Raw genomic sequence first — 72089 nt, 5'->3', positions numbered from 1 at the left:
TTGCTCACTTCTCTTCACCGTGTTAGCCTTCACCAGGCACACTCCTGCCTGGAGCCCTTGCATGGCTATTTCTTCTACCTGAACACTTTCTCTTGACATTAGTTTGGCAATTCCCTCAGCTTTGCGAGACTTTACTCAAAAGCTACCTTTCCAATAGGCCTTTCCTAAGCTGCTATTTAAAACCTGTATTATGTTCTTTTTCTGAGATTTCTTCTTTTCTCTCATTTGGGGGTTGTTTCTTTGTCTCCCCATTTTAGCTGTCTCTGTATTTGTTTCTATGTATTAGATAGAACTGCTATGCCTCCCAGTCTTTGTGGAATGGCCTTATGCAGAAAGTGTCTTGAGGGGTCCAGTGGTCTAGTCTCTTTGTTCCCCTAAGCTGGATGCTCTAGGAATGCCCCTTTTGTGCGTTGTTTGGGTTCTCCTGTTTTAATTGGGACTTGATTGTTGATGTCCTCTGACTTGCCGCCAGTGAGGTTCAACCCCAATGTCGTCATGCCAGCTGTCCAACGGTTGGGGACTCCTTAGCACAGAGGCTGGGTCTGCCTTGAACCTTACCTCTTGGTTGACAGAAATAATACTAAGAGTACAAAGGCAGATCAGAGTTGGCTAAGTGAATACAATTTTAAAAAGTACTTACTCCTTTAGGACTCATAAAGATTATGCTTCTGAATTAGTAAATATTAAAAGATAAAATTAAACTAATTCATATATTTCAATAATTTAAAACACTGCAGATTTGAAGTTAACTAATAAAAATATCCTGAAATCCAGGAATATGATTAAAATTAAAAATAAAACCTGTAGCCCTTCACCACTCTGAACTATTGGGTGCTCTACTTTTTTCCCCATAACACTCAATCACCTCTAACAAATATAAGATTAATGTTTTATGTCTATTGTTTAATTTTCTCTCTCCTTCTGCTAGGATGTGAATTTCACCAGAGTAGGAAACTTTATACTTTTTGTTCATTGGCATATCCCCCAAACAGTGTCTGGCACATAGTAGATGTTCAATGAACACTTATTGAATTGAACTGATTATCTTGAAGGTCAGGAGACAACAATATCTTCATAATGTAGAGGACATGTCATTCATTTGTTTTCCAACATTGATTGGGCACCTCCTAAGTGCTGGGCATGGGTTCCTTAGACACAATTCCTTACCTCAGGAGGTCCAGGCTGGTGTGGGCACAGGCAGGCCACAGCAGGCCAGAGTGACACAAGCATGCACAGTGACAGTAGGATCACGAAGGAGGAGGTGCATGTGGATGGTCAGGGAGATGTTAAGCAAGGAGACAACACTAAAACTGACTTTTCATGTGGGAAGGGAGCCTCTAGACCAGTGGTTCTCAACCTTCCTAATGCCACAACCCTTTAATACAGTTCCTCATGCTGTGGTGACCCCCAATTTCATTGTTACAAATTGAACATAATTAAAGCATAGTGATTAATCACAAAAACAATATGTAATTATATATGTGTTTTCCGATGGTCTTAGGCGACCCCTGTGAAAGGGTCGTTAGACCCCCAAAGGGGTCACCACCCACAGGTTGAGAACCATTGCTCTAGACAGTGAAGGGAAGGACATTGGATGGGACTTCATGCACTGGTATTCCATCATGTGGGAGCTACACAATTAGAGTCAGTGCAGTCCTTTAGAATGAATGCAGAATAAAATTTTCCCCTTAAGTTAGTTATTTGCCTTCTGCCTTCTCTTATTTCCTCCCAAAGCATAGACTTCAAATAAGTAGGCAGGCAGTAGAACTTCACATGTCTGTCCCTTGGTAATGGGAAGGGACTTTGGGAATCTATTTAGGTTTATAATTTTTTCCTTCTATATAAAGTTGTGTACTTTTTTGTCAGAATCATAATTTAATTGCTTTTTAAATCTCTCTCTTTTGTGTATATACATATACATACATATATATTCACTTAAATATCTATAGATTGTATTTATAAAGCATATTTTCTGTTTTTTAAAATATTTTGGACTTATACTTCCCAGTTAATTTGCTCACTCATTCAACAATTATCAAGTGCTTTCTATGTAGCAGGCATTGTGCTAGATGCTGTGGATATAAAAAGCAGAAGCATATTACATGCCCTTATGAAGCTTTGTAGTGGGATAGAAAAATGTGAAAAAATAAGTACACGGAAGCATTCTATGTGATCTGGGAGAAGGATTTAGGACAACAGTCACAAACTGTAGGTCAGATGGAGCTCACATAAGTGTTTGTTTGGGTTCAATAGTGTGTTTTAAAATTTTGAATTGGTTTTCACAAATTAAATCTTGATTTCTGGCTTCTCTTAAAGGAAAAATTATAAGATCTGGCAACTTGGAGCCAGAATTCTAAAATGGCAACAGTAGGTTAGAGCTAAATTAGAGACAGCCCTTTTAAAGGGAGGGAAGGATGGAGGGAGGGAGGCCCTGAGAATGTGGACAGGCTGAGAATGGGAAGTGAGGTACGGATCCCAGGCAGAGGGAATATTTTTCTGTGGTTTACGCTTAACTAACCAGCCAAACATTTACAAGCCCATGCAAATTCCAACACTCTTATCCCCCTCTTTTGCTGGTAACAATGTTCAATAAATGTCTGTGAGATGAATTAGGGCATGATCAAAGAATTTTACCCCTGGAAAAGATTATTTCATAGGTCATTTTACAAACGAAGAAGCAGGAGTATAGAGAGGTGGAGTTAATTTGCCCAATGCAATGCTAGCGTGAGCCTGTAGTGGTTAACAGATTGTACTAAAGGCTTAAGGGAACAGAGGGGAATTGCAACATAGAACAGTATAGTGGGCATCTGTTGTTTTGCCTACCCAGCATCCATTTCTCCTCTCCCTGGAAACACATACTTTGCTTGGGGAACCACCACTCTTCCTTATTCCATGTAATCCTGGTGGATCTCAGTCCACATGGCTTCTGGGATGGCATGTGACCCAACCCTGCCCAACCACACCCATCCTCCCATAGCTATTGAGAAAGAGGCATAATCCTTCCACAGGGGGTTGCTGAGAAGAAAAACTGCAATTCTGAAAGATGCTGTTAGTACCCAACCTAAGATAGCATGATGTAATGAAAAGATGATAAGCTACATCTCCTTGTAAATTGTTTAAGTATTCTGGACCTTGGCTACTACATCTGTAAATGGAAATACCAATTCCTTACCTCAAAGGGCTGTAAATAAATAATGTATGTAAAATGCCCTGGCACACAGTAGGAGCTCATTAATGTTGGCATCTTTCCTGCCCCTTCTGAATACCGTCAGATGGATGTAGCATTACTGTAATTAAAATGTAAAAAGTGTATTGGCGGACTTTCCTTACAACATATTGAGAACAGATTTTCAGTAGCTACCTTATGTGATTTCAGGGAATTGGGGAGGGAGAATAAAATAAAATGCAGCTTGCTTTCCTGGAATAATTCAAGCCATATCCAATGCCTGCCAAGTGTAGCCTATAAGTCTGTGTCTGCATTCATCTATTATCTCACCTCTATGTAGATAAAGTAGCCTTCCTCCCCGCTCACTGGCCATTTTATTTTTTAAATGGGAGCTCTTTTGGATCCCTGGCAATCATTTAGCTGACAGTTTGGATCATAACGGAGTAATAACATTAGTGAGCAGTTGAATGACACTTCCTGCTTTTAAAGCACTTTGCAAATCTGAGCTAATTAGCATGAATGCTAACATGCCAGCTTTTTATGGATTAATATTGCAATTATACTTCGCTTTTTCAATAAAAATGCAGTGATTTTTTTTTCACCAGATATGGGGAAAAACAAAATGAATAAGCGGCCTCTCCAATGAATTCAAACACAATGTAGTTGAAATATGAGGCTGATGCTTTATTGACTGAGTGGTCCTCTAACAACCTTCATGAGGATGTACAGGTATGGCACCCCCTGCTAGTTCTATTTCAGGATCAACGAAGGAAATAAAGTGTGTTCGTGGGAAAAATGGAATTTTTAAACACAAGACAAATTTCCAACCTTCAAACTATACTTTCTACACATTTCTAGACTGACACACCTCAAAGAAATAAGGAAATTATTTTTTTTTTCCTGTGATTTACTGTGGTCGTGATTTATTCTTCAACCAAAATGAGAAAATACTGGTTCACACAGTATTGGTAAATACCCTATCCTTTCTGCTGTAATATGAAAATGTAACAGACTAAGTATGGAGTAAGAAAGACTTGGGTTTAGAATCCCAGGTCTGGTACTCAGTTCTGTGACCTCTGTAACTCTCTGAATCTTGGTTTTCTCGCCTCTAAAATGGGGGTGATAATATTTACTCTGCAGGATTCCTGGGAGGTATTCCCTGTGCTCTTCCTTCTTTTATGCAATTCCAGAGTTCTATCTGATATCATTTTCTTCTTCCTGAACAATATTCTTCAACATTTCTTGTAGTAAATATACATTGATCCAAAAGAGATCCTGCCTCACACAAATCTGGGGTGAGACAGGTCCACCCTCTCTGTCTGTAACACACCGTCCTCCCCTTCCCTTTTTCTAAAATTACTCCGACATTCATTCAGTTTACAGGAAATAAGAGCGCCACAATAAATTAAAATGTTCTTCCTCATATCTGTTTGATATATTTTTAAATACTTAATTCAATTTTAAAGGAAGAGATTAGGATTAAATATAAAAGTTCATTTTGATGGGAAAAAATATGATCACCTGAAATAAAAAATTGTAGCAATATGTCAGTTAATTGTGGTCATTTTGTACAAAATTAGCAAGAAGTGACGTGAGAGTGAACAACAGTGGGAAGACTGCTTGGGACGGGTAGCAGGCTGCCTGGAACACACTTAAATGTCTGTAAACTGGCTTGTCCTCTCCATGTGCAGAGTGGCCAGACCCCCAAGAAGCTGACAAGCATTACCTGAAAGGCTTGCAAGACCGATGTGGCCAGCGGTCTGTCAAATTGTTCCTTGCAATGAAAATTGTGACTGCCTCGTCTATAAAACCCACACCAGTGTGATCAGTCCATTCACTTGTTTCTGTGAGAATATAATTCACAAAATCTGAAGGTTGCTTTCTGAGTGTGGAATCAGAACAAGGAGAGTTAACTATGTACCCGGTGTAACGGCTTCATGCTATTAGTCATGGCCTTATGCCACTATTAATTCAACAAATGTTTGTTGAGTGCCTGCTATGCAGCCGGCACTATTATGGGCCATAGGAATAAAGCAATGAAAAAAAACAAACTCCCTCCTCTCGTGGCACTTACCTTATCATGGTCTGTCTGGCTGATGGGATGGAAAATATTAGAATCTTTCTCTATTCACACTAGAACGGAAAACCTGTAATACTCCCTTCCTTCTTCTTGGACTGGTTGGAAAGGTATCAACAGCATTTACTACTGTGAATTTAGGTGTATGAATTCATTCAGGCCTAAATGTCATTCCATTTCTTTAAGTTTCCTTGGATATCTCTGCCATGATGAGATGAATTCCCCATTTCACTCTGAAGAGTCTGATGGTCTTTATTTACAATCTTTGAGGGTCAATTATCTGTAGCCCTAAGAAGTGAAAAAAATTCATATTAGATACATATATGAAGTAGAGGGACAGTCTGGTGTGGGAAAAACAACACAAGCTTTGAAGTTGGCTTTGGTTTGAATTCCTGCTCCATCAATTTCTAGTTCTATATCCTTTAGCAAGTTAGTAACCCTTCCTTTATTGCTTTTAAGAAAATAGTACAAATAATATATGAATACATTTTAATTGTTAACATTCAAACTTTTTTGTTATTGTAGTGATTATTTTAGGGTTGATATTATACATCTTTAATATATCATAGTGATAACATATTCAAGTACTACTTCATATATGTATAATAATCTCACAATAATATACTTGCACTAGAGGCCTGGTGCATGAAATTCATGCACTTGGGGGGTCTCTCAGCCCAGCCTGCGCCCCCTCGCAGTCTGGGAGCCCACAGGGAGTGGGCCTAAGCCATCAGTCAGACATTCTTAGCACTGCTGCAGAGATGGGAGAGGCTCCTTCCACCACTGTTGCGCTTGCCAGCAGTGAGCCCAGCTTCTGGCTGAGTGGGAGCACACTGACCACTAGGGGGCAGCTCCTACATTGAGCGTCTGCCCCCTGGTGGTCAGTGCATGTCATAGTGACTGGTTGTCCTGCTGTCGGGCCAAAACTGGCTCTCTGACATTCCCCCAAGGGGTCCCAGATTGCAAGAGGAAGCAGACCAGGCTAAGGGACCCCACTGGTGCATGATTGGGGCTGGGGAGGGACGGGGGAGGTTGGTCAGCTGGGGAGGGACCATGGGGGGGGGGGGAGGTTCTCCAGGGCGCGTCTGGCCCATCTCACTTAGTCCCGAATGGCCGGGCCCCAGCAGCAAGCTACCCTACTGGTCAGAGCATCTGCCCCTGGTGGTCAGTGCATGTCATAGCGACTGGTCGACTGGTCAACTGTCTGCTCCCTGGTGGTCAGTGCACATTAAAGCAAGCAGTTGAGTGGCCTTAGCATGTCATTAGCATATTACGCTTTGGTTGATTGAATGGATGGCCAGACAACTGGACACTTAGCATATTAGGCTTTTATTATATAAGATTTCTCCATTTCTGGACTTTATATTATTGTTGTTATACATTTAACTTATACACATGTTATAAAGCTCACACACTTTTTTTTCTTTTTTAAAAAATTTTTGTTGTTGAAAGTATTACATAGGTCCTTCTTTTCTCCTCATTAAACTCTTCCAGCCCGCTCCCATCCTCCCCACACCCCCCACCCCAGGCCCTTACCACCTCAATGTCTGTGTCCATGAGTTATGCATATATGCATACAAGTTCATTGGTTAATCTTTTCCCACCCACCCTCCCTTGCCTTCCCTCTGAAGGTTCAACAGTCTGTTCATGCTTCTATGACACTGGGTCTACTTTTTAAAAAATATATATTTTTATTGCTTTCAGGGAGGAAGAAGAAAAGAGAGAGAGAGAGAGAGAGAGAGAGAGAGAGAGAAACATCAATGATGAGAGAGAATCATTGATTGGCTGACTCCTACATGCTCCCCACTGGGGATCGAGCCCACAACCTGGGCCTGGGCCCTTAACCGGAATCAAACCTGGGACCCTTGAGTCCATAGGTCAATGCTCTATCCACTGAGCCAAACCAGCTAAGGCTGGGTCTAGTTTTGATCATTAGTTTATTTGGTTCATTAGATTTCATATATGAGTGAGATCATGTGATACTTATCTTTCTCTGACTGGCTTATTTTGCTCTGCAAAATACTCTCCAGGTCCATCCTTGCTGTTGCAAATGGTAAGAGCTCTTTCTTTTTTATTGCCGCATAATATTTCATTGTGTAACTGTACCGTAACTTTTTTATCCATTTATCTGCTGATGGGCACATAGGCTGTTTCCAAGTAAACTCACACACTTTTGCTTAAACAGTCAATTCTCATTCAAAGAGATTTAAATGCTAAGAAAAAAACTTATCATTTTACCATGTAGTTACCATTCCCTGTGCTCTTCCTTCTTTTATGCAGATCCAGATTACCATCTGATATTTCCCTGTGCCTAAAGGATGTCCATTAACATTTCTTATAGTAAAAATAGGTTGGTAACGAGTTCTTCAGATTCTGTATTTCAAAAAGACATTATTTGGGTTTCATTTTTGAAAGATATTTTTACTACGTATACAATTCTCTAACTTGACTGATTTTCTTTTTCTTTTAGTCACTCAGACATTGATTTAACATCTTCTTGCTTCCATTGTTTCCAACAAGATTGTTGTCACTCTTATCTTTTTTCTCTGTAGCCAACATGCCTTTATTCTCTGGAGAGTTTCCCTCTTATTACCATTTTTGAGCAATTATAATGGGCCTGAGGGCTGTTTCTTTATGTTTCTTCTGTCTAGGGTTCCTTGAGTTTCTTGAATCTATACATTTATAGTTTTCCAATCACTATTTCTTCTAATATTTTCCCTGATGCCTATTCTCCACTTTTCAGAACTCCATTTGCCCATATATTAGGAAACTTGGAGATGTCCTACAGCTCATTGATTTTTTTTGTTTCTCTCTTATTTTTTTCTTTGTGTTTTATTTTGGTTAGTTCTTTTATGTGTTTAAGTTCACAAATCCTTTCTTCTGCACTGTCTAATTTTCCATTAATCCAACCCAGTGTGTTTTTCATTGCAGGCATTGTAGTTTTTATTTGTAGATATTTAGTTACATTCTCTTTATATTTTCCATGTCTCTACTTAACTTTTTGAACACATAGAATACAGTTATAGTAACTGTTTTAGTGGTTTAATTTTCACATCTGTGTCAGTAGTAGGTGGGTTTCAATTTATTAATTTAATTTCCTTATCATGTGCCATATCTTCCTATTTCTTTGCATGACTAGTAATTGGATGTCAAACATTGTGAACTTTGTCTTTTTGGGTGCTGGATATTTTTGTATTCCTATAAATATTCTTTATTTTTTAAAATATATTTCTTTATTGATTTCAGAGAGGAAGGGAGAAGGAGAGAGAGATAGAAATATCAATGATGAGAGAGAATCATTGATTGGCTGCCTCCTGCACACCCCCTACTGGGGATCGAGCCCGCAACCCAGGCATGTGCCCTTGGCTGGAATCGAACCTGGGACCCTTCAGTCTGCAGGCTGATGCTCTATCCACTGAGCCAAGCCGGCTAGGGCTCCTATAAATATTCTTAAGCTTTATTTGGGGGGGGGGGGGGGTAGAAGAAGTGGAGATACAGTTAAATTAACCTGCAAACAGTTTTATCCTTTTAGATCTTATCTTTAAGATTTGTATAGAGGGCACCAGAGCAGTGCTCCACCTAGAGCTAATTATTCTTGATTACTTAGACAATACCCCTCTCAGTTATCTACCCAATGCCCCAGGAATCATCAGGTTTTTCCAGTCTGGCCAGTGGGAATAGGCAGTATTCCTGGCTGTTTGTGAGTACTAGTCACTGCACTATTCCTTCCAATGTTTTTCCACTTGTTCTTTCTATAGTTTAGAGAACAATATGTTCTATTCTGTATTCCCCAGAGTCTAGAGCATTGCTCTCAAATTTTGACTGATCAATATCATCCTCAAAAATGTGGCACAGAAGTGGGTTCATTCTGGGATAAGTGCTCCTCCTTCGTGATCCCACAACAGACTGTAACTTCTCTATCACAGAAATTACCATATCGTCTTGAAATTGCATATTTAATAGACTTGATGAGGGCAGAGACTGAGTTTGTCTTGCTCAATGCCATTTCCTCAGTACTGAGCACAGTAGGAGTACAGGTAAGTGTGAAATATGAATTCTGAATTCTGCTTCCAACCTGCTTGGTTAGAAAATGAATCTTTAAATGAGTTACAGAGTTGCAGAACTCTAAAATAGAAGATTTTAAATAGACCAGGCCTCAGCAGTTCACCTGACTGTGAGGTTATAGTCCCATCCTGGCAGGTGAGATTGAGTTTTGACACTTACAAGCCTACTAGAGGCCCAGTGCACGAATTCGTGCACAAGTGGGGTCCGGGCCGATCTGGGTCAATTGGACTGGGCCAGCCGGGGGGAGGGGCCACAGGCGGTTGTCCAGTGGAATGGACAATTTGCATATAGCCTCTTATTATATAGGATTTCACATAAAGCCAACTAACCATGGGCATCGTGTGGGTGGGGTAGGTATGGGGAGGCTTCAGACTACTCCAATAGCCTTGGGGCATATTTGAATTCTGTGCAGACCTCTCCTTCCTTCCACATATATTTTAGTGCTACTGGTGCCTGGCACTGGGCCAGAAAGCCTTCAGTGCAGTGTTGCAAGAGCAATTGTTCACATAGTATTTTGTGTTATGGATAGGAGGCATTTGCTATCACATGTATCCAGATGGTACTACCAGAGTTTTCATCCCAGCCTGTTACATAAAGATCAATGAAAGACATCTCTATTCTGTATTTTCTTTTGACTATCTGGACATGTACATCTTGCTTTAAACTAAATTCAACAAATATTTTAGAATACCTATTCTGTGCCAGGCATTCCAGTTACCATTGGGACTGGTCATTGGATAAGCCCTTTAACAACAGAAATAGTACTCCCAAGGTGACATAAGGGGTGGAACAGTATTCAGTTTCTGAGCTGTGGATCTCCTTTGTTACAAATCTTTCTCTCCATCTTCTGCCATCATATTCATAGTACAGCTAATCTAATGCCCTGAGCCGAGACAAATGTGAGATGGAACAAAGTGAGAGTAGTATGGAAAGTGTATTCATTCCATTAATTGATTTATTCATTCATCAGTTTAATATTTATTGAGCACCTACTATACATCAGACACCATGTTGAATGCTAGTAGTACAAAGACTAGTAGATACAAACTTTGTCTTTGAAGAATTCACAGTCCTGTGGTAGAGGCAGACAAGTGAACAGTTACAATAATGTGAGTGAGAAATGCTAAAGTAGAAGAATTCATAAGGCCAATATCCAATTTCTTGAGAGGACGTAAGTTCTTTGAGAGAAATGGTGTTTATCTTTCCTAACAACATAATTTGTAGAAGCACTCTGTAAAGGGTAAAATAAATAAACAAACAAACAAACAAACAAATAACAACAAAAAAACCCACCCTGGATTCTGATCACAGCTTTTTCTCTGAGTAGCAGCTGTGTATCCTTTGACAATCATTTCAGCTTTCTGAGCCTCTTTTCCCATTTGTAATGTGTAACTGCTGATACCAGTCCCACCTACCTCACCAGGTTATTGCGAAGATCAATGGTCATGAGAGTAACTTCTTTTTTTTTTTTTTTTTTTTTTTTTTTTCACCTTTTGGGGAATGCAAATACATTTATTTTTTGGGGCCCATGTGACAGAGTAAATTTATAATATGCTACACCCTTCCACATTAGAATTGTATACATCTGTGCCCTTTGTCATGTGATTGGTAGTCTCTCCCAGTATAGGGAAGAGAGTGTAGTTCTTTTTTTTTTTTTTTTTTTTTTTTTTTTTTTATTTTTCGCTAAAAGTATTACAAAGTGTATTACATAAGTGTCCTTTTTCCCCCCCCCGCCCTTGACAGACCCCTGCCCTCCCTTACCCCCCAGTGTCTTATGTCCATTAGTTATGGTTATATGGATGCATACCAGTCCTTCGGTTGATCTCTTAATCCCCTCCCTCCTCCCCCCCAACCCTCCCTGGCCTTCCCACTGCAATTTGACAATCAGTTTGAGGCAGCTCTGCCTCTGTATCTATTATTGTTCAAAAGTTTGTAATGGTCTTTATTATCCATGAATGAGTGAGATCATGTGGTATTTTTCCTTCATTGACTGGCTTATTTCACTTAGCATAATGCTCTCCAGTTCCATCCATGCTGTTGCAAATGGTAAGAATTCCTTCTTTTTTACAGCAGCATAGTATTCCATCGTGTAGATGTACCAAAGTTTTCTAATCCATTCATCTACTGATGGGCACTTAGGCTGTTTCCAGATCTTAGCTATGGTGAATTGTGCTGCTATGAACATAGGGGTGCATATATCCTTTCTGATTGGTGTTTCTGGTTTCTTGGGATATATTCCTAGAAGTGGGATCACAGGGTCAAATGGGAGTTCCATTTCCAATTTTTTGAGGAACCTCCATACTGCCTTCCATAGTGGCTGCACCAGTCTGCATTCCCACCAGCAGTGCACAAGTGTTCCTTTTTCTCCACATCCTCTCCAGCACTTGTCGTTTGTTGATTTGTTGATGATGGCCATTCTGACAGGTGTGAGATGGTACCTCATTGTTGTTTTGATTTGCATCTCTCGGATGATTAGTGACTTTGAGCATGTTTTCATATGTCATGAGAGTAACTTCTTAATTAATTGTAAGTATCTCTACAAAATAAAATATGTAATCATGTTAGAGTCTCACTTGGTTTTTGAATTTTAAAGAAATTATTCAGCATTTCACATAAGTGCTGAATGATCTTTTTAAAATAATAATAATAATAATAATAATAATAATAAAGGAAGGGAGGGAACCAGCAGGTAAGCATCCTTCACTGTAGCAGCTTTCACAGTTCAAAGCAGGTCTGACTTGACCTTTGCAGAACTTCAGAAGGATATTTACTAAAATGAGAGACGTGAGGGGCCAAAGAATTTGTCCAAGAACATAATCTCTCCAAAACCCAGCCTGAACCACTTTCTAAGGTCTTTAAACATCAATGAAAGTCCAAAGGACCAAGCGCCAGACAGCTGGGGGCTTCTCAGCTCCGGAAGGGCAGGTTCAGGAGGGGCGGGACCAGGCTTCCGCCCCGCCCCGTGACGCACGGGCCCGCACGCAGGCTACCGCCCCGCCCCGTGACGCACGAGGCCCGCACCCAGGCTGCCGCCCCGCCCCGTGACGCACAGGGCCCGCCCCCAGGCTGCCGCTCCACCCCGTGACGCACGGGGCCCGCCCCTCAGCTACCCACCTCTCGCGGGATCTCCCGCGAGGACGGATGGGGTCAGGCCCCATCATGGCGGCAGAGGAGGCGGATGTGGATATCGAAGGGGACGTGGTGGCAGCGACTGCACAGCCAGGGTGAGGTGTAGAGACCGGGTCCCGCAGGGACGCAGAGGGGCGCGAATGCGCGGAGAGTGCCTTGGAGAGGCCGCGGGTGTGTGAGGGGCCAGGGGAGCGGAAGAACCCCCGTGTGCACGGGGTGTCCCGGAGCAGGAGAAGGGCCGCGCCCATCCCGCCGGCCGGCTGCTCCTGCGCCCCACGCACGGCCAGCTACCGGGGGCTCGGGCTCGTGTCGGACGCTCTTTCACATTTTACCGGGATGCTGTGAGCATGCCGGCTTCGCCTAGCACGTTGCAGTTAGACTCCTTCCATTACCCGCGCCTCAGAATCTCGCCATAATTCGCCCTTTGCCCCCACCTGACAGTAACTAGAACCCGGGCGACCCGGGACGGGCCCCGCGCTCTGGGACCCCTGTTCCAGTATCTGCCAGCCTGTGACCTTGGGCGTGCCGTTTCTTTCCCCCTGGCCACAGGTTTACTCTTCCACCCAGTGGTTCTCAACCTTCTGGCCCTTTAAATACAGTTCTTCTTGTTGTGACCCAACCATAAAATTATTTTCGTTGCTACTTCATAACTGTAATGCTGCTACTGTTATGAATCGTAATGTAAATATCTGATATGCAGGATGGTTTTAGGCGACCCCTGTGAAAGGATTATTCGGCCGCCAAAGTGGTCGCGACCCACAGGTTGAGAACCGCTGAAAGGCTTGGCTGTGGAACACTTCCGAGAGACAGCTGGGCTTTGAGGCACGGGTAGGACTGCGCCTGCGCGGGACAGCTCTGGGTTCTTCTGCATTACCGACCCTTCCCGTTACTACAGTGTGGCCTTGGGCCGGATGTTTAGCTTGTCACATCCTCTGACAGCCCATGTGTAAACTGACAGTCATGAGACGTACCGCATGCGGTTATTGCGAGGAGCCAATGAAATAATCACGGGGTGCATTTTTGCATGTGATAAGTGTTCTGTAAACGTACTCTTGTACTCTTTACCGTCCCGTTACTCCGAGGGATGGTATTGTGAGGACCCAGCAAGGAGTCAGCACTTACTTAATACCGATTCCTGATTCCTTCATAACAGGCCAATGTGGTTTTGAAACAACAATGTCCAGACTGAGCAATCACGCCCTTTCATTCCTTGCTTTCTGAGAAGAAATTGATACATGCCATTAAAAAAAAAAAAGTGCTTCCAGAGTCTCCTTTTAGTAATGGAAGAGGCCTAGACTGATGAGGAATCAAAACAATTCGTTCCAAACTCAGCCAGCTGTATTGCTTATAACTATGAACAACTTTATTAGAACTCTATTAGGTTGAACCATGTGAAATTTTTAATCTTGGAGCATTTTTTACCTATAAAGTGGCGATTTCATATGGTCCCGTCTAATAATGGGGCCTCTGTAAATGGTGGAGAAGAATAGTAACTCTTGACAATGAAGGAACAAGATAGAGGGTTTAAAGTGCTGGTGAACGCCAAAGCACTGTAAAAATGTGTGGAGTAATTAAATTCATATATAGTTATTTTTCCCAAAGTCTTTAGGTAAAGCAGTCCAAAGTTATACAAAATGAGTAGAGATCCTATTTTATTAACAATTACTGTTCACATTTGTGTAGGTCAAGTTAATCTTGACCAAGCGCTTTTGCTTGCATGATTTAATTTACTTTTCACAAGAAGTCTGTGAAATCAGTGGGCAAGGATACTTACTTACAGTCAAGAGAGAAATAAGTTGAACTGGGAAACACTAAAGATCATCTGAGAGCATTGGCTCTACCCCTTTTCCATAGGTTCTGTTTTATTTTTCTTACTAGAGGCCTGGTGCATGGATTCATGCACTTGGCCTGGCCTGCACCCTCTCGCAATCTGGGACCCCCTCGGGGGATATCTGACTGCTGGTTTCAACCCAATCCCTTCAGGCCAGGCCGAGGGACCCCACCGGTGCACGAATCCATGCACTGGGCCTCTAGTATGCACGTAAGATCTTTGGTTAATCTCTTCCCGCCCTCTCCCCTCCCCGCTTCTCTCTGAGATTCATCAGTCTGTTCCATGTTTCCATGCCTGTGTGTTGAGCATCTGCCCCCTGGTGGTCAGTGTACATCATAGCTACCGGTCAAATGGTTGAACGGTCAAATGGTCGCTTAGGCTTTTATATATAGATTGTATTTACTTTACCCCCACCCCCACCCCCCCCACCCCATCTTCTCTTCTTACTCTGTTTGAGCTTTAGGTCTATTGGTGGCACCTATTATCATCTTAGTCTTATGCAGGAAGGATTGCAAAGGTTATTGGTTCCTGGTGTCAGAGCCATTGCTTTACCATCTCCAAGGAGTATCAGTGACATTATATTCTGGGAAATCGTGCCCCCTGATGTGATTTTTCAACTTTACGATGGTGCAGAAGTAATAAGCATTCAATAGAAATCGTACTTCCAATTTTGAATTTTGATCTTTTCCTAAGCTAGTGATATAAAAGTACGACACTCTCGTATGATGCTGGGCATTGGCAGCAAGTTGTAACTCCTAAACAGGCACTGGATCACAAGGGTAAACAACAGATACTCCTACAGTGAACTGTGTTGCCAGCATTTTTTGGATATTGAATTCTGAGCATGTTTAAGGTAGGCTAGGCTAAGCTATCATGTTTGTTAGGTTAGGTGTATTAAATGCATTTTTTACTTAGGATGGGTTTATCAGGACAGAACTCCATCATAAGTCAAGGAGCATTTCACTTGCTAAGTGCTAGGTACCCGAGTTAGAAGGTGGCATTGAAACTTTTTTCCTTTCTATTTCTCCTACCATTCCTTATCATCCTCCTTTTCTTCTGCTTGTCCTTTAAATCAGGGGTCCTCAAACTACGGCCCGCGGGCCACATGCGGCCCGCCGAAAACATTTATCCGGCCCGCCGGGTGTTTTTGCCGCCGCTGCCTGTTGCTGAATTTGTTCATAGTTTTTTTTTAAACTATAGTCCGGCCCTCCAATGGTCTGAGGGACATTGAACTGGCCCCCTGTTTAAAAAGTTTGAGAACCCCTGCTTTAAATCATAGTGTTTTAGGTGGTTTTGTCATAAGACTTCTACTCAGTAACTACATACTAGTAGTCCCTGGTGATACCATATCTCAAGACTTAAATTTCTGTTTGTTGGGTTGGACAATATGAAAGTTTGCCAATGACCATTTCATAAGTTCACCTAATACATGTTGATCTTTCCCAACCTCCTGCCAACCCAAATCTCTCCCGATCTTCAGATCCATTTATCCAACTTTCTCAGTCTGCATTTGGATGCTCCACAAGTCCCTCAATCTCAGCTTATAAACCTTCCCCACCACATGTGCCTCTCTGGGTTCCCTACTTCAGTAAATGGCACCATCCACCCAGTCACCCAAGGAACAGACCTATATGTATTCTTTTCCTTACCTCTCTCCTTCCACTTCTATCAGTTATGAAGGGTCTGTTGATTCTTAGTATCCTCTCAAATGTATTCACTTCTTCCTATTCACACTGCTTGTTCTCTAGGTCTAAGTTACTGTCACCTTTTTCTAGTGCTAATACTGTAAACACTCCCTCTTAACTGCTCCTTGTCTCTTTGGCTTCTTCTACTCTTTCCTGAAGTTAGAGCATTCTTTCTTACATCCATGTCTGATCATGTTATTTTCTTCAATCCCTAGTTGGCTTTATGATAAAGTCTTCTTCATTCCTTAACTCCTAGAGAGACCTGTGTGGTCCATGCCTCACCTACCTCGTTCATTCAATCATTTAAGAAATATTGATTGAACACCTTTTGTATGCCAAGCCCTGAGTATACAGCAGTTACCAAAACTAAGTCCTTGCTTTCATAGAACTATCATTCTTATTAGGTGAGACAGACAGTAACATTTCTATATATATCAGGTGGGGAAAAGTGGAAAAGATAAAGGAGGGAAGGTAGACGACTGACTTATCAACCTAATCCCTTGCAATTAACGAGGGATAACTATCAGGACTGAAACTATGGGGCCTCAAAGGTCAGTGTGGATGTAATGTAAAAACTGGATTTGGAAAAGGGAGAAGCAACAGAATTGGCAACAGGTTGAATGTGCATTTTTAGGAAATAAGGGCAGGTGCAGATTTCTGGCTTGGGACTAGGGGATGGAGGTGCCATAGACTGAGATAGGTAATGATAAAAGAGTAGCATATTTGAGAGGAAAGGTGAACTCAGGTTTAAACATGCTAATATGGGGTACCTGTGGAGCTTCAGGTAGGTGTCCAGACACATACACCAGCGATGTGGATGTTGCTGATCCTTATTGAGAAATACCATGTAAAAAGATTTCTAAAGTACATTTGAAGTGGTACTAGTCCCACCTCCTGCATCCTCAGCAGACCTAGTTAAGGAAAGGTTTTCTTCTGCTGATCCAAGTCTCAGAATCCCTTAGTTTGTATTTCTGGTAGTCCCTACCAAATCTGAATTGACACTTGAGGTAAAACCTTTTTGTCATCAACAATTGAGAGACATTATCACTTTTAGTTTATTGTAGATAGTCTGTTAGCCCCACAATTCATTATAACCATTGTGGAACTAATTGAAGATTCAAAAATGTAAACCTATAGATAGGTTTTTGCAGTCAAATTCTTAGTACTGCACTAGGTCTGGGAAAAGTCAGTAACTTAACTAGGAAAATTTATAACTTCAGGACATACAAAAGCAAAAATTAAATTTATGTCATACATTAGGCCTTCCAAAACTTAAATATTTAACTATTCAGCTTTTTTGCATATGAAGTGAACATGTGACTTGAGAGAGTTCTTATTAGTTTACTAATGAAAGAAGTGAATTAACAAAGTTTGATCCCTCAGGGATATAGAAAAGAGCCCAAATAACCCAAGTTACCTTGTTAAATTATATGAGTTGTTATTAAAACATTACACTCTCTTATCTCTTCATTGTACTGTCCTTCAAGTATTTTCTATTCAGGTTCTTCCATTTATTTTTTATTTTTTTCCATTTTGAGGGTGGTGCTATTGATGGTAGCTTTCATGCTTTACGTATATCTAAAAAAATTAATTATAAAGTTGAATTTCTACATACGCCTCAAAAGAAATCTGAAGTGTCGATTCATGGCCACAGAGCATGTGTGGTTGCTGCTTTGGGTTATTTTTTTTCCTCATGAAGTTGTTTATTCTTGGGAAACAAAAGAAGTGAATGGACTTGAGGTTTAGCAGTTGAGATAGGGTAGCTTAAAGCACTATGTAATTCACAGACCAAAGAGGTACCACAGGCATTTCTACAACATTAAATCTGTTAAGGAGAGAAGGGAACTAAATATTTGCTTAACATCTCAACCTGCCAGTCACTACAGTGTATAAAATGTATACATTAACTGATACTCATTTTCTTATTTCAGAAACGATGAAAATACAGCATCTATTTTACAAGATCACTATCTTGATTCATCATGGAGAACTGAGAATGGTCTTATTGTAAGTATTTTATGAAAATATTATGGACATTAAGCTATTACTCATTACCCAAAGTACCTCTTTTTTTTTTTTTTTTTTTTTTAATTTGGTGCTAGTTCTCAGCAATCACAGAGGTAATAAATTTAAACTTGTTTTTAAAATATATTTTTATTGATTTCAGAGAGGAAGGGAGAGGGAGAGAGAGATAGAAACATCAATGATGAGAGAATCATTGATTGGCTGCCTCCTGCACACCCCCTACTGGGGATCAAGCCCACAACCTAGGCATGTGCCCTTACCGGAATCAAACCTGAGACCCTTCAGTTCACAGGCCAACACTCTATCCACTGAGCCAAACCAGTTAGGCGAAACATTTTTCTTACTGTAAAAATAGCAGAAACTTATTCTTATTTCTTTTGACTTTGAAAAATGGCCACAACTGGGAAACAACTGTTGGATCCAGCTGGATTTGAATACAAGTCCTTGCTGATTTGTGAACCTCAGTTTCATCTGAAAAATGGGGATCATTGCAGGGTTCATTTCCTCATTTAACAATTATTTGCTGAGTATGTACTATGTGCCAGACACTAGACCAGATTTGGGGGTTCCAACTATAATTAAGATAGACATGGTTCTGCTCTCAAGGATCTTATAATCTAAAGAGTCAGGTATTGAACAAATAGACTAATTATAAATCATTAAGGACATTAAATACAGACTAAGGGTGACAGGATGGGGAACCTACTTTAGATAAAGTTGTCAGTATGGGAAACTGAAGAGGTGACTTTTAAGTTGAAATGTAATAAAAAGAGGGGAGTAGATATGTGACGAGTTGAGGGAAAACATTAGGCAGAAAGAATAGTATCACAAAGGCTGGTTGGAAGCCAGTTCTAGAATATGGTAAGGGAAGAGGGTTGATAGCTGTGACAAGGTTGGAAAGGCAGATGAGAGCTCTGTCACATTTGTAGGAATCAAGAGACCAGTTAGGAAACATTTGAGTAATCTAAGCAGTATTTGGTGGTAGCTTGGCCTGAGGTTGTGGCAGAGTCAATAGAAGTAGACAGATTTAATTATATTTTGGAGATTGAGCTCCTTGGTAGACTGGACATAGGATTGAAGGAAGAGGAAAGAATCCAGGGTGATTCTTGGGTTTCTGGCTGGAATAACTTGGTGACCAATAGTGGCGTCTATAAAATTGGGAAGGTCAGGGAAGAAGCAGGTGAAGGAAGGTATGTGATGGTGAGTTATGTTTTAAATGTTAAATTTAACCGTTTGAGTCCCAAGCAGCGCGATAGCGCTGCTGAGATTTTATGTCGAGAAAACATACGATTTGTTTGAGTCCCAGGGGGTATTGAAAAAACACTGTCGAAGAATCCCAAACAGCGCAACCGCGCTTTCTCTAAATGAGTACGAAAAGACCCAAACAGCGTGATAGCGCTTGTTTTATTTTATGTCTCAAACGGTTAAGAAGCCTGCTAGATACCCAAGTGGAAGTTTTCAGGGGGCAGTTGGAAATAACAGTCTAGATTTTGGAGAGGAGACCTGAGCTGAAATTTTTTAAGTTTTGAGAGTTGAAAATGAGTGTGATCATTCAAGGAGAGATTGCGGCATGAGGGAAAAAAGAATTGTGAGTTTTGGAAATAGGTGAAGTATCTTGCAAAATTCTGATAACTAATAGTCCTTTATACATGACTAGAGTCCCGATGCACGAAAGTCGTGCAAGAGTAGACCTTCCTTCTCCCCGGCTGCTGGCATCAGCATCCCTCTGGCACCTGGGACCCGGGCTTCCCTCCGGCTGCCTGCAGGCACCCGGGATGCAGGCTTCCCTCACAGCCCTGGCTTCGTCCAGAAGGTCGTCCGGAAGGACATCCAGTCTAATTAGCATATTATGCTTTTATTATTGTAGATAGCCATTATTACTGTATCACAGATAGGAGCTTGAGCCTTGGGAGTCTAACAGACTGGTGTGTCAAGTCTCTGCTCTTCCACTTGAAATGTTAGCAGTGCTAGGGATGCCTCTGTGAAGTAATGCCCATTTCATAGAGTTATTGTGGGAATCAAAGCTATGTCCATGTGCTCAGCAAATGACAGCTGTTATTGTTAATCATATTATATATTTTCATTTAACAAAATATGGAAGATAACTTCAAAAAGTAGTAAATAACAAGAAAATATGTTCTTCTCTTTTATAATAGCCTTGGACTCTGGATAGCACCATCAGTGAAGAGAACAGAGCTGTCATTGAGAAAATGTTGTTGGAAGAAGAGTATCCTTTAATGATTGTGAGGAAAGAAGATTTCAGGGTTAAGTACCTCTAAATGCAAAAATTACAAAAGAGACCACTGTTAATTACTAGATAGATATATTTGGCCCCAGACTGCTACAATATAACATGTAATCTACCAATGCAAAAAGCTGCATTATATTCTTTTGGTTCTGTTTTATTGCTAAGTCTGAGGTATGATTCAACATTTTTGAGTTTCTGTTGTCAACCAACTCTTTATACTGTCTGAATATTGATTTGAAATTATAAAATGTTTTAAGTTAGCTAGAACCTGTAGTCCAAGACCATTTAGTCCAATCCTTCATCTTCAGTTATATAAGCTGAAATCCAGAGATGTTGATTTGTCCAAGATTTCAGAATTAGAATATGTAAAAGTTCTCACTTCTTACTCTACCAATTTACAGGTGTTATGTGAGAGGAACCTAAGTAAAAAGCACAAAACAAAAACAAAAGGATAAAGATCTTTCTCCCTACCTCCCCCCTACCCCACCCCCTTGAGAAGTTGTGGATCCTTATCCATGGTCAGGCACTGGCTTCTTGTCTTTGTTTCTTTAATCTGTATGTGATGTTGGCAACTTAATTTCTTTGGGACTAAATTTTCTTATATGTAAAATGTGAGGATTGAACAAAGTGATTTCTGATTTTATGATTTATAAAGAGTATTAATAATAGTTTAATGAGTAGTGGTTTATGTAACATTTTCTAGTGGCCTCCTTTAAAACAGGTGAAATTAATTTTAATAATTTATTTAACCCAGTATATTTAAAATGTTATTTCATCATTTAATATAAAAACATTGAGATCTTTCACATTTGTTTCATACTCTTTGAAATTCAGTGTATATTTTATACTTACAATGCACCTCAGTTTGTGCTAGCCACATTTCAAGTATTTAGTAGTTACACATGTGGCTATTGGCCAATGTATTGAACAGTGCAATTCTAAATTAATGAATACTTAAGTAGTTACTGGTTCACTTCCAGACATGGAAACAGAAGTAATGAGAGTAAAAGCTATGTCAGCTCTTGGAAGACAGGGATAATATTTTCTTCTATCTTTGTCCTCAGTACCTAGTACCTAGTATAGTGCCTGACATCCACAATATACAGGCAATAATTGTCAGTGAAGAATATTTCTGATTGTTATTATAAAGGCCAGTTTTAAGACATTTGAGAGGGAGGCTTTCTGGTAGATTTGACCTACGTGTTTGTTAGTTGTATTAGGGTAGAGGACAACCCTGAGCTCTTCTCTGTTACCTTGAGAAATATGAAGACAATTGGTTGTCCTAAATTACCCTGGATGACCAATCATATTCATCCATTACATTCTCCATATGGTGTAGGAAAAAAGGAATTAAATAAAACATTGAGGATGTTTCTTCTCTTAGCCACTTCTAAAAGGGAAGATAAGAGGAACTAGCATTTATATAACACATTTTCTGCAGGTACCATTTTGTGAGATTTTACATGTAATATTTAATTCATATAACAACCCTGTGAGGTATAAATAATTTTATCAAAAATTGTACAGACCTGAAAAGGGCTTTGAAAGGAATTGGTTTAGCTAGGATTCGAGTGTAACTTTCATGGGTATCTATATATATAAAAAGCCAGCGACTAGAACGCAGTAATGACTGAACGACTCATTGCTATGACGCCCACTACAGCCAGTAAACCTGATGGATCGGGGGTCGAGCCAGCCGGCCAACCTCCCGCAGCTCCTCCCCCGGCCGGCCCCGCCCCTGATTGCCCCCTTACCCCAATAGGGGACGGAGCTGGCTGGCCAACCTCCTGCGGCCCCTCCCCCAGGCTCCTGGCTCCCCATCGGTCCTCGGCCCTTCCCCCCAGACAGCTCTGCCCCCGATCAGCACCCCCATTCAGATCAGGGGCAGAGCCAGCCGGCCAACCACCCATGGCCCCTCCCCCAGGCCACTGGCCCCCTATCAGTCCCCTGGACCCCGTTTGGGGGCGGGGCCGGCCGGCCCACCACCCACAGCCCCTCCCCATGGCCGGCTCCACCCCTAATAGCCGCCACCACTCCAATCAGGGGCGGGGCCCACCAGCCAATGCCCTCAGCCCTTCCCCCCAGCTGGCCCGGCCCCAATTGGGCCCCAATTGGGGTGGGTCAGCTGGCCAACCTCCTGCCTTCTCCTCTTCCCGACAGGCCTGGCCCCAATCTGCCCCGTTTAGGGCTGGGCCAGCCAGACCTCACCTATGCACGAATTCGTGCACTGGGCCTCTAGTATACTATATATGCCTACTTTATATGAGCCATGTAAAAGTTATGACTTTATTGTTGTTAAAGTTTCCTTAATAATTACACAGGTATTATTTATCTAAAAAATCACTTCCAGAAAAATTCTGGCTTGGTCAAAAGGAAGATGATAAAAAATACCTGAAGAGGTAAAAATTAATTTATCATACTTTAAAAAATATGAACAGTACTTTTAGAAACTTCACACGCTTCCTTATTTTCTTTTTTCATGTGGTGGTGCAGTCTGCAGAAAACAGCAAAAATCATGTATGTACTTATGTTTAAAACTTTAAAACCTTTTTTATTAGTTAAAAGTTATAAGAAAATTAAATAAAAATTATAGTTGGCTTGTGGAAAAGCTTTCTTGATTTTGAGTTATTCAAAAATATAAAATCAAAATTTCTTGTATACATTGGAATGCCCCAAGGTAATTTTATGCTGCTATTTTCCAGAATTTCTCTTTTGGTTCCATCAGATTATGGAAAAGATGGTTTCTTAGGGATTTGTGGGGAAACTTTTAAAATCTGCTATTTAATGTTAGGAATTGACATGATTTCTGTTGCCCTGTCAGTTAATTTTCAATCACTTCAAACAAAAATTTAATTTGAATTTTTAGCTTTCAAAAAATTAAAGAAACTTTTAACTATTTTATTTAGTGTTTATAAACTTGCGTGTTTATGGTCCCTTAAAGGTAAGGCTTACAGATTTGCAATTGCCAAGAGTTTGAGCACCGAACAGACTTTGGCTTTTGCATTTTGCTGAATAAACAATAAAAAATGAAGTTAATGAAAGACTATTGGTGTGCTTGAATTAAATTAGTGAGCCTCATCACTCTCTTAATTTCTTAAGAGACTGCAGTTTCAAAAGCAATAAACATAATGCCATAGTTTGTTTTTTTTATTACTTTTCTGGCTTGATATTTACATGGTATGTGGAAGAATCAGAGATAATATTTCTAGTCAGTTTAAACTTTTACATGCCTTTCAGGATTTGGATGTTTTAATGTCTGCTGTTTTATGTCCAGCATAAAGAACCCTATTTGTTTGTTTTCACACTGACTTCCTTTAATGTCTTTTAGTGTTATCTTCACTCAGACTCAAGGATTATGTCTTTTGGGGCTCCTATCATCCTGAGCTAGAGAAGTATATGAGACAGGGTAAATCTGTCCCCTCACGTAGAGGCTGTAGCCTTTTTCTTCTTCTTTTCCTTTTTTTAAGTTCTTAGACTCAGAATATTGAATTTAGTTTATGGCTATCTATAATCTTTAGCTGCGTAAATATGGAATGTTCCATTTCAGATTTTTTTTTGCAATTCCTTTTTTCCCCCCCTCAGGGTACAATCTCCTACAAAACCAGCCAGTTTCTCAGTAAAGTGGACGATAGAAGAAAAAGAGCTGTTTGAACAAGGGCTGGTAAATAGAGCAATTTTTGACTTATAGTAATATAATTCTAGAAGCAAATATTGATAGAATTATAAGGTTAAATTAATTTGTAGAGACTAGAAATTTCTTTTTAATTGCAGTGATCATATCTATAGTTTTTCTATAGATAGAGTGATGATGTATGTAGTATAGCACAAGAGAATTTAACTCACTTAAGTTAATAAAATATTAAAATAGATTTGGATTAATTTTTGGATAGTTTTTACCCTATTTTTATACTAGTAAAACCCCCAAATTGAGCTATTTCTTTAAACTATCTAGTTTAAAAGGCAAAATTACTTTGTTATCTGTGTATATGGAACTGTCTGTTTTAGGTTGAGTTATTTTTTATTCAGATATTTGGCATTGTGCATATAATCTAAATATTTCAGCGGATGTAATTGAAGACAAAACATGTTTCTTTTTTCATGAAAGTTTCACTGAGACCTATATAAATGTCTACAAGTTATATAATGGAAAAATATGTATGCCAATTTCTAATTCTGAAAATACTTCTTAATATGAAGACACTTTTAATAAAATATTCAGAAAAGTTTTTTAACTATGGGGAATAGGTTATATCATTTCCTTTAAGGTACATGTTACCCAATATTATACTAAATTAATTTTGAAATTATATATCTACATTACATATATAGGATGTTTATATAGTTATGTAGGATTCAAGAATGCTAATTGAAATATCACTGATAATATTTCTACAGATGGTGGGAAATAAAATGAGCTTGTATTTTTATAGTTAGTCATTACTATGACATTCATATATTCTGTGATGTTTTTATATAAATACCTAAACTATCCTTGAGCATTTTATCTCTTCCTGAGATTTTTATCCTGTGCTGTTATATTTTATATTTTTGTATTTTAGTCTGTTGCATGATTATCATTTACATAATCTAACTCTAACTAGCCATTTATTTAAATTGTCCCTTACCGAAGACTACACACACACACACACACACACAAACACACACTCACTCACACACACACACCAATGCAAGTGGCTTGTGAATTTTAGGTTATTATTGTTGACATTGGTAGTAGTTATAGGAGCTACATCTGCATGGTTCAAAATTCAAAAGGTGCCTAAAGTTTATAGGGTGTTAAGTCTAACTCTTGTCTCAGCCTTCAGTTTTCTCTGCCTGAGATAATCATTTTAATCTGTTTTTTTTTTGTGGATTCTTCCAGAGATATTTATCCCTGTATAAGAAAATGTGTATTTATTTATATACATATGTAGATATCTATTTATATACATAAACAGATATTTTAAACTTAAAATGGTTTCCCTAAAAAATAAATGGAACTATTGGTTGTATTTTAACCTTTTGATGTAGTTTGCTTACAGACTGAATTTTCTCAGGTTTGAGAGAAGGGAATTATGTGGTACTGAATGATGAAGGAAGATTTTTCCTTCCTTTTCATGGGCATAGGACTCTCCCTTTGCTCTATTTTAAAATTAATGAATGTTTTCTTTGCTCCTGTTGTTAGTGTCCCCCCTGTAAGTTTCATAGTGCCCAAGCCCTGACAGTCCCTACTGGTCACACTTAACAAGATCTTTCCTATCTTCAAAGTGCTCCATGCTGCCAGGTTACTTGCTTGACTTTATCCCACAATAAAGATAATGAATTCTGCAGTAAGTTGATCTCTGCTAGGTGTTAGTTAAGAGCAATATAGATAATTAATTTTTATTCACTAGTATAAATATTTACCCTGAAATATTTTCAGTTTTAAGAAATTAACCACCTATCAGATTTTCTCATGAGTACCACAAACAATTGTATAAATTAAGGTTTATCATTTGGGTCGGATCTTTGAAGATGACTTGCTACCATAAGTCATGACTGCCTGGCCTGAAGCCTGCCCTGAGGTCAACTCCCCTGAGTTGTGGCTGGGGTTTTTTGTTGGTGGTGGTTTGTTTTTCATAGCTTTAAGAATTCTAAAAAATTAGAATTGTTGAGCTACTTTGGGAAGTAGAGAGTATCTTGTGTTAGAGATATTATAAAGGAGATTTATGTATGTATCAAATGATAGACTTGATGCCTAAAAATCCCATTTAGCTTTAAAATTGTATTTATTCCTTTCTGTACTTCAGAACACACCAGAACTCCCTTGAGTTCTTAGTTTTTCTCACCACAGCTTAGTGTTAGCAAGTGGACAACCTTCGACAGTAGATGGGTGTAGGGAGGCGTTGCAGCTCTCTTCATTTGTGATTCTTGTCAGTTCACCGATGTCTGCGTAGAGTATAATGGATATTGTAACAGATGGAATCTGGGCAAGAGGGTATTTTTAAATTAGTGTCAGAACATATTCAGTTGATTGTATAAATGGATGCAACCTGCCTCCATTTCAGATACTTTTTTTTTAAGTTATCTTAAGATTTGGAACATCATAATGTGCAATATGAATACATACAGTTAGGAATACATAAAAGTGATGTATCTTTATTTAGATAGCTATGAAAAGAAAACTAATTTCTAAACCTTTTTGGTCAGTTGTCATTAAGTCCGGATTCTATATAAAAGAAGAATGTGGGCCTTGATTTTATATATATGAGGCTTCATTGTGTGCTTTAGAAAATAAATAAAGATGGGTTTTTCTTTTAGCTTGCTTTTTTTTAGTGTGGCAGTTGCTTAGAATATTAACAAGTCAGTTCAACAGAAGCAATTTCTTTTTCATTTTGATAATATAGGCTAAATTTGGCCGAAGGTGGACCAAAATTGCAAAGCTAATTGGAAGTCGAACTATTTTACAAGTGAAGAGCTATGCCAGACAGTACTTTAAAAATAAGGTAAGCAGAATATAACTATCCTAATTGATAATAATATTTTAAATAAAATTAGTAAGAAAAAGTAGTTTTTAATTCAGGTATTAAAGTCTTAATGTTCAAAGTTTTTAATAGTAGAAATATTTTATACCCATAAAGTACTCTACAGATATTTATCTTCAGAATCTCAAAGCATATCTTCAGTGTTATGATTGTTCCTATTGAATAGGTATTATATTATTCTACTTAATTTCATACAGTTAAATAGAAGAATAAAATATTAATTGCTCATTTAAAATATAATAAACACTTTAAAGAAAAGAACCATAAAGGTACAATACACCAGTGATGTACTCAGTTTAATAACATTGTATTTATTCTGCTTTTTGTGCCAGTTACTAAGTTTTCAAATTGTAATATTATTGGGGTTTTATCTTGATTTTTAATAAGGTAAAATTAGATGGTCCAGAGAAGGAAATACCAAATCAGAAGAACAGCAGTGATTTTCAGATTAGAAGTGAAGATGAAAGCTCAAAGTCATGGACCCCATCAAGTTTAAGGGGACGTGCTGATCCCAACTTGAATGCTGTAAAAATTGAGAAGTTATCTGACGATGAAGAAGTAGACATCACAGATGAGGCAGATGAGTTGACTTCTCAGACACCTCAGGAGAATCCTAGTAGTGATATTTTATTAGACACCCCTAATAGTAAAAGTAATGAAACCTACCAAGGAGAATGTATTACCTCTGACAGCAAGGAAGATCCCATTTCTAAATCTTCCAAGGAATATCTTCAGAATTCAAAGCACGTTGAGATGGAAACACTTTCAAGCTCAGGAATTAAATTTTGGACTGAAAAACAGAGCACCAGTGATAAAAAATCAGTTGAATTAAATGATCAGAAATGTAATAAACTGATGAAAAACTGTGATAAGCATAATGGAAATGGAATAGTAGATGATACCAGGCTGTTGCCTTCTCCGGAGCCTTGTGAAGTTCAGAAAGATTTGAGTGATCATGAAATGCTTTTTCATTCTTGCCAAATGGAGGAGGAGCACCATGAGGAAGAAGAGCTTAAGCCACCGGAGCAAGAAGTAGAAATAGATAGAAATATTATTCAGGAAGAAGAAAAACAAGCAATTCCTGAGTTTTTTGAGGGGCGCCAAGCTAAAACACCAGAACGCTATTTGAAAATTAGGAATTACATTTTGGATCAGTGGTAAGGAAGAATTATATTATAGATACTGTTTTAAAACTTATGATATTCTATAGTATTTTAATTAGGCTTATGCAGAAGTTAGTATTTTATAATGCTAATGATCCAGAGAACTTTAACATAATATATTTCAATAGGCATAACTTAAAATTTCTCGGAGTGAACTTTTTGGGGAAAGCTTTGGTAAACATTGTTATCTATAGCTATCTTAATCCATCTCTGTTCATTAGAGTGTTTGGGCCTGGAAAAAGGGGTAGATGATTGCCTTAAGAAGTACTTTCTTTGGGCATTGTTAGGAAGGTATAGAAAGCACTACTGTTCTGGAAAGGGGATAGCATAACATCTTTCCCAGTTTATCCTGTACTTTGAAATACAAAGAAAGAAAACTTCCATGACAGGATAATGTCATTCTAAATAGCTGCCTTAAGTGCTTTCAACTTTGAACCTCTGGCAGATTGTTCATTCCTTCATCCAGCTTTATCAGGAAACAGGATTTTTGATATATGCAGTTTACCCTTTAAAGTGTCAGTACCTTTTACTTAAATTATTTAGTGGGGATTGGGGAACATACCAAAAAACTTCCCACCTTATTAGCCTAAATGCTCTGAAAGTAATTTGAATTTTTCATAGTAGCTTAAGACATCGTTAAACATTCATAATTGTTATTGCTTCAGGATTGTGTAGGGCCATCTTTATAGAGGGCTTCTGCTACAATCTAGGAAGATTACCAAAGGAAAACAAGGCTATTAAATCATTAACCATTTTGCTGTACAATATTGAGTGATTTGGCTTTTAAGGATAATTATATTCTAAGAAAGATTTTTGTTCTTCTTGCAGGCAGTTGAGATTGCTAAAAATATAAGTTTGGGTAAGGGTGGAATCAAAGTAAAGAATATATATAAAGAACAACTGATATTGGCATAGTGCTTTACAGTTTACAGAAAGCTTTTCTGTGTTATCTGATTCCTTACAACAATCCTATAAAATAGGCAGCTGGTATTTTCTCTACTAGTATTTGATAAAACAATCCTGAGGTCAGGAGAGGTTTACAACCAGTCACTGACAGACTTCAGTGCAAGTCTTGACACTATAAATCACTCTTTCCATTATTCCGTATTGCCTAATTCACACTATTAAAAAAGATAAATTAAATTGATACCTAATTTGGTTTTGGAAATAAGAGGATGAATGGCCAAAATTGAATGACTTTAAAATAACTCAAAAATGTCTATATGAATCTACAGTGAGTATTTACTGTTACTTTAATCAAATTTCATTTGTTACTTCGAATTTTGGATTCTATGAGGCAGAATAAGTTATAGAGACAGTATAAATTATATAGAAGTAGTTTCCTAATATAATTTGCCTTAGTTCATGAAGCTAGTTAAAGTGTTGCTGTTTCAGTAGGTGAGAAAGCAAAGAGAAAGGTTTTGAATAGGAACTCAGATGTTCTCTTCAAAAATAGAAGAGAGAGAGAATTTAAGGACTGGATGTGGTATTTAAAAAAAATAGAAGGAAAAATTAATGTTTTAAAAATAAAAAGAGGCCTGCTTGACTTGTTTGTAGCTAAAAGATCCTTTTCATAAAAGCACATACAGTCAACTCCTTGCTTAGGGGAATTTAATAAAAGTAGTAACCAATACCATTATTGAGTGCCTACCAATGCCATGCTTGTATTTAAATCATCTCCAATCCTCTTGACAACCTGTCCTCATTTTACAAATGAGAACAATGAGTTTCAGAGAGTAAAAGGAAGTTGTTGCAGGTTACTATAAGTGAAGATAATATCCAAGATCTGTAGTCTTGACTCATTATTTTCACACTTCCAACTCAGGGCCTTGACCTAGACTTTTCATTCTGCCTTGGATGCTTTCCCCTCCACATCTTGCTGATCTTGCTTCCTTATCTCATTTAGGTCTGCCCAAGGGAAATTAAAGGCCTTCTCTAACCACCCTATCTAAAATAGCTCACATACATATCTCCTTCCTCTCATTCTCTTACCCTGTTTTTAATTTATCTTCATAGAATTTATTACCACTGAAAATATTATATTTTTATTTATTGTCTCTCCCCTCTCCCCCCTTACTCCCTCCCAGTGATAATGTAGGCTCCACACAAGGACAGATTTTTTTTAAAAAATCTATTTGTTCATTGTTAAATCCCTAATGTTTAGAACAATGCTTGGAATACAGAAGTCTCTTTATTTGTTAGGAAGAAAAGATTGAATGAATGAATCATCATTATATCATGAACAGATATTTTGAGAGGCTTTATCATTTGTTCAGCACTGTACTAGATTACTAAGTTCTGCTTAAAGCCTGTGATTTGGATAATCGTTAATGACATTAATTCAGTTTTTAGACTCCAGTTTTTTGGTAGCCAGTTATACCATGCTCATTTCTGCTTTCTTTTGTGCTGTTTGTTTTCTTTTAAAACATTTGAAATCTCAACTTTTCAATGGAACTTTAAAACCCACATCACAAACTACTTTTTACCATTCCTGAAATTTTACAGGATTTATGATTTCAAATATGGTTTTTGCTTAGAGAGGTCTTCCCCAAATACCCTATCTAAAATAGTCTGTGCCTATTTGTCTCACTGTATCCTTTTTTCTTCCTAGCACTCATTGCCACCTGACAGTACAATAGATATTATTCATTGATTTATTTGACTGTCTCCCCATTAAAGTAGTTCATGAAGTTAGTTAAAGTGTTGTCAGGAAGTGTTAAAGTAAGGTCAGGAAATTGATATTATTCATCTCTGTATCCTTAGTGCCCAGAACAATGCCTGATTCAGAGGATACAAAATAAAATAAATATTTGTAGGATAAAATAAAGATTGAATAAGAAATACCTATGTTATATGATTTATCTGAATACTTGGTTTGTAATGTCTGTTTGCATCCTGTCACTTAAAGTAAGTGCTTTAATTTCTCTGGCCTTTTTGTTTCTCATCTCTAAAATGAGAATAAAAAAATCTATATCTTATAGAGTTGTTGGTGAGGATTAAGGTATAACATCTGGCATAAGGACTTAGTAAATATTTACTGCTAGTATTAAGTTTTCTATTACTTTTACACTTTATATTGTACCATCTAGCATGGTACATTAAATATATTCAGTAAATATATGTTTTATTATATAAACCTTTCATTTCTTCATAATCTTTGGGCATTTCTTGATTCTTTTGGGATCCCCTATAATTTCTGTTTTCCACTGAGAGTAATCACTTCATAATTATTGGCATAATGATTAAAAACATAAAATTAAGTGCCCTTTTTAGTCAAGAATTCAGACTTAAATTTGGATCTATAGGTAAATGAGCTTCTAACTTAAAAGTCCTAGGATAACTGGCATCTATTGAATTTAATATTGGGAAAGAAGTAATACTTATAAAAATCACACTATTAAGTTATTGTATCATTTATTTTATCTCAGAAAAAAGTACACTTGGTTATAATGTATTAGTATTGTATTTACTACACATTTACATATTGAGAGGGGGTAAATTTTTAAGATATTTCAAATATTAAAAGTTTTTCCCAGAAATCTTTTTTTCATGTTTTTATTTACCCAAAATAATTGTACTTCCATCTCTTAATTAGGGAGATATGCAAACCGAAATACTTAAATAAGACCTCAGTACGTCCTGGCCTGAAGAACTGTGGGGATGTTAATTGTATTGGACGGATTCATACATACCTCGAATTGATAGGAGCAATCAATTTTGGATGTGGTAAACATAAAAACCCAACAACATCTTTTACTTGACATTTTTATCTTACGGCACCCATTAATTTCTTTGATGGTTAGAATTCAGGTGGATTTAGAGAGATGCTATAACATTTTGGAATAAGTGTATTGGGATTTTAATAAACAGATTTCTGTTGATTAAACTATATTTCCCTTTGACCTACAGTGAAAATTGGTGGAATAATTTTTAAAGGAAATACATGCAGTCTAAGTAGTAGAAATAATTTAAAAATGCAGTTCTTTGTCAAGTAAAAGCAAAATTATTTTATGAAAAGTCTATAATAGACCATTTAATTTGCAAATATTGTATTCATGCCAGAAATACTGTCTAGCAGTGTTTAAATAAGAGAAATAATTTATGAGTCTATACACTTAAGTGTAATAAAAGTGCCAAAATATTTTTCATGGAAGAAAGTTTTTTCATCCTGCTTTTTCTCAAATATAAGAGTTAATGAATATGTATATTTTTAAATGTGTTCTACCCCTTTATGAACATGACATAAACTTTTTGAAGAAAGATAATACCATAGTTGCAAAGTGATAAAGTAATTAGAACCTTGCAACCCATGGTTTGAGAAGAGTGTTCTGTAGTCTGTCTTTGGAAAGATAACTAACCAGAAAACATCCCATCAGATGGTTTTGTTTTATATAGAGGTAGATAGAATTTACAGTTTGCCCTGAGGTCTTTGTTTTAGTGTCTTTGTTTGCCCAACGCACTATTAGGACTGGCTTTTCAGGAAAACTAAGGTGTCATAGTTTCCTCAGCCACTGAAAGAAAAATGAAATCATGTTTTCTGTATTAGACTTCCTAAGTTCGCAAAGTGGACTTAATAAAAAAAGTTAAACAAATTACTCATTTCCTAAGTATCACATTTTATTGAGATTTCCTTATAATAAACTATAGTATTACTTTTATGTGAGAACTAAGTGGCACATAAAATATGATTGCGGAGTATGATAGAAACATGGAAGCTCTGGTATAAAGAAACTTGGAAATTGGCTTACAATATGTAGTCAGTGTAGATGTGTCCTCCTTTTTAACAAATGAAAAAATAGATTGTTTTGTTTTCCCTAAATTCCAATAGAACAGGCTGTATATAACAGGCCACAACCAGTTGATAAAGTACGAATCAGAGACAGAAAAGATACAGTAGAAGCATACCAACTTGCCCAGCGTCTGCAATCCATGGTAAGCAGTCACCTCTCTCACTAAATGATCTCTCCAAATCACTCTTTACCCTGTTAAGTAAGGTATGTCTGCTCTTCAACTGCTTGACAAGTGGCCATTTAGTGGAAGAACATGTTTTCTCTTGTATTTTACTTTGCCATTCACTTTACTCTTTCTATTCAATTTCACATAGTTTATAAGACAAAAACAAACAAAAATCCTCAAATTTCATTGGCAACGTTTAAGTGTAATGTTTTGCGAAAGTGGCCTTAGACTGCTTGCTTTGATTCCTAAATCTAACATTTTATTTACACTGTACAGTGAAGCACTTTTATTCTCTTTAATTTATTTTTTGTTTGTTTAAAATTCTTACTCTAAGATTCAGCCTTTTGGAATAGTTATCGAAAATAGTTTAGCCTTTACTTTTTTAATTCTTGAGGTTAGTGAGTTTTACAATAGTTTAAAAGTCATGAATTTTATTTAAAAAATAATCCAACAAGTCTCCTAAAAGGCAGAATCAGGTTGTGAACAAATAAATAGGTTAAATTGGTAATAGGTGAGATAAAAAAGAATAAATACTAGAGTGAGTATCTTTCTTAGAGTATTTGGACTGAAACCAGTTCTACCTAGATTTACTGTAAGAAAGGATGTTTTCAAATATAGTTGCTGGAGATGTTGCTAGTCAGACAGTGTCCTCTGGCAAGCTAGTCCATTTAAAGGCTTTACATGGAGTTTGCAAAACTGGATATTAGTAATGCAGTTATCCAACTTTGTAATTTTTTACCATTTGTATTAACTAAGCAATCTTTTCCTTTCTAAGACAAATATAATTATTTTGCTTCTAATTTTCAATATTTTCCCCAAATTTTCTGCCACCAGTGATAGAACAGGTAGTCATTTTCTTGGGGATTCTTTTTGGTCTTAAAATTATATTTCTTAAATGTTTTTATTGATTTTTTTAGAGAGAGAAATATCGATGTGAAAGGGAAACATCGATCAGTTGCCTCCCATATGTACTCCGATCGGGATCGAACCCAACCCACAAACTGGGTGTGTGCCCTGACCAGGAATCAAACTGGCACTCTTGAGTGTATGGGATGATGCTCAACCAACTGAGCCACACCTGCCAGGGCAGTCTTAAAAATACTTTTCGTTTGAATGTTTTAGCTCCCAAATGGTGAAAGGAAATGAAAATTAAAGACGAAATCCCAGAATACAGAAAATCATCACTGTTTTATTTCTGAGTAGAGTGCTAACTATTGAACATAAATTAATAAAATGAAATTTAGTCAGGCATTGCTGATCGGGGATTACAATATATTAATGGAGAAAATGCTTTTTGGAAAATCATTTTTGTTTTTTTTAATTAAAATGTGCTGTGATTTCTCCAAGTGAATCTTGTTACCTTTTGCTTTATTTTCACCTCATCACAGCGCACAAGAAGGCGTAGGGTCCGAGACCCATGGGGAAATTGGTGTGATGCGAAAGACTTAGAAGGACAGACGTTTGAGGTAACCTTGACCTTTTCAAATGGCTCATTAGTGAAAGTTGTTTTGTCAGTACATATTTGTATATCTCATTGTCACAAATATTATATTTTAAAAACATATACATATTTGTATGTCTCATTTCCACGTTGTTTTGTCTAGAAGTTACTAATAAACAGCAAAGTAGAAGGGTTTGGTGGTGCAGTTAACTGGGAGTTGGACTCATTTTCAGAACTTTGATTATCTATTTCTACATTCTGCTCTCGAGCTCAAGAATATTTTCCAGGGTGCCGGGAAGTTGGTATGCCCAGTTCATTTCAGTAAACATTGCTGAATGACATTCTGATACCCAATTAAAATATTGTCTCAAGGATTAGACATAATGCAAATATTGAAGTATTATTTCTACTAATAAAAACTATGGTCCTAAAAAGAAAATAGGCAATGAATGTGTGTATGTATACACCCACACGCATTTTACATATGTAATTTGTTTATGAACAGCCAGTGTAGTATAATGGTGTCATGAACAAGGGAGCATCCCCAAAAGGAGCCATTCACACGCATTTGTGTGTTTCCACAATGCCAGGTTTATTAGGGAGACCGCCCAATAACCCAGTAGAGTCACACACAGATTACACAGAGAGGGGGAGCTTGTGCTATAGAAACTAGCAAAGTGAGCACCCTTTTCAAAGTCCTAGCCTCTGGTGGTGTCCCCAGATGGAGAGGCGGGTGTCGGTTTTGAGCTAGGCGGCTACAGTGATGGCACACATCTGGTGAAATGGAAGTGGCAGGGCTCTGAGCAAGACCTGTGGTACAGCCAAGCTTAAGTGTTGGGTGATCAGAGCTCTGAGTTCTTAGCCACCAGGGGTGGAGGTTCCCCTTTCATATCAGTGAGTTCTTATCCAAGTGTCCAGACTTGTGGTTTTGGCCATCCAGACCCCTCCTCAAACTTGACATACACTTGACATAATTGTCATGGCTGATAGTGACTCCACGTTGGATTGTCAAAGGTGTCCAAAAAGTCCACTCTATACAAATGGAAAATGTGAAAGTAGATAATACCTCCCTCAAACGATTTTTGTGAGAATTCAGTGAAATAAATGAAATAAGGTATATGAAGGTGATAAATATTAGTCTGTTCTTTTTTTCACCTGCTCCCTCCCCCTAACCTCACAACTGAGCACAGTTCTAGGCACAACAATTAGTAATCATGTGTTTCCATCGCTTCTCGGCCTTTTGGCTAAGATCATGTGTAATAATACATGGTTCCTGCCTAGAAGTAATTTAGATTAGTAGAAAAGATAAAGCCTGTGGTTAGTTCTATAATATTGTTCCCAAGAAGTATAAGGTCCTCTCAAATGATATGATTGGGAAGTTTTCACAGAGGATGTGATATTTCATTTGTGTCATGAAGGATGAGCTAGAGAACCTCAAAATGTAGAATGTAGGTTAGGGCATTCCAGGCTGAGGGAGCAGCACAAATAAAGGTATAGACATGGAAAAATACTAGAAATGTTCTGGGGAAAAGTGCATAGTTCATTGAGGCTAGGCAGGGGTGGGCAAACTTTTTGACTCGAGGGCCACAATGGGTTCTTAAACTGGACCGGAGTGCCGGAACAAAAGCATGGATGGAGTGTTTGTGTGAACTAATAGAAATTCAAAGTAAACATCATTACATAAAAGGGTACGGTCTTTTTTTTTTTTTTTTTTTAATTAAATCTTTATTGTTCAGATTATTACATTTGTTCCTCTTTTTTCCCCCCATAACTCCCCTCCTTCCAGCTCCCACCCCACCCTCCACCCTCACTCCCCACCCACTGTGTTCATCCATAGGTGCATGATTTTTGTCCAGTCACTTCCCGCATCTCCCACACCCCTTTTCCCCCCAAGAATAGTCAGTCTATTCCCTTTCTATGTCCCTGATTCTATTATAATCACCAGTTCATTCTGTACATCAGGTTATTTATTCACTTGATTCTTAGATTCATTTGTTGATAGATGCATGTTTGTTGTTCATAATTTGTATCTTTAACTTTTTCTTCTTCTTCCTCTTCTTAAAGGATACCTTTTAGCATTTCATATAATACTGGTTTGGCGGTGATGAACTCCTTTAGCTTTTCCTTATCTGTGAAGCTCTTTATCTGACCTTCAATTCTGAATGATAGCTTTGCTGGATAAAGTAATCTTGGTTGTAGGTTCTTGGTATTCAGCACTTTGAATATTTCTTGCCATTCCCTTCTGGCCTGCAAAGTTTCTGTTGAGAAATCAGCTGACAGTCGTATGGGTATTCCCTTGTAGGTAATTGAGCCTCTTTCTCTTGCTGCTTTTAAGATTTTCTCTTTGTCTTTTGCTCTTGGCATTTTAATGATGATGTGTCTTGGTGTGGTCCTCTTTGGATTCCTTTTGTTTGGGGTTCTCTGCGCTTCTTGGACCTGTAAGTCCATTTCTTTCTCCAGATGGGGGAAGTTTTCTGCCATTATTTCTTGAAATAGGTTTTCAATATCTTGCTGTCTCTCATCTTCTGGCACTCCAATAATTCTGATATTAGACCGCTTAAAGCTGTCCCAGAGGCTCCTTACACTATCTTCACACTTTCGGATTCTTTTTTCATTTTGCTTTTCCAATTGGGTGTTTTTTGTCGAATCTTTTGTTTGATTATTGTGCTCCTCTGGTCTGCTATTGGGTATAATATTCTTTATTTCAGTCCGTGTATGCTTACTTTCTAATTTCTTTATCGTAGCATCGAGGGTCTCATTAGTTTTCGTGAGGTTCTGCACAAATTTATGGCAAGCCCTCAAAATTGCGATTCTTAGCTCCATATCCTCCATTTCTGTCATGTTTTTTTGTCTCCGCATCTTTTATGCTTTCTTGGTGCACCCCCTTGTGGTCTCTGTGCGCAGTCTTGTTCTAGCCAAGCCTTAATTGTTGTAGTTAACACTAGAGGGGTTTGACCACCAGGCCGACTGGCTATAGGAATCAGCTGTATGGAAAACGTCTGCCTTCTGGGGAGGCGCTAATCCAGCCTTTGCCTGAGGCGATCGGCAAATGGCTGTGCGCAGGGTTTGGGCGGGGCGGGATCAACAGGGCGGGCGGAGGGAGCAGTTATGGCCACGCTCAGTCCCGTTCCCAGAGGCTCTGCTTCTCAGAACCCCGGCAGCCGCTGCAAACTTCGGAGAGAAAGCTGCCCTCAGGTTCCAACTGATGCCGGATAATCCCGCTTCTCCCGTTTGAGTCTGGGTCCCTAGAGACTCGCCCGGATCTGGAGCCCAGAGTCTGAGACTCACTCCCGACAGAAAACGACAACCGCGCCCTCAGCCACCAGCCCGCTTTGCGCGCGCACCTCGGTACCTTTGTATTTTCCACACTGCGCCGCCTCTGAGCCTCGATTTGCTGTTCTCTTTCCTTCTAGTTGTAGAGTCTCTCTTCAGCCAGCCTTCCTGTGGTTCTGGGTGATGTCCGTTCAGTCTTTTAGTTGTATTTTTGAAATGGTTGTTTGCGGCAGCGGTCTCCGGTGTTTACCTACGCCGCCATCTTGGTCTCCTCTTTTTTTTTTTTTTTTTTTTTAGTTTTATTCATTTCAAACGGGCCGGATCCGGCCCGCGGGCCATAGTTTGCCCACGGCTGGGCTAGAGTGTAAGGTTGGTAATAGAAAAGGAATGAAACACTTCTATTTACAAAGGACTTAACCATGTCTCGACACTATTGTCAGTATTTTACAATCATTAAATAAACTTCACAGTAACATCAAGACATAGTTATTATTACTGTAGTTGTTCCCATTTTAAATACTGTATGAGGAAACTAAAACACAGAAAGCTTTAGGAACTTGCCTGGGGTCACCCAGCTAGTGAGTAGCAGATCCAGGCATTTTACCTCCAGAATCAGCTCTTTATCATGACCACTGGGATGTCTCTCAGTTGTGAAAGAAAACGCAATACTTCCTGACTAGAAATGGGAAATAAGAAAGAATACAGACTCAGGTGATTCTGAGTTTTTTGACCTAGGGTACCATTAGTTAAAATCAGTAATTCAAGAGAAGGAGTAAATTTTAAGGTTTGTATGGCTATATATTTTGGAACAATTTTTTTTAACCACATTATTCAGCATTTTTCAGCATTTCTGTTTATTAGTAACAAGAAGGAGACACACCTATCAACTTTGTCTTGTTCTCACGTGTCCTTAAATATGGTTTTAAAGGAGTATTTTTATTAATTCTACCTCTCAATGGTTAATGGATCCATGATCGACTGGTGTTTTATATTTTAGCATCTCTCTGCTGAGGAGTTGGCAAGAAGAAGAGAAGAGGAAAAATGCAAACCTAATAAATCTTCAAAAGTGCAAAGACCAACAAAAAGGTATATAAATGTGATTCTTTAACTTATCATAAATGATTAGAAAATGCACAGAAAAATATTTGAAATAGTTGCATTGTATTGTTCACATTAAGTGAAAAAATACATGTAAAAATTTTGAAATTTTTTATTTCATTGCTTATCAATTTGGGACACCTGGAGCACAAGTTTTAAATTTGTTCAGGTTCAGTGAATGTAACCTATCTTGAAAAGGGGACTTGTTTATGACAGATGGTCATTTAACTCAGAAATTATGAATAGATAACCTCATGAAGTAACTGGTTCTCTCTTTGGCTGGTGCTGATTGTTAGCAATGCGGTTTTTGTTCATTTATAATCTAAAATTTGTAACTTGTAACATTAAGGGTCACCAGGTGAGTTCCATGTGTTGATTTTCTAGACCCCTCACTTTGTGCAGATGTCCCATTGAATGGACTATAGTTTTGTCAGTGTCCCTCTTAAAACAAGACATTCAAGCCCTGGCCAGTGTACCTAACTGGTTCCAGGGGTGGGCAAACTTTTTGACTCGAGGGCCACAATGGGTTCTTAAACTGGACCGGAGGGCCGGAACAAAAGCATGGATGGAGTATTTGTGTGAACTAATATAAATTCAAAGTAAACATCATTACATAAAAGGGTACGGTCTCTTTTTTTTTTTTAGTTTTATTCATTTCAAACGGGCCGGATCCGGCCCTGCCCACGGCTGGGTTAGACCATAGGCCCATGCTCCAAAGGGTCATGGGTTCGAATGTTAGTCAAGGTCACAAGGCCACTTACTTGGGTTCAGGTTCACTCCTCAGTCCTTGGAGTGCATGTGGGAGAAAACCAATCAATGTGTCTCTCTCACATCGTCTCTCTCTCTTCTCCTCTCCCTTTCCCTCTCTTCATCTCCCTCTCTCCTCTCTCCCTCCCTCCCTTCACTTCTCCTCTCCTCCCTCCCTAACTTTCACTCTCTCTAAAAATCAATGGAAAAATCTACTGGTGAAAATTACTAAAAAAAAAAGACAAAGAAAACACAACATCCAAGAATGCCCCTAGGTCATTTTTGAAGGAAATAGCCCTGATACTTACCAGTTGTAATGTCCCTGGGTAAATTACTTAAAGCCTTTATAAGCCTTAGGTCCTCATTTATAAAATAACTGTAATAGCTAACACTGTTAGTTATGTTTTAAGCACTTAATGTCATTAATTCACTTAATCCTCATACCAACTCTATGCAGTAGTTAATATAATTCCCATTTTATAGCTAAGGAAAATGAGAAGCACAAAGTATTTGGAGTAACTTGCTTATACTTGTTACTGATGAGGCTATGATTTAAACTCAGTCATTAAGGCTTAAGCATCCATACTCCTGACCATTACACTACAGTATATGTCAAGTTATAGTTGTGGGAATAAATTATATGAGATAAACTGTAAGAAATATAGTCATCCATAACCTAGAACTTTTCATCTAGTAATCCAGACAATCTAAATGTGAGACTTCTATTTATTATGATTGTCAAGTCATTGTTCCAGTTTGTCAGGATTTTTAAATCCAGATCCACTTTTTTATTGTTAATCCTCACCCAAGGATATTTTTTCATTGATTTTTAGAGAGAGTGGAAGGGAGGGGGAGAGACAGAGAGAGAGAATCATTGATGAGAGAGAGACACATCGATTGGTTGCCTCTCGCATGTGGCCCTGGTGCCCCAACCAGGGCCAGGATGGAGCCTGCAACCCAGGTATTTGCCCTGGACCGGAATTGAACTAGGGACCCTTCAGTCCGCTGGCCTACCCTCTACCTACTAAGCCAAACCGGCTAGGGCAGATCCACTTTTCTTATAGTAGCCTCTGTAATTTTGAATCATCAACATGTCAGTATGCTTGCTTTTTCCACCATTGATCACTGATTAAAATATTTCCCTGGGATAAACATAAACTTCAGCATTATTGTTTAATCAGTTAGGTACTACAGTTAACCCATATTTCTTCATCTATGCAGAAAAGTAATGATAGCAGATCCTTCTTATCAAAAATGAAATATAGGTCTACTTATCACAACTTCTATTTTCACGAACCCATTATTATCCTTAGTAGTCACCTTTTCACTTGCTAAAGGCTCACTAATCAGCTATTTAAAAATCTTTTCTAGAATTTTTCTAATATTCAACATCTGATTCCTCTGTTTCTAAAGTCTGCTTATTTTGTGTTTTGAAATAAGACCAATAATTGCCTATTCCAAGGCTTCCAATAATTTTCACATTCTCTGCAACTCCTCAAAAAACATGGACAGTGATTTCAGATCATGGTTCTTCAGTGCTCTGGGATGCATATGTGCTCTTGCTATTTTCTCATCTATCTTGGCCTTTAGTTTCTTTTTATTCATGTTCATAAAGCATTTTCTAATTTGAAAATTGTTCTTTTTTCAATAAATGTTTTTTGGATGCCTACAATATGTCAGGCACTGTTCTAGGCCCTTGGAATGCAGTATTCAACAAACAAGGTACAGTATGTGTTCTCTTGGAGCTAATAGTCTCAGGTAGAATAGGAACAAAATAGTTTCACTCTTTTTCAGTTGTGTTAACATGAACATATTCTTTGTTTGTTTATCTGAACATAGAGAAACTTTTCATTCTTTTTTAAAAAAATATATTTTTATTCATTTCAGAGAGGAAGTGGGGAGAGGGAGAAAGAATAGAAACATCAGTGATGAGAGAGAACCATTGATTGGCTGCCTCCTGCATGCCCCCACTGGGGATCGAACCCACAACCCAGGCATGTGCCCTTGACCGGAATCGAACCTGGGATCCTGCAGTCCAGTGCTCTGTCCACTAAGCCAAACCGGCTAGGGCAAAACCTTTTCATTCTTAATATATTTCTCAGATCTCAATTCTTTACTGGCTAAAGCCTTTCTATCATTTCTCTTCAATTGGTTAACATTTGCCTTTGTATCTGGACTTGCTTAGGTGCCCCTCTTCCCATCTTTTTTTTTTTTTGCACTTTTTCATTTTAAAGTATTAGTTTATTATAGAACTTTCTGTATACATTCATTTCTTTAGCAGAACTGTTTGTCATTTATTCATTCAACAAATATTGAGTCCCTACTCTATGCTGGCCATATTATTATATGGACAGAAATGTTTTTGAGAAACTTCCATCTTTGTTGACATTTCTTTCAGGTCTCATGTCAGGAAATTGGTTAAATCTTCATTGAACTTTTTGAAATCTGCTTTCAGTGTAGGATACATATCTGACCATTTTTAATGTTCTCTTCTCTTCTCTTTGGATATTTAAAGAAATTAGGATAACAGAATTACTTTCTCCCATAAGTCCTGTCATTCCCCTCCCCCCCCCCCCCCCCACCACCACCTTTTTAAAAATCAAGTCCAAAAGAGTAGTGCTGCTTTCAGAAGGGTTGTATGGAACATTTTAAGAAAATTTCCGTGTTTAATATTTTTCTCTCTTAGACAGTAGGTTTTAATTTATGATACACATTTTCAAATTTGTAAATGTTATTTTCCTAATCTTGTTGAGATTATATTAGAAATAAATGTTTTTCTTCTTTTTCAGCTCATTTGATCCCTTCCAACTGATACCTTGTAATTTTTTCAGTGAAGAAAAGCAGGTACTACTTATGCATCACTGAATGACCATACATAATGCCCTCCCGTCAGACATGAAGTACTTCTTCAGTGTGTGCAAGGCATATATATGTATAAAAATAATAGTGGGCAAGGCCGGGTAGATACTACAAATGGAAAATGAAAGGGTTTTAAATGGTAAATTGTTTTTGAAGTTTGGTTCTCACTGAGCTTTGATTGGTAGTGAGACCTTGGTATGATAGGTGATAGGTAAAGGAAAAGAGGGTGGACATTCCAGTGAGAGAGAACAGATCTCTATTTTTATGCTTCCCCATTTTTGTTGTGTGTTTTTTATATTTCAGGAGCCATTTCAGGTGAAAGTGGCTTCAGAAGCACTTTTAATAATGGATTTGGTAAGGATAATCTATTGTGTTTACTTAGTTATTCTGATTTGTATTCTTGTGTATTTTTATTGCAGGCATAAGAGAGAGTATGGAAGACCTGTATTTTGGATCTTAACTATCCTCTTTTACAAGGAATCTAAAACTAAGTCTTTTCTTTTGGAGAAAAGCCAAACAATTGCATGTTTCCATATTTTAGAGAAAATAAATTAATGTGAGTTTTTGCAGACTGTTTATCATCATTAACCCTGTTTTCATTTCCTAGTGACCTTTGTCTGCTGCCTTCTAGATAACTACAACAAAACAATACTCAGATTTTGGAGTTGCTTTGTACTAAACTACTGAGACTCCATAGTTGTGTGTTTGTTTATGGTCTTTTCCTGTAGGATGTTCCAGAGTAACTTTTTACTTTGTATCCTTATATCTTTCCTAAATAGGGAGAGCAAATGGTAGCTTTATTTTGTAAGTGAAAAAGTAACATCATGGAGTGTTTGAATGCTTGGTTCAAAGCTTTGCAGACTGCAGTGCAGATAGGTCTGAAATCTAAGTCTCTGTGCTCTGAGCCTAGCATCTAGTTCCTCTAGCATACTACTTTATATTAGAAATGCATAAGTGAGTTTTATTCTGACATTTTTGTCTGGTGATTTGTTTGGGCTAAGTCTGTCTTGTATTTCTTTCAGCATGCTCATGTGTCTATGGCAGAAGTGATTGGTCTCTTAGGAGGAAGATACTCAGAAATTGATAAGATAGTCGAAGTAAGTTCTCAATTTTAAAGACTTTAAAAGATTTTGTCCTACTGCCATACCAAATATTTTTATAGATTTCGGTGACTTCACATATGATGTGAATGAGAACATACAAATGTAGAAAGTTATGTATTCCCAAAAGTGACTTAACATTCCATCTATTGAGTCCCTGTTTATGTTCCTTTACCACTGAGAAAGAGGGAACACTCTGCCAGGCCTTAGTTCTTCATTGCCTTCACCAATAAAAAGCTATAATCCCTACGAGGCCAGGAAGCATGTGGAACCTTATAGTTGAAACTTGGTGTGCATCATTCTGTTGAAATTATTATCATAAATAATAGGTGTCACTGAAAGAGGATGTTGGTACAGGTATTACATGGGCTGACCTGAAAATTAACAATAATTATGACCTTGTTTAATAGAAAGTGGATTCTGAGGTCCTAGCATATAGTCACATTTTTGGAGTATAATTCATTTGCAAGTTAAAGGCTGCCTATGATTGTAATCAAATAAAAGGCTTGGCTTTGAAATGTTTCTGTGTCTGTGTGAAAAAAGTAAAACATTTAAGTAGTAGAATTAACAGAATTTCAGTGTAATCATACAAGTTTTAATCCTTTTTAGGTCTGTGCAGCAGAACCATGTAACAGTCTGAGTACAGGACTGCAGTGTGAGATGGACCCTGTCTCACAAACACAGGCCTCGGAAGCCTTGGCTGTCAGAGGCTACAGTGTTATTGGCTGGTACCATTCTCATCCTGCCTTTGATCCCAACCCTTCCCTACGAGATATTGATACCCAAGCCAAATACCAGGTGTGTTATGGGTCTTATGTGTATGCATTCTGTAAATGATTGCAGATTCTCCCCCTCATTGCTTTCTAGTACATAAATGTACTTTTAAGGTTCCTAGCGAAGTATTGTGTTCTGATGTACTTTACATCTGGAGTATTTAAATAACTTGCATTTTTTTCTGATTACAAGAGTAATACATGTTTATTTAAATTTTGGAAAATGAGCTATTTTGTTTAATACAGACAAGCCATCAAAGTAACAGTGATAATTATTCCCAGAGCCTTAAAATTTTTTTTTTCTTAGAGCAGTGTACTAGTCAACTAACTTTGATCCAATTAACTAAATTTGATTTGATTGGATCAACTTCTGGCTAATCACATGCCCTCGCCCCCCAGATCAAGTGCCCTCTTCCGGCTCATCATGTGGCCCCACCCCCTTGAGACCTTGGATGGTCTCTGTTTCTGGGGTGCCATCTCCCTGGTTGGCTGTCTGGCCCTGCTCTCCCACCTGTCAACAGTGCCTTTGCCAAAGTACTTCCAGAAAATCGTTTGTGTGTGCTGTCTTTTTTTCTTTCTGCTGGGACTGTGACAACTGGTATTGAAAAGGAGAGAGGAGAGCAGTGGCCCATCTAGGGTCCATGCAAGAGGTCCAGAGCGGCCTGTGCAGTACCTGAAAGGCTGGGGGAGGGAAGGGTGATGAGGCGGGGGTGCTGACTAGTGAGTGGGAAGCCCTCAGGGCAAGTGGGGCACACACACAATCACCCCACACTCCTCTGTGAGGAGCAGCTGTGGCCCATTGTACAGGTGAGGCTACTGCAGCCCAGAGAGGGTGAGTGACTTCCTCGAGGGCAGCCGGCAGTAAAAGAGCAGAGCTAAAATTGGAACCCTCCGGTAGCCGGTACTGTGGCCATTTGCTCTGCTGGGCTTACCCCTTCCCCCCATCCCTTCTCCTCTACCCCCAGGGGACAGAGGTCCTGTCATTGCACCTGTGCCTCTGGGCGGCTGCTCTCTTTGTCCCTGAGTCACTCCCAGCTGGTAACCTTGGTGGAGTCCGGTGGGGTGAGGGTCTTATGTGGAGAATGCCCCACCTCCCCTCGCCTTCAGTGGCTTAGATTACAAAGTACCTTTATTTTTCCTTTGGCTTCTGCCACCTGCCTCCACTGGCAGATTTTGTTTTACTAGTACATCGAAAAGAAATGGATTCAGGGTCTCCAAACCGGCTGACTTCCTGCATTTGCTCAGTGAGACGTGGCTCTGCCCCCAGAGCCTTTAAAAATTGATGGGAACAATTAGGACAGGGACTGGGAATAATTGAAATAATCAGAAACATGTATTTTGCATCTCTGAGAAATACAAAGTTTTATTTTATTCTGCAATTTTATGCTTTTGCTATAGGCAGCTGTTTGTAAATTATTACCATATTGAGAAAGAATATAGCTGATGGGTTGTGAATATAATTAGTAAATATATTCATGGCAAATAAAGATTTTTTTTTTAAGGTTGGGCTGAACACATTTGGCCTGAAAACTTTAGTGTGGAATGACTATAGAAGACATTTCATTTAGTTGCTCTTTGGATCTGAATTTTTAACACACCTTTTTGTTTAAAATGTTGGTATGGATAAATACTGACTTTTAAATTTATGTAGTTCAAACTAATTGTACTTTACCTTTCATTGTAGAGTTACTTCTCCAGAGGTGGTGCCAAGTTCATTGGAATGATTGTTAGTCCCTATAATCGAAACAATCCTTTACCATATTCCCAGATTACCTGTCTGGTTATAAGTGATGAAATTAGCCCTGATGGCTCTTATCGTAAGTTTTCAACAAAAACAACTTCACCCTATTTCTATCTTTACTTCTTAGAATTCTACAAATCAAAGAATTTACAATTATGTGAATCTAGGTGCCTTGCACCTGGGAAATGACCCCCACTCTGTAGATTTTTGTAGAATGAATAGTATTGACATTAACTTCAGTTCAAAATGCACATAGCACATATATACATCATTCTTTAGCCAGTATAATTGTACAAAACGTTAAAAAGGAAGAATCACAGTTAATTTGTTCTCAATTTAGATAACTTATTAATCTCACAATCTGGATTTTGGGAGTGAACCTCTACTCTGATGCTGCTCAATACAGTAGCTACTGGCCACATAGAACTATTTAAATTAATTAGAATTAAATGACCCAAAACTGGACAAAATAGTGAGCCCCAAATTAATCAAACTTACTAACTTGGAAGAATTTCCAGTCATGGCACAAGGAGGAGAAACCCACCCAGAGCTAGGCTGACTCTGAGTTGAGGTGATGGAGGTGAGACCAAGGCAGCTAAATTTACAGGACAGAGGGCCAGAGATCAGAAGATCACATAGATTGTAGAAGGCACAAATTTAGTACGTACCAAGAAATGGACCAGCATAAGCATGTGAAGAAACTACAGCAGATGGGAGAGAGAATCACTTGAAAGGATTAGAGGGAACAGTGCTGGATGTTCACATAAGACAGTGCACAAGCATTCAACATTAGTGGAAAGTTCTGTTGGACAGAACTGCTTCTTAAATGGCTTGGCCATTATTAACACTGCTTATTAGGTTTTAATCTTAGGTCCTTTACTTTGCTCCTCTTGGAAATCTTCTGGTTTAAGAATTAAGAATTTCGCCGAAACCGGTTTGGCTCAGTGGATAGAGCGTCGGCTTGCGGACTGAAAGGTCCCAGGTTCGATTCCGGTCAAGGGCATGTACCTGGGTTGCGGGCACATCCCCAGTAGGAGATGTGCAGGAGGCAGCTGATGGATGTTTCTCTCTCATCGATGTTTCTAACTCTATCTCTCTCCCTTCCTCTCTGTAAAATGTCAATAAAAAATATATTTAAAAAAAAAAAGAATTAAGAATTTCTAGAAGCCATGGGATACCTTATATTTTGGTACTTTTACTGGCTCTTTCTCCCTTCTTCCTTCTTTCCCCCTCTCTCTGTCTATCTATCTCTGTCTATCTATCTCTCTCTCTCCCTCCCTCCCTCTCTCTCATATATCCAAATTCTATTTTTAAATGTCTCTACTGGTTAAGCATTTTCTGTACTTCTAATAAGCAGGATATATACTTAGTGATTAGTTTTCTTCTGGTTTTTAGTGGATTCAAAAGGAATTTTTTTGCTGGTTTTAGTGCCTTTTTTAACTTACAAAAATATTCTTAATACTAAATAGAGCTGTATATAGTGTGTGTGTGTGTGTGTGTGTGTGTGTGCGCGCGCGCGCGCATATGCGTACTTACCATTTTCCATCAGCACAGACTGAAAATGCATTTATTTATCTCTCTTTATACTCATTTTTTACTTTCATTAGGAGTAGGAGCTTTTCACCTGGATTCAGATCCCAGGTCTGGCATTTGTGGTTATTTTACTTTGGTTAGATTACTTTACCTCTTTCATTCTTCTTTGCCACATCCATAAAGTGAGAAAAAATTATTACCTTGCTTATAGGGAGTTGTAAAAGTTGTCAATAATGTGTGTAAAGTGCTTAGCAAATACTAGGGTCTTCAATAGATAGTTATAATTATAGCCATTGTCTGCGCTTAGTAGGTAATCAATGCATATCAAGTGAATGATGATCACTAAAGGGAGTTTGCTTAAAGGAGTCACTCTTCTTAAATTTTTGGAGGTGAGAAATGTAATGGAGGAGAATTGAGGAATGAAAAAAAGATAATTATCATCAAGTCCGCTGTTCCCTCCTTCCATACACATGGAAAAAAAATGGGGGAAGTATAGTCATATTTTTTTTTCTTATGCCTTCTGATTTGCTGGTTTTTATTTACTTGAAAAGCCTTATGATGTCAAAAGCCCAGTTGAGAGGCAGTATAAATGGAAGGGTTAAGAACATAAGCTCAAAATAGAATGCCTGGGCTCAAGTTCTGGCTCTACCTCTTACTGGTTATATATGTCCATGAACATGTTATTTAATCTCTCTGTGGCTCAGTGTCCTCATAAAAAAAAAAAAAAAAAAAGAGCCAGGCTGGTGTTGCTCAGTAGTTGAGTGTCCACCTGTGAGCCAGTAGGTCATGGTTGATTCCTGGTCTGGGCACATGCCCAGGTTGCAGGCTTGATCCCCAGTGTGGGGTGGGCAGGAGGCAGCCAATCAGTGATTTTTTTTCTCATCATTGATGTTTCTGTCTCTCTCTCCCTCTCCCTTACTCTCTGAAATCAATAAAAATATATTTAAAAAAACACACACACACAAAAAGAAATCAGGCAAATATGGTAAGTTTTAAAATCCAATTTCTTCCACTTTATTAGTCTGAAGAGGTTGTTTAACCTTTGTCAGCCTCAGTTTTCTTATCTGTTAAATAGGAATAATGGTACCTACCTTATAACGTTGTTGTAAACCTTAATATAACCTGTATTTTAAAAAAATCACTAGAATGGTACATGTCTTGGTTTGCTTAGATTAGGCTCAGTTTAAGACTATTGTTATTCTGGCTCAATTCTTAGTAATGCCCCCTTTCACTCAAAAAGTCTCTTGTTTTAAGTAATAAATTATGTGATCATTTTACCTCTCACAATTCCTTGCATAGAATTGTCATGCAAATAGCACTTTACTTTTCTTTATTATTATTACTAATTGCTTGGCATTAATATGCTTGGTGAGCTAAGTTCAGCAAGGCAGTAAATATTTAATGGCGGCTCACTATGTTGAAGTGCTGTTCAGCTGGTCTGCAAAGCTATGGTTGTGAAAACAGTGAAGGGATTTTAAGTAATTAAAAGGAGATTGGAAGAAGTCCAATGCGCTATCAGAAAAGATAAAAAAAAATATAAATATATAAATAGGGAAAAGGAAATTGGAGATTTAAGATATAGTTGATTAAAATGTGCTTCTTTCTGCTTTTCTAGGTGTACCTTATAAATTCGAAGTACAGCAGATGTTAGAAGAACCTCAGTGGGGATTAGTGTTTGAAAAGACAAGATGGATAATAGAAAAATATAGGCTCTCCCATAGGTATGTGCTGTGATTTGAGATGGTTGCATATCTGCAGCATTTCTCATTAAATTATGTTTTAGAGAAAACCCAAGTTAAATGTAAAATTGTGATGTATAGCATCAGGGATAGTTTATTGCAGAACTGATTAGTTTATAGTACTTGTTTCATCACTCTGTTTTCCTGTTTTTTACAACAGCAGTGTCCCTATGGATAAAATTTTTCGCCGGGATTCTGACCTGACTTGTTTGCAGAAAGTAAGCTGCCTTCATTTTAATTGGCTCCTTTGTTTGAGGATTCTAAAGCTATTTATCTCAATGTGTTTTCCCATGATGCCTAATGCTTTGTGGATACATTTTCTGTTTCTTTTATTGCTTTTTTTCTTTTTAAAATTAATTTCTAGGAGATAATTAGTAATATGTTTTGTTGCCCACACTTGCATATAGAAATAATACTATTTTAGAATAAATTTGTCAGTGTTAGCTGATAAATTTCTTAGCATATTATTGTACACAATAGAGAACATTTTTCTCATTTTATTAAATTCAAAAGCACCATGTTTCCATTTAGCTTTAACAATTGATCATTTTAAAGAATGGTATTTTAAATCTAACAATTAAATTTAAATGGTCATCTTACTTAACTTCCTGGTAGGATATAAGAGTCCTGAATTCTTTTATTTCATGTCTAAGTTTGTTTATGAGTGTAATGGATTAAGACCAGTAGAGTGGCAACATTTCTCTCTCTTTTTTTTGGTAGCAGTTTGGAAATAGAAAATGTAAACATGCTGTTTCTTTTATAATATTTTTACCCCCTTCTATTATAACCACTTTATCTGTGCTTTGTTGTAAGATTAATATGCACCTTTCCCAGGAAATAGACTGCAGCATCCTAATTTTGAAATGGTAGAGTCCTGTGTTTGTATTTACATAGATTTTTTTAAATCTTATCTGAGTTTTAAAAAAAATTTATTTTTATTGATTTCAGAGAGAGGGAGAAAGAGAGAGAGAAACATTGATCCATTGGCTGCCTCCCGGGCATGTGCCCAGACTGGGAATCAAGCCAGCAGCCTCCTGCTGCATGGGGCAGCGCTCAACCAACTGAGCCACATGGGCCAGACTGGATATTTTGTTTTGTAATGTAGCTACTAAGAAAAGGAGCACAGGCCCTGGCTGGGTGGCTCTCAGTTGGTTGTAGCATCATCCTGTGCACAAGAGGTTGCAGGTTCTGTTCCTGGTCAGGGCATATACCTAGGTTGCGGGTTCAGTCCCCTCTTGGAGCACGTGTCGGAGGCAGCTGGTTAATGTTTCTCTCTTAAATCTATGTTTTTCTCTCTCTCTCTACCTCTCTTTAAATACCAATAAAAACATATTCTCAGATGAGGATTAAAAAAAAAAAAGGAGCACAGTCACAAATTTGTCCAAAGTAGAAAGCATCACATATGCACATACAATATCAAGTGTGTTTCCTTATATAAATAATAAAGGAACTAACCTAAGCAGTCAATAATGACTTCCTATACTCCTGCTTCACCGTTACTGTGCACAAGTTTATCGTCAGCCATATGTAAGAAGAATGTTTCTCATTTGAGCATTAGAATATGTGAGATTTATCATTAAATAAGGATAATAATATAAACCTTATATTTTTCGTGTGTTTAAATGTAAAACTTTTCTTTTCAACTAGCTTTTGGAGTGTCTGAGGAAAACTCTGAGCAAAGTGACAAATCGCTTCATCGCTGAAGAATTCTTGACTCAAATAGAAAATTTATTCCTTTCCAGTTATAAAAGCAAGCAGGAGAATGGAGTGGGTGAAGACAACTGTACTGTAGGTCCAAAGGAATTGTTAATGTAGTGATTTTAAAGTAAGACATTTTAATCTTGACACAATAGGTCCCACTGCCATTTACAACCTTGAACGATTGTAATTTAGTTAACAGTGACACAGCTTTGATACTTTTCTCTAGTTCATAAAATCGGAACTTTGCCACATAAATCATGTGACAGAAAGAGATAGGGACTTGTTTTTATGTAGTGAGTACCAGAGTTTGTGTGAATGGGTTTGCCACATTGCTCCTGTCCTGTGAGCAGTGGCCAGCAAGCAGAGCAGCAGACTGAAGGGCTGTCTGCTTTACTGTTGTATTCAGGTTGATAAGCAGAATGTGTCTGTAATTTTTATTTCTCCCTGAACTAGTCATTCCATTTTTGGGATCTCATGTCTCATTAGGAGCACTTCCATCCTTTCCATGTGTTTTGGTGAGATTTGTTTATGGTTGCAAATGAGATATGGATGGGTGGTCCCAGAGGTAATTAACGTGGTTGAAAATTACCTATTTAATAAATCTAACAACATGCTATGTGAGGCCCGGGGGGGGGAGGGGGGGGGGGGGCGGGGGCGGGGCGTTAAGGAGAAAATCTTAAAAATAGGGAAGAGGCCCAAAGGAGAGAATCAAATTATCAGTTTTTTAATTATAGATATTTGCTTCCATTTTTTTTATAACCACAATACTAAAGAATATGCCATTTCCTCAGCTCTCTGAAACATTTTGTATGGATTTCAGATATATAAAATAATTAGCTTCAATTATAGGTCCACACATTAGTGTGTATGTGATAAAACCTCATTTAACTGCAACACAGATAATCATAACCCTCAAACTAGATTCTTTTTCTACTACCTGCTGTCAGTAGAAAGAGGCAAATTACAATAAAGCTTAAATAAATCAGAGGTTTACTTTTAAAAACAAAAAAGCCTTCCAGGACATATTACATATGCAACCCAATTTCATACACTTTTTGAATGTAGACCAGAAGTCAGCAAACTTTTTATGTAAAGGAGCAGTTAGTTAATAACTTAGGCTTTGCTGGACACATACTGTCTCTATCAGACATTCTTTATATTTTTTTACAACCCTTTAAAAATGTAAAGCCATTCTTAGCTCATAAGCCTCACAAAAAAACACTGCTGGTCATTACCTTCCAACCCCTGCTCTAGAGAATTGCAGATAATTAGGATTTCTTTTTAGATGCATGAGCTTAAGACACTGAAAGATCTTGCATCATTTTCAAACAAATAAAACTCAAAATTGTGATTTACATTTAAGTACATTTTTTTCAAAAAACCTAACAATCATGCTGCCTGATTTATCCTAATTGTAGTTTATTTCTATTAACCATCAAATTTATATTCATTCTTCAACATTCTTATTAATAACAGATTTATTATGTCTAATCTGGGTATGATCCTGTATTTTTACCTTTTTGGTTATAATCAGTAGCCAAGAAAGAATAAGGCAGTACTGGAAGGAGCAGTGAGCCAGTTTTAGATGATCTGGGTCTTGATTCAACTTTGTAATTTTAGAAGATAAGCTTACTAACTTCTTTAGGCCTAAATTCCTGTACATCTGAGGTCTGAGTTATCTTCCTGACATCCCTCCAGGTCTGAAATCATACACTTCATTCTAATTGTTGGACTACTCACCTGGGACTTGATATTTTGAGATGATATATTTCCCAAATTAGCAAATGTTTTTAAAGAAAACTGGTAGTATTTTCTATTTCTCTATATGCATTTAGAATAAACAATGAAACATAACATAAAAAACAATTACTTTGGGGACTGGGGGTGTAAGCTCTAGACCAAAAATCAGGAAACTTAAGCGTTCTTACCCTAATTCTTTTATCAGCTTTGCTGTGTGACCATGATAAAATCACATAACCTGTCTGGACCTCAGGTTCTTCTTCTAAAATTCAAGGGTCTGAATTTTATGATTTTAGTATTTCTTTCCAAGTGCAGAAAAATCTGTGATTCTGTAAAGGGTAGTAATTCATTTCTTTGTACTCTTCCTTTTGACATATTTTCCTCATTGTACATGGGGAACAGATCTTAGAAAAATGGTATTAGTTAGCGTTTGTGATCAACAGTCCCCAAATTTATATTGATAAATTTGGGTGATAGAAAATTGTGGAAATTGTTTGAAGCTCTGTTCTCCAATCTGGGTCCTCTGCATGCCAGTGGTTAACTATATTTACTAAGCCATACTGTGAGGAATGCAAAGGTGGTAATCCTCAGCATTTAGAGCTTTGAGAGCACAATTTTTTAAATTAAATATTTTTTAAAAAAACAAAACCTAGAAAACCACATCCTTCCCCATTTTTATTTTTATTTTTTTGAATAGTGTACTTTTAGAACTTTAAAAGCAGTGATATTTCCTCTCCTCCTCCCTCATTCCTTTTCTTGCATATTCTTAAAACATTTTTGTAGCTGGAGGTACCCACATTTCTGTCACTGCCAACCTTGAGCTGTGAGGGTAGTTGAAGCAGGCAGGTCCTTGGAGAAACAGAAGAAATTTAGAACTGAATGGCAGTGTAGTACAGGAAGCTCAGGAGGCAGGGTCTTAAAGGGAAATCTGTCTCTCATAATGTGTACAGTATTGGAGATAGGACTTGAAAACATCCAAATCTCTTCAAATGAACTTAATTTTTTTCTTCTAGCTTGGCTATAGAAATTGACACTAGTACTTCACCAGTGTTAGATTTACCTCTCTTGAAAAATCTAATCCCAAAGTAATGTTAAAAAAAAAAATCAGTGGAATAAGATCAGACTCTCCTCCCCTCTCCATTACTCTAGTATTGGTCCATTGGCCCTATGTTCAGAGCTACCTTATGACTATCACGGGGCCTAAGACACTTTTGTCTTCTTGGACCTCTTCCATTAAAAATTAATCCTATATAATAAAAGCTTAATATGCTAAGTGTCTGGTCATCCAGTGGTCCATTCAGCCCGTCAAAGCATAATATGCTAATGATATGCTAAGGCTGCTCAACCACTCACTATGATGTGCACTGACCACCAGGGGGCAGACGCTCCGACCGGTAGGTTAGCTTGCTGCTGGGGTCAGGCCTATCGGGACTGAGCAAAACTGGCCGGACATGCCCTGGAGCCCTCCCACGGCCCCTCCGTGGCTGGCTAACCTGCGTCCCTCCCCGCCCCAATCATGCACCGGTGGGGTCCCTCGGCCTGGCCTGCACTCGCGCATAATCCGGGACCCCTTGTGGGATATCGGAGAGCCAGTTTCGGCCTGATCCCACAGGCCAGGCCAAGGGACCCCACTGGTGCACGAATTTGTGCACCTGGTCTCTAGTACATTATAATTGCATTTGCATAAAATGAATTTATAATCTGTAGTTTTGAAACTCATCCACACATCCTACCAATTTCTCCCTTCATTTCCCTCAAGCCCTTTCTTCATCCTCACTCTACTTCTGACCTGTCAGCATTTAGGTACGAGGTCATTCATTCTATCATTTGTTGAAAGCAGGACCTGAAAAATAGAGATAAACAGACACATTCATATTTCCCAGAAGTTGATTAACGCTGCCCCAGCCTTCTCTCTCTAACTTGCCTCCCCCACAGGAGTGGTGGGCTCTGTGACGTGCAGCCTGCAAGCAGGGTCAGAGAACCTCTGCAGCTCTCTGGGTAGCAGAGGAAACTAGGGCCTCAACATGCCAACCTGAGTAGGTCTTCTGTTCTTCAGTTTACCTGCTTCCTGTTTCATGCTGGGTCCTAACAAGGTGAGCTAGAGGAACTGAGGAACTGATCTGGTCTGGGTGTCCTAGGATTGATGCTTTGTCCTGTACCTAAATAAGAGCCATATGACATTTGAATACCTGAAAGGTAGCTCCCTATGCTCAAATCATCAGCAGATAATCCACTTGATGTTTTTCTCAGTAAAAATGAAGTCAGGATACCCACATTTTGTGGGTGTGGTTTTTTTTTTACACTTTTTTTAAATAGCTAGAGATTAAATCTAGAATCACACACATCATGGCAGTTAGGAAAACTTCACTTATGCACAAAGGAAAAAGCACATTTTTATCAGCATCTGCTCCATCAGTGTTCATACGCATGTAACACATTTGATCTGCATCTCCAGTTCTTCAGTAGTTTAATAACTTTCTTGTAAATTAATACCAGATTTTGCAATATTTCCAAAAAATCACTATGGAGAATAATGTAATATATTTAATTCCTGACCTTTCCTTACGTGGTTTTATGTGTGCTGTTTCCCCAAACTGTTTATTCTGGGTGTTTTTTTATTTTTGTTTTCATTTGACCTGTAATTTGTGCTTTCTGCTGTTTTCCAAGGTTTTTTTTAATATGTTTTTATTGATTTTAGAGAGGGAGGGAAAAGGAGAGAGATAGAAACATTGATTAGAGAGAAACATCAACCAGCTGTCTCCTGCACGCCTCCTAATGGGGATCAAGCCTGCAACCCAGGCATGTGTCCTGACAGGCAATCAGACCAGTGAGCTCTTGGTGCACGGGTCCACGCTCAACCACTGAGCCACACTGGCCAGGCATCTGATCTTTTAAGTCATCTTAAATCCTTTCTGGAACAAGACAGAGAACACATATGGTCTCCCCCTAATTAATTAACTTATGACATCTTGTTTTTATTTTCTTTGAATATTACTTAGGAACTTATTCATAAGGACTTTAATGTTAGGGGAAAATGCCTGATTTGCTATCTTTGAAAATTCCTAAAGTAGTCTCTTAGGAATTAAGAAGGATGTTAAATATGATTTCATAGTTTATGTTCCTCTTTCATAGGGTACAAAAGAATATTTGTTTCAACCTATGAATGGTAAAGTAGTATGTAGATTCTAGCATGATTTAAGTAGATTAGTCATATATCTTTAAATCTGTGGATTTGACATGTAAATTGTGTATTATATATAAGTTTACTATGATTATTGATAAGACTATTGCTGTTTTCCCAAAATATTATCAGTGTTTATGGATTTCTTTTAAGAGTTTGAATCTTGGAATGTTCTGTAACAAAATACAACTTAAGCTATTTTGTACGTTTAAATATGATGCCATGTTGACTATATATTAAAGAATATTGCAAATATGAATAGTTATATGGTTATGAAAACTTTTTCACAAAATGATTGAACTCTCCTCCCAATACTTAACTGTGACATATTATAAAATATCTGACTTTAAAAAGTGGGATTTTATCTTGTGGTAAAAATTAAAGAGAAACATTCTGAAGATTCTATATAAGTAAAGTTTTGAAAATAAAGTGGTGAATCATTTTGTCTTTTTCTGAATTGTTAGCAGCATACACATTGAATGGCAAAAAAATGTCCCATTAATTCAGTATACATTGGCTAAGCATCTATTATGTTGAGGATTGTAGGGGGCACAAAGATGAATAAATCTTAGTTTCTTCTCATGAGAAGCTTATTACCTAATGAGTTAGAAACACTTAAAACCTGACATAGATAGCTAACTTCTTAAGATACAAACTATAATTGATGGTAAATGCCTGTAAAAGACCTCACGGGTAATAGATGTTTAAACAAATGAGAAATGATTCTCTAAAATGTGAGCCTGATACTGATTTATTGGAAGCGAGTGCCTTCAAATAGCCTGGCAGGGTTTGGGGTAGATGACATTTGGGGGAAGATGTTCCAGGAAGACTTTAGCGTGGGAGGCATAAAGGTAAGAGGTGAGAAATATTTAAAGAATATTTAGCATGTGGGGCCAGAGTATTTGCAGATATTAATTATGATAGATGGCAATTCACATCCAGTCAACTAGAGATACAGAAGGTATAAAGTAAGAAAAATATCACCTTAAAATTAGAATTAACTCTTAACTATAACTTTTTAGTCTTTCCTCCTAGTATATACAAACCTATCAATTTTGAAAAACAACAGGGTTGTTATATATAGTTATAGTATCTTTAATTTTTATCCTTTCACGGGGACTTCCCTCCATAGCTGCACATAAACATCTATTCTTGGCAAGAAGTACCTAGCACATTTTGTAGTACAGATTTGCAAAATTGATCAGTTTTTAATTGATGAAGGTTAGGTTCTTGTTTTTTTATGGGAAATTGATCTTTTTTGTACACTGCTAATATTTCTCTGAATAAGTTTCTAAGATATATATTTTTTATTGATTACGAAGAGGAAGGGAGAGAGAGAGAGAGAGATACATCAATAATGAGAGAATCATTAATCAGCTGTCTCCTGCACGCCCCCTACTGGGGATCGAGTCCAAAACCTGGGTATGTGCCCTTGACCAGAATCAAACCCTGGACCCTTCAGTTCGCAGGCCAATGCTCTATCCACTGAGCCAAACCAGCTAAGGCTGAATAAATTTCGAGAAGCTTAGTTGCCAGATCAAGATCTATGTACCCTTTAAATTATGTTGGTATCTGCAGAAAAGTTTTCAATACAAGCTAATTTTCCTCATAGTAATACAGCTGTGTACATCTTGTTTACAGAACCAATTTGAACTAAAACTCCTAAATGGTAATTTAGGTGGCAAAGTACAGTAAAATCCTAAGAGTTCTAATTCTGCAAGGCATTTATTTCAGTGGAAGTTCATGCCTCTATACAGCTATATGGGTTCTTGCTAATTAAGCATTTGATATAATTTTCTGATTGAGGCCAGCATCATATGCTGCCTATGGCCCCAGACTGGCATTGTCTCACAATCCTATTTGTACTCTAATGGGTTTTTCTCAGTGTTGCTGATGTGTTTCCTCATCACTGATTCTCAATTATCTTCCCATAGAATGCTAGCTTAAATAGCATATTGTCAGTATCTGCATAGATATAGCTAAATAAAAATACTTATTTTGTCTTCCATATTTTTCCTGTGATCAAAAACAATTCTTATTAATAACTAATGAGTACCTGTTACTGGATATAATCAATGATTGCTCTGCACTTGCCCGCATTAACAAGGTCATCTCAAACTATAGAAGAATGGGAAAGTTTCAGAAAGCAAGTTAACTGCTTAGTTTATTTTATTTACATCAGTGATTACTGAACTTTCTATGGTTCCAAAATACCTGATAAACATGGCTCAGCAGTAATTGTGGCATCTATTCCATCGATAGCCAGAGATTTCTACATCAGACTTCATTTGTGTAACAAAATTACGCGAAATCTTGATAAAGACCTTTTTGCAGAACAACTATTTTCTTAATCGTAAGACCTAATGAGTAGACTTACCCCACCCCCACCCTCTGGAGAGAGAGAGAATTTGCTTTTATGAAGCCAGTTTGCTTTTATGCAAAGCCTCAAATTGGCCTCGCATAGTATGGAGTTGGAGCGTATGTTAGGATAATTAAAGCAAGCTGCTCTAACACACCGCCCCTGATTTTTAGTACCGTGAAACAGTACAGGTTCTCGCTCACACGAAGTGCACTGCAGGTGTTCTGACCGCGTGGCTCTCCTGGGTGGATAGTGTCCAGGAGGTAATTCAGATACGCAGGTTCCTTTGCCATGTGGCTCTACTATCCTGTGACTCCAAGCAGCCTAGGTGTCATCCATTTGAGGACAAGGTGAAGGAGAAAGAAGGGAAGGTCACACGAGATATTTAAATATCTTGGCTTGGAAGTAGTACATCATTTTTGCTCACAGTCCTTTGGCAAGAACTCATCATATGGTTCTACCCAGATGCAAAGAGGGGCTGTTAAATGAAGTCCCGCCTGTGCAGCTGCTTCTCTGCAAAGCTCTTCACTGGAGGGAGAGTGAGAATCTGTTAGTGACTAGTTCTCTCACAGCCGGCTAGGGTGACTTTTGTAAAACGTATACACATCTTCATACGGGCTTTAAACCCCTGTGCTTGAGACACCAAGTTAATAATGGAAAGTTGACATCAAGTTTCTTTAAAGGCAGAGCCCTAATTTTTTATTTTTTATTTTTATTTATTTCTTTTTTTAAATATATTTTATTGATTTTTACAGAGAGGAAGGGAAAGGGATAGAGAGTTAGAAACATCGATGAGAGAGAAACATCGACCAGCTGCCTCTTGCACACCCCACACTGGGGATGTGCCCGCAACCAAGGTACATGCCCTTGACCGGAATCGAACCTGGGACCTTTCAGTCCGCAGGCCGACGCTCTATCCACTGAGCCAAACCAGTCAGGGCAAGCCCTAATTTTTTAAAAAGGATCATTTACGTGGCTCAAGGATTGAGCTTCGACCTATAAACCAGGAGATCACCTTTTGGATTCCTGGGACAGGGCACATCCCTGGGTTGCGGGCTTGATCCCCAGTAGGGGGCGTACAGGAAGCAGCCCATCAATAATTCTCATCATTGATATTTCTATCTCTCTCCCTCTCCCATCCTCTTTGAAATCAATAAAAATATATCTAAAAATAAAAACAAATAAAAGGATCATTTACCCCCCTCAAATCAAAGAATCTTAGAACTGGAAAGAACCTTGAAAACGTTCAGGCTTAGAGTCCTATAGTCTAATCTGAGGAAACCGTGGTCCATAGAAATAAGCAACTTGCCCAAAGTTACACAGCCAAGTTTGTAGCAAGGTAACCTCTAGGAAACCCCCAGTTCTACTGCACCATCCTTTTGAGTGATTCCAAATTATTTTAAGTTTTCATAGCATAAAGAACTGTGAAGATTTCATGTGCAATTAAAGTGTTTGATATAATTTATGTTTTAATTTAAAATGTAATTTTGTCTTTTGGAACGGCAAGATCTAATAAATGCCCAGAATATGACTTTTATGGGAAAGTTGACTAAGGGATTACTATTAGAAGTGATTTAATTAATGGCACTTTACTAGCGTTATCTAAGGTTAGCTTTATTAGCTTCATCTAAGATTAACAAACCTCCAAATCCTTGCTGTTTGCATATAAATCCACAAAGCTACATTTGTTCTTCAATCATCTTAATGAAATGTTAATATCTGCAGCCACGAGAGGGCGCTCCGTCATAGTGTATGAGCACAATAGTCTCAGCCTGTAATGCTGTCTGGTTTAACAAAGTCAGAAAAGACTGCACATATGGCTGAATTTGTAAACACTATGAAACATTCAGTTGCCTAGCTCCTTGACATTGTGTGATCCAGCTGTGAGTTTCCTTGTTTCATGGTCTCTCTAGGTTAGCTATTTTCCATTTTTAAAGCTATTTTATAAGAACAGCATCCATCCATTTCTAGATACACACAGCGCTAAATGCTTTACATACACTACCTAATTCCACAACAACCTTGCAAGAGGTTTGACTGTCCCAATTTTAAGTTTCACCTTAGAGTGTTTCAGTAAGGTATCCAAAGTCATGCAACCAGAAATGGCAGAGACGGAATTCAAACAGAGACTTACATTATCATTCTAATACCAGCTCACCAAACTATCATGTTATTGGTTTCAGAGCTGAGAGGAACCTAAGGAACAATTGAGTTCAATGTCTTCACTTTTGAGTGGGAAAACTGATACCCAGGTAAGAGAAGTGACTTGTCCACATCCAGGCCAGACTGAAAAGTCAAGGTGTTCCCAATGCAGTGCTCCTGGATTATACCCCATGGAACCTCTGCCTTCTCAGGGCAAAGAAATCCTGAGCTCTCAATTCTGCACCGTGCTATAACCTAAGGGTGGGGAACGTCCGGCCCCTGTGCTGTATAAGGCATTTGGTCTGGCCCTGCGGAGGCTTTAGGGGTGAGTGAGTTAATTGAATGTTTGACCAAATATGGCAGGCTAATTTTTAAGTTGATAATTTTGTATGGCCCTCGAATGATGTTATGAATATCCAAATGGCCCTTGGCAGAAACAAAAGGTTCCCACCCCAATACAGCAGATGAAGCCATGGATTGAGTCTGTTACCTGGACAACAGAAAGATTTGATGGGTAGAGATTTTACTCCAGCATGGTTCTCTGCTTTTCCAGCATGGCCAAACCCGGGAGAAGTGACTTCATAAGCACACCTTGAATTTTTAAAAGTAATTAATCTCTCCGCCTCATCAGTCCCCCTCCACCCTCGGCACTGCAGCCACAGGGTGGTGTGTTATGAAGCACACATCTGAGCATGTCATTTCTCTGCTTGAAACTCTCCAATGGCTCCCCACACTTTTGCACCAAGTCCAATATGAAAGCTTTGAAGATCCTTATAATGTGCCCCTATCCATTCTCTGGTCTCACCTTTTGCCGATCTCTAGTCATATGAACTGTGTGGTGAACCCATCCCTGCAGGCTTGCACATGCCTTTCCCTGTGCATGGAGCACAGTCCCTGGTCCCACCATTGTCTGATTTCTGGGCCACCTTCAAAACCCAAACATCACCCCTACCTAGGAACCTGTCCTGCCCCTACACTCTTCACTCCGGGCCTGGGAGAGAGCCTGTTAGTTGAGCGCCTCTAACACCCTCCTCTGACTGCCCTGTCACACCCACTCTGACTTGTCTCTTTACTGTTTTGCCTTCACTGGCCTTGAGCTTCTGAGGATGGACCCTGCCTCTTTAAACTTCATATGCCCATTGGCTAATATAAGACCTAGCATAGATTTAAAAGACACTTAATAGCAGTTTGATGAATGAATACATGATTGAATGAATGAAAGAAAACCAAAAGGAAGAACGGAAGGCAGATCCTTTGGGGGAAATCAGTTCTATTACACTCAGGTGCCAGATTTTCTTGTTTCCTACTAGAAGGAGGAGAAAAGAACTGAGGGGCTCTGTTCCTTCTGAAAAAGGGTCCCCAGTCAGGGTGAGGGGGCTGGGAGCCTGGGAGAAGCAGCATTTCCAGGGTAGCATGAGTGTGAGGGAGCTTCCAGAGATAGGAACCCACAGCTATGCACGGGCAGCTCGCTCTAGAAGATGTGTTCTCTGGCAATTTCCCCCAAACACAAAGGCAGGTGAGATTATAACATGATCAACATAATCGCGCTTTCTAATTAAAAGTGGGACATAACTCAGTCATTCTGAGACATCAGAATGATTTACCCCTCTCCACCCTGAGTGTTTGTATCGCTGCGAGCTGGGGGCCTTCACACATTGCGATCCATCCCCTCGTGTTCTTTGCCGTGGCGACTGCACCGCACGAGAAGAAAACCGCTTGAAAGAGGAAGCAGGCAATGAGGTAACATCAGTTTAAGGTGACACAGGTGCCTCAGTCATTTGAGGTCCAAAGTGAAATGGGCTCTGTGTTCTTTGGGCAACTGGTGTTTCTCTGTCGGGCAAATGGGGACGTAAGTGCATCATCCTGAGACCTGGCCAAGCGGAGCAGGGAGAGGTGGCTCCAGCTCCCCTCCAAGGCCCGTCTCCACTGGCAAGATGCCCTTGAACTGTACCCCCTCCCCCCGGCCCTGGAGTCAGTCCAGCCGGCTTCTCTGCCCAGGCCCACGTGGAGGGCATAGGCGTGATGGGGGTATACCTGCCTCTCTGGACCCAGCATGGAGTCCTCTCACCCATTAGGAGAGAGAACAACAAAAACCAGGAGAACAAAACAAGCAGGCCCTTGCTGGGCTGGATGCTTTTTTCACTGCTTCAAGAGAAAAAGAAAAGGATTCTCCCGTGACCCTGGTTTAGGGGTGCAACTGCCCTTCCTCCTGACCCCCCACACAGAACCCGGCTCCCTGGAGGGGGCAGTGCTGGCTGTGGAGAGGCAGGGCCAGGCAGGAGAAGCTGAAATCCCAGTCACTGATCTCTGTAAAAGGGAGAGCAGGATTGGGGCAGTCCAGGAAGGGGGGGTAAAGGGAATCAGTGTTGTCACTCTATGCTGTCTTTTGGGATATTGATTTTAAACTGTTTATTAAGAAACAAGACTTAGAAAGAACCCTTGACCCTCCTCCCTTTCCTTCCCCAGAGATTCAGACAGGAGGTGTTAGGCTGTTTCCTTCGTCTCATGTGAATTAAGTACAGTGAGGCCTTGACTTCTGAGTGTCCCAACTAACGAGTTTTTTGAGATACCAGCTGTCTCTTGGCAGATTTTTTGCATTGAGTTGATACAGTAATTTGAGTTAACGAGCGCCTTAACGAGCTCGGTCTCGGAACCAATTAAACTCATAAGTCAAGGCCCCACTGTATAGTAAACGAGGGCTTCAGGCAGGGCCAGTGGGCTAGAGAGCCCCTGTGTCCCGTTGTTCCTGAGTCTCCTAGCAAGGCTTTGCCTGCCCGGTGCCTTCCCCTCTTCCTCAACTACCTGAAATCGCCCACTCTTACTTCTGAAACCTAAGACCCCGTCCCCCGCTCCTCTCCTTCGTCCAGAATGTCTTGTGCACCCAATGTTGCTTCACTGTCTTTGGAGTTTTCATGCCTGTGAATTCCCCATGGGCATGTATTAAAATTTTTACTTTGTCCTGTCAATTGGATGATTAGCCCAGCCAGAAGAACTTAGAACAGTGATGGCGAACCTATGACATGCCTGTCAGAGGTGACACGCGAACTCATTTTTTTGGTTGATTTTTCTGTGTTAAATGGCATTTAAATATATAAAATAAATATCAAAAATATAAATCTTTGTTTTACGATGGTTGCAAATATCAAAAAATTTCTATATGTGACACAGCACCAAAGTTAAGTTAGGGTTTTTCAAAATGCTGACACGCCGAGCTCAAAAGATTTGCCATCACTGACTTAGAAGGTGGGAGGAAAAGTATTACTTTTTTAGCCGCCGGAGTGAAAAGACCTCCAGCAGAAGGTAGGGGGCAGCAGCGGCACAGGGACGAGAGAAGACACAGGCACATGAAGCCAAGTGAAGATTTCTGTGAGGCTGGTGTGCCCTGTGTGTGGCTGCAAGTCAGAGGCCACCACAGGAGATGGGGCTGTGGGACTGGGTCCCCAAGGGGGTCACATGGCATTTTAGAGAGCGGGATATTCGTGATCCTCATGAAGAGGTGTGGGCAATCAACAACCACCCTCTTCAAATCCTAAAGTGAAGGGGTTCCACGAAACTGTTGGCAGCAGCAAAAAATGGTACAGGTATGAGATGGGTGGGGTCAGACGGGGACCTGGGTTCAGCAACCTCGGTACTTCAGTTCTGGTTAGGAAAGAATTCAAAGCCAAGACTCAGACTATAAGAGAACCTTTATTTAGAGCAACGGTTCTCAACCTGTGGGTCACGACCCCTTTGGCAGTCGAATGACCCTTTCACAGGGGTCACCTAAGACCATCCTGCATATCAGATATTTACATTACGATTCATAACGGTAGCAACATTACAGTTATGAAGTGGCAATGAAAATAATTTTATGGTTGGGTCACAACATGAGGAACTGTATTTAAAGGGCCAGAAGGTTGAGAACCACTGATTTAGAGAATCACAAAGGTAGACACAAATTACAGAGGCCAAAGGGCCCTTGGAACTTAGGAGAGAGAGAGGCAAAGGGAGGGTGCCTAGGGGGAGAAGGAGTGGTGGAGGGGAATGCCATGGTGTGCTCCTGGGAGACAAAGCTGCTAGGTCCTCCATCCTGCAGGCTTTTAAGGATAGAAATTTTAGGAGAGCTTCTAGGGAAGGATCTCAATAGAATATTCATCACCTTTCCAGGTGAGGCCTTTCAGGTCCTGGTCTTCCCCGATTGGTCCGCACCAGGGGAGGGGGTCATTAGTCAATGCAGCTGGTCCTGAGGTCAGCCATGGCGCCGCTTGTCTGATTTTGCTGTTTTTCTGGGCTTGGAGCTGAAACAACTGAGGCCTAGATGTATTTGAGGTAGGTCAGAACCTCATTGTCCTGTGGGCTTAATGTGTAAGGACTGTTCTGTGGCCCCCATGTTCGTTTCCCTGCTAAGGGGATCAAACCTGCATGACTAGGGGAGGGAAGGTTACGCTGTGCACCTGAGGTCCTTGTTTCCCCAGTTTTGCTGGTTGCTAGGCTCCAGGTGACCTTCTGTACTTGGCCCAATGTCCTTGCTCTGCTCACGTCTGTCGAACTGCCGACCACAAAACTAGTTGGATTCAGGCTTTTCTTTAGCCAGAGATCGCTGTTTAAAGGCCAGCTTGCATCAAAACCAAGCATTTAAAACAGATAAAAGCCAAAAAGTAGAAACAACCATGGCTATCAACTGAAAAAATGGATAAACAAAATGTGGTTTATCCATTTGATGGAATAATATTCACCCTTAGAAGGAATGAGGACTGATTTAGGCTACAACATAGATGGACTTTATGCTGTGTCAATGTAAGAATGGAGTGCTCTCACCTGTATGAATGTTTTATTTTATTTGAGCCAAGCTGATGACAATTGCTGGGAAGCAAAATCTTAACAGATTGAGAAAATGCACTGTAAAATGGGAGTTTTACCACTTTTTAAAAAAATATATATTTTATTGATTTCAGAGAGGAAGGGAGAGGCAGAGATAGAAACATTAATGATGAGAGAGAATCACTGATCAGCTGCCTTCTGCACACTCCCCCCCCCCCCCCCGCCCCCCCAACTGAGGATCGAGCCCGCAGCCCACAGCCGGGGCATGTGCCCTGACCGGGAATCAAACCGTGACCCTCCTGGTTCATAGGTGGATGCTCAATCACTGAGCCACGCTGGCCTGGCAACCACTTATTTTATACATCAGAATCGAAGGGAACTCCATTGGTGATAGATTAGGGAGGTAGGAGAATGCAAAAGGAAAATCTCCGGGGTTGGATAAAAAGTAAAATGAATATGCATGTACTTTTTTTATATTGGTGGATATAGGATAATTAACAGCCAACAATTAAATGATAATAGTAACAGTGAGGGGATTTGTGATCTCTGCTCTGTGCAGATCATCCCAGGAGTGGGGGAAAACAGCCAATATTTTTCCCTAGCAAAGGCCAGTTTTACCTAAACTGAGCCTGTGGTCTTCTTCTGCATCTATGATAACACACCTTTGGAATGTCAGAATAATTTCCGGACTCCTCAAAGTGTTTTGCCCCTGACCTTGGAAGCTGGAGTCACTTGACCCCCTGCTCCTCCTCCTCCTCAGACTGAGCTCTGCCCTCTATTCTGGAACCAGTTCTGACTTTAGTGGGGGCGGAGTGTTAAACATCCAGTAAACCCAGCCACAGACTCCTCTCTGACTCACACAGCCCTAATACTCACCCAATGGGTACGGCCCCACCTTAAATCCCAGCTCCAACACCTACCTACCTTGTCACCCAGCCAGAAACTTGCAAGACAGCCAACGCTCCTCCCCTCTCTCCCTTCCCATATGCCATCAGTCTGTGAAGTTTCTCTCTCCCAGCTCTCCTCAAACCACTGCTCCTGTGTCAACTGAGGCCCTGGTCACCTCTCCCGGGCTGTTAGCTTGGATGCCATTTTGACCTCCTGTCTTGTCAATCCCACTTCTACCCTGCCCGCTCTAGTTCCCCTTCTAGACCACACATCCCAATGCATACAGCATGGTCTTTACAAACACCAATTTGATTGTGTCTCTCATCTTTTTTAAACCATTCGATGTCCCATTATCATTAGGACAAGTCTCAAATTCCTTAGCTTCTCATGGCTCCTTCTGTTTTTGACTCAGCTTTTCTTTCTGGACTTATCACTTCTCATTTCCTAACGTGCATCATTCTACATCTGTCTTGCTCGGCTATTCATAGCTCATTAATGTACCCTTCTCTCAAGACTCCATCCCTATCCACGTGTCATTCTCTCTTTCTGGAATTTTATTCCCACTCTTTCCAGGTGGAAAGACTGACTCAGCGTCAGCTTCTCCAGCAAGTTTCACCTGACTTTCCTGGTCCCATCACAGGACTAAGTCCCAGAGCACATGCCACTGAACTTGAGTGCTTGCTACTTGGATATACAATTGTGATTTTCTCTCTTTCCCAGGAGAGAGTGCTCCCTGAGGGCTGAAACTGCTCATCCCTGTCTCCAGGTCCAGCACAGTGGCTGTCACACAGTAAGTGCTTAGTAAAAGTTGAATGGGTGGGTGGATGGTTGGGTGGATGGATGGGTCCCCTGTTCAAGATGGCATGGCCAGCAGATGGAGTGACGAGGAGTCAGAACCAAACCTTCTTCTCATGTTTTTACTTCAGTATTCCCTCTTCAAAACCAGTTCTCCAACCTTCCAGGTTTCCCAAATTACACCTGCCATTGCCTGCGACAGCAAATGATGATAATACATACGCCCTGAGAGCTCCAGGTGCTCGGATGAAGAGCTCTCTGCCTGCTGCGCACAAGGTGCTCATTTGTCCAATGGGATTTTTGAGTCCTATACCGAATGTTGAGGAACCAGCTTATGAGATGTACATTGTAATTAGGGGAAATATTGCTGCAGCAGGCTGGCGAGGTAATTACTGCCTACTTGTATTCTCCCCAGTATTTTAACCTAATGGTCTAAGGAAATAATTTAAAATTTTGATTTTTATAATTACCTTTTTTGAGAGGTCTGTTCAGAATTATAATTATCTAACAGGGTTTAGAGGTAACTTTGGTTTAGGCACTATTCTAAGGGTTTTGTATACTTTCTCTGTGAGGTAGGTCTCATTTGCCTCATTTTATAGATGAGAAAATTAAGGTTAAGAATCTTGCCCAAAGTTGTCCCTGGTAACGGGGTTGAACTGGAACAGTCTGTCTGTCTACTCCTAAAGAGCATGATCTTATCCAGTCCTCTATGCTGCCTCCACAGTTCTCAGAGGATTCACTTATTCCATTAATGTAGATATTCTTTATTGTTAAATAGCGCCAGACACTATTTTAGGAGTGGGGGGACACCATAGGGAACAAAGCAGTCTCTGTTGGCATGGCGCGTATGCCCTGGGGACAGAGGAAGGAATAAGTAAATACATAATATAACAAATGTAGGTAAATGCTATGAACAAGGATGAAGAGAGCACGGGGCGAGAACTACTTAAAAAAGTGGATGAGTCCAAATTCCAATACAGTAGCAGCTGAGTCCAAGCTCCCTGGAGACACAGGCTGTGATTCATGGAAGATGGATGGGAAAGTGCTCTCAGGAAATAGCCCTGTTGGGAAGCAAAGACAGCAGGATTGGGCAGAGGAGTGGAACCACAGGGTGATGGCCTCTGAGCCCCAACAGATCCTGCAACGAGCTTACAGGTGAGAGGACTCGCAGGGTTGTCCAAGTCAAAGCAAAGAGGCCGGGCCTTTGCATGCCCTGGCTGCCACTATGGCCAAGGGCAATGCCCAGTAAGGGGGACTTTTTAGAGTGTTGGGTGTTATTTCTGGACAGTGGGTATTTCCTGTCAAGCCTCTCTTATTGGGTTATTGGCTGAGGCCTAAAAATTAACTGCCTAAGCCTTCGCTCTTCATCTTTACCAGCCAGGATAATAATTGCTCTGCCAAAAGTGTTGCTATAAGGATGAGAATGATAAATAGTGATAAATGACCTTATAGAAACACGAGGGAGATGAAATAAATTAGGGTCATCTGCACTGTGGAGTAGTGTCGATCATGCGTGACAAATAAACGATCTGGAACAACCTGAACTGATGGGAGGACAAGACGTATGAGAAAAACAACAAAGAATAGGACCACATGTATCATATGGTAGCATTTATTTTTAAAAGACACCTATTTGTATCTATATAGAAAGATAAATGGAAGGAAATATACACATCAAAGGGTTGACTGCGAGTGCAGGGATCCACCAGGGAGGGTGGGAGTCAGGAGAGGTAGGGCTGGGACTGGCCTTGCTTAGACATGAGGAGATATGAACGTGAGGAGATGGGCATAGACGGGGTTGCAGGCAGATGTGATGGGGTGGGTGGCAGAAAACAAATCTGGGTGGGACTTTAGAGATAATTTGCTCTTCAGAGTTGCCTGTGTTCTGAGGTCAGCAAATCTGAGTTCAAGTCCCTACTCCACCAGGAATCAGCTGATGGACCTTGGGCAAAGCTATGTCCCTGAAGCTCAGTTTCTTCATCTGTAAAATGGAGATAATAACACCCACTTTGAAGAGCTGTTGTTAAGATCAAACCTGATTGCCTTAGACACTCATTTGCAGGGGACACTGTCATTAGCCCAAAGTGATCACTTGACATTCCTTCTACTTCTGAACAAGGGGTCAGGTGTCAGAAGAGCGGCTTACCTGGGCCAAAAGGCCACCGAAGGATGACCCAGCTCCCCAAGTGAGCAGGCTCTCTGTCTGTCTACTCCCACATAATGAGATGGGAAGTTGATGCATCTCTAACTCTTCTCGTTATACATTAGTAGTTCACTTAATTTAAATTTTTTCATCAAACTATGCATACATATACTTTTTTTAAAGAGAAAGAGAGAGAATGAGAGTACCACGAGGCTTCTAATGAAACACAGCAAGCCCTTCTCTATCCCTTGGTTTCATATTCAAAGGCAATCTTATTTAAGCTTCCTTACCACATGGTTACCTCCATATCTACACTAATAAAAGAGAAATATGCAAATTGACTGTACCTTCATGACACCCACCAGCAATCAGGAGTGAGTATGCAAATTAACCCAAACCACAGTGGGTTAATTTGCATACGCAGGCACCATGTGGCCAGGGGTGGGGCGGGACACTTGTGTCGTCGCCATGGCAATGATGCAGGTGTTCCGCACCACCCCAGCCGCTCCAGGCACCTGGGCAACATGGGAAGGCGGAAAGGCAGCTCTGGGCTAGAGCGAAGGCAGTGCCAGCAGCCAGGGGAAGGAAGGCCCATTCTTGCATGAATCTTCATGCATCAGGTCTCTAGTCCTATATAATAAAGAGGTAATATGCAAATTACCCCTCACACCCCCACAAGATGGCTGCCTAGGAGGTGGAATGTTTGATGCTGACTGGCATAGAAACTGACCAATCAGAACCAAATCTGGGTGAACTGGGAGGAGTCAATGGCTGCCTAGGAGGTGGAGCTTTTGATGCTGACTGGCATAGAAACCGAACAATCAGAACCTAATCTGGGTTAACTGCGAAGGCAGAACCTAAGGTGGGGGCTGAGGAGGGTTTTTAAGGGGTTTTAAGGTATAAGAAAGCAGTTCGATTTTTTAATGACTGGTTTGACAATATAGTGCATATGGCTGGCTATCAGTCCAGATATAGGGATTATGTATTTTTGTCTGCCAAGAGCATCTCCTCCTGCTGAAAATGGCTCCCCCCCCGACCCCATTTAAGCAATCCTATCCTATATAACCTATCTATACTAATAAAAGGGTAATATGCTAATTAGACTGGGTCAACTGGCCATCTTCTAGACATCCAACTTTCTTCCGGACAAAGCCATGGTGGTGGGGGCCAAGGCAGAGGCAGTTAGGGGCAATTAGGCCAGCAGGGGAGGGGAGTCGGGGGCAAGATCAGGCCTGCAGGGGAGGGCAGTTGGGGGCAAGATCAGGTTGGCAGGGGAGGGCAGTGGGGGTGAGATCAGGCTGGCAGGGGAGGGCAGTTAGGGGCAATCAGGCAGTCAGGCAGAGGTAGTTAGGGGCGATCAGGCAGGCAGGCAGAGGTAGTTAGGGGCGATCAGACAGGCAGGCAGAGAGGTTAGGGGCAATCAGGCAGGCAGGCAGAGGCAGCTAGGGGCGATCTGGCAGGCAGGCAGGTGAGTGGTTAGGAGCCAGCAGTCCCCAATTGGAGAGAGTACAGTCTGGGCTGAGGGAATCCACCCCCCGTGCACAAATTTCATGCACTGGGCCACTAGTTTCTAAATAATATGCTTATTTTACTATTTTCTGTTATACAAATTTAGACACCATCTATTGTCATTCTGTTATGATTCAAGTGTTTAACATTATTATTATTTTTAAATCCTCACCTGGGGATATGTTTATTGATTTTAGAGAGGAAGGGAGAGAGAGAGAGACAATGAGAGAGAAACATCAAGGTGAGAGAGAAGCAAACATTGATGTGAAAGAAACATCAGTCACTTGCTTGCTATATGTGCCAACTAGGAATTGAACCCCCAACTCTTTGCTGTACAGGACAACACTCCAACCAACGAGTCACCTGGCTGGGACTCAAGTATTTAGCGTTATTATACCACCCTCTCATCCCCAACCTTCCCCATAGTTTTAGGTTAACTGAAAATTAGGGTTTGCATTATAATAATTTCATTTTTTTCAAACTCTTCATCAGATCTTTCATCTACCAATCCTTTGATTATTGCTTTCAAACATTCTCATATTGGATACTTTGTCTATGTTATTACCTCCTCTTTCTGCTTCAATATGGAGACATCTCTCTAGGACCTCTGGCCTCCTGCTCCAGACCAGATAGCTGTCTCTAGCCTAGCTGCACAGCTGTCACCTGGGGAATTCTCCTTGTTGCTCTCCCAGGTAGAATCCTCTGTTGCCTGGATTTCATATATTGTCTCTCCCTAGTTTTGACACAGATCCTTCAAAAAGAAACTTGGTGGGAGAAATGTAGGTTTTCTCTTTACATCATCCTCTGGATTCCATGTGTATTTGCAACTGGCAAATATAAAGATACATTCTTCCTGGTAAGATACTTCACCTGTTTGAAGGTATAACAAAGCCTAACATACTAATCCATTTATTTAACAAAATATGGGCTAGAGCCAATGCCCCTGTCCAAGGATCTGAAGTCAATAAGGCAGAGATGTTGCTCTCAAGAAATTTTTTTGGCCCTGGCCAGAGTGGCTTAGTTGGTTGAGTGTTGTCCTTTGCACTGAAGGGTCACCAGTTCGATTCCCAGTAATGGTACATAGACAGGTTGCAGGTTTGATCCCTAGTTGGGGAGCATATGGGTGGCAACCAATTGAGGTTTCTCTCACATTGATGTTTCTCTCTCTCTCTTTCTAAAAAAATCAATGAAAACATATTTAAAAAACATATTTATGGAAAATATGTAAACATGCAATGGTGTAATGTGATCGATACTATAGTAAATAGTAGAAATGTCATAAGGTGCTAAAAGACCATGTAAAAAAAAGACAGAAGCTTATAATGCAGAACTTAGTTCAGCTTGAAGAGCTCTTAAAAGGCTTCCTAGAATTGGGACTGCCTAAATTGAGCCCCTAAAATGAGAATGCATGTTTATTTATTTATATACTATATGGTTTAAAAATGGATCTAAGATATTTTGCAAAATGCTTGTAACTGTTCTGGTATACTAAAATTCTTCCAGGTTCCCCAGCTGTGTCTAGATTTAACTAGCCTTCTGGGTTTCAACATTTTTCCCTGGTGATTTGAATAGTGCCTGCTGTAAAGTAGGCTCTTGCTATGCAATTGCTGGAAGTCAGATATGGCATCATAAATCAGTGGAGGTGCCCTGACTGGTTTGGC

General features: G+C 39.4%; 1 protein-coding gene across 3 annotated transcripts; it reads left to right on the top strand.

Moving 5' to 3' along the window:
- Positions 1 to 12430: 12430 nt before the first annotated feature.
- MYSM1 (Myb like, SWIRM and MPN domains 1) lies at positions 12431 to 51520 on the top strand. 3 transcript variants are annotated; one of them, XM_070405223.1, is made up of 20 exons: positions 12431 to 12532; positions 17885 to 17960; positions 20135 to 20205; positions 22548 to 22625; positions 22720 to 22743; positions 23809 to 23887; positions 26610 to 26708; positions 27135 to 27904; positions 31506 to 31636; positions 32739 to 32842; positions 34255 to 34332; positions 38578 to 38666; positions 42215 to 42269; positions 42588 to 42638; positions 43307 to 43381; positions 43994 to 44182; positions 45842 to 45974; positions 49047 to 49152; positions 49331 to 49388; positions 50818 to 51520. In XM_070405223.1, the coding sequence occupies exons 1-20, from the start codon at positions 12450 to 12452 to the stop codon at positions 50983 to 50985; spliced, it is 2517 nt and encodes an 838-aa protein (XP_070261324.1). In that variant the 5' UTR covers positions 12431 to 12449; the 3' UTR covers positions 50986 to 51520. The 3 variants fall into 3 exon arrangements, with proteins under 3 accessions (XP_070261324.1, XP_070261322.1, XP_070261323.1); XM_070405221.1 differs by having other exon boundaries at positions 12443 to 12532; positions 49334 to 49388; XM_070405222.1 differs by lacking the exon at positions 22720 to 22743 and having other exon boundaries at positions 12443 to 12532.
- The last annotated feature ends 20569 nt before the right edge of the window (positions 51521 to 72089 follow it).

Source organism: Myotis yumanensis, unplaced genomic scaffold (assembly GCF_028538775.1).
Source record: "Myotis yumanensis isolate MYYU_CA2020_CCGP unplaced genomic scaffold, mMyoYum1.0.hap1 SCAF_2, whole genome shotgun sequence".
Lineage (NCBI taxonomy): Eukaryota > Metazoa > Chordata > Mammalia > Chiroptera > Vespertilionidae > Myotis > Myotis yumanensis.
Note: the sequence above shows the minus strand (reverse complement) of the source record. Positions and strands in the feature narration are given on the sequence as shown.

What these genes read in the sequence shown, in the direction of transcription:
- MYSM1 (XM_070405223.1), top strand. Translation starts at nt 12,450, where the DNA reads ATGGGGTCAGGCCCCATCATGGCGGCAGAGGAGGCGGATGTGGATATC. An exon ending in TAGAAGGACAGACGTTTGAG is followed by an intron (nt 34,333 to 38,577) that starts GTAACCTTGACC and finishes TTTATATTTTAG; the next exon opens with CATCTCTCTGCTGAGGAGTT. An exon ending in TAGCCCTGATGGCTCTTATC is followed by an intron (nt 45,975 to 49,046) that starts GTAAGTTTTCAA and finishes CTGCTTTTCTAG; the next exon opens with GTGTACCTTATAAATTCGAA.